Below are 72,089 nucleotides of genomic sequence, written 5' to 3'. Positions count from 1 at the left end.
ATATTTTTTCTTGGCAAGTGCCCGACAAGGTAAGGTTAGCAGGTCGCCTTTCTTGTCGTTACATATCAGACCGTGCACATTTACCATTTTTTTTTTGTGTGTGTATGATTGTATTCCAGTTTTGTTTGTATGCACTGTGAAATAGTTAAGATATAACACACACCAGTTGACTTTGACATTTTTGTTGCCCTATAATATCTCAACATCGTGACTGTTTTACATTTTTCTTTTTGCTGCTGCATTGTATTATTCTGTGTACATTTTTGCCTCTGAACACTGTCAATGTCTTTGACATATTACGTTTTCTGTCATGTTATGCTGTATGGTTAATTATGTCACCATAAACCAGTCATTATTTAGTGGGTATATGATTTAAATGCAAGGCATTAATCTCTGTTCATCAATTTCAGAAAGAAATGATGCGTGTAAGAAATAAATTCAACAGATAATGGGAATTTCACCTACGGAATAAACGAAAGAAGATGCAATAACTTTACGAGGAAGAGTAAATGGATCAGGATTAACAAGCATATACTATACTCATCACAGAATAGCAGTCTTAACTAATTTTTTCTTTCAGAATACAAGGTGATTGATGCAGGCTGTCAGACAGAACTACACATCTTAGTTTTAGTGATGAAATATGCTAGAGATAAGGAATAGTTGTATAATGAGTAATGAAGTGATATTTTTTTGCAGATGATAATGAATGATGAAGAATATGCTATTATGAATAATGAAGTTTTTCTTTACAGGTGATGATAATAATGAAGTTTTTTTTTTTTTTTTTTACAGATGAGGATAATGTTAAAGCTATGTATTTATGCTATGTAGTTATTTAAGAAGAAACTGCAAAAAGGTGGGAATTTAAGGAGATGGGACCTGGATAAACTAAAAGAACCAGAGGTTGTATAGAGATTCAGGGAGAGCATAAGGGAGCAATTGACAGGAATGGGGGAAAGAAATACAGTAGAAGAAGAATGGGTAGCTTTGAGGGATGAAGTAGTGAAGGCAGCAGAGGATCAAGTAGGTAAAAAGACGAGGGCTAGTAGAAATCCTTGGGTAACAGAAGAAATATTGAATTTAATTGATGAAAGGAGAAAATATAAAAATGCAGTAAGTGAAACAGGCAAAAAGGAATACAAACGTCTCAAAAATGAGATCGACAGGAAGTGCAAAATGGCTAAGCAGGGATGGCTAGAGGACAAATGTAAGGATGTAGAGGCCTATCTCACTAGGGGTAAGATAGATACCGCCTACAGGAAAATTAAAGAGACCTTTGGAGATAAGAGAACGACTTGTATGAATATCAAGAGCTCAGATGGAAACCCAGTTCTAAGCAAAGAAGGGAAAGCAGAAAGGTGGAAGGAGTATATAGAGGGTCTATACAAGGGCAATGTACTTGAGGACAATATTATGGAAATGGAAGAGGATGTAGATGAAGATGAAATGGGAGATATGATACTGCGTGAAGAGTTTGACAGAGCACTGAAAGACCTGAGTCGAAACAAGGCCCCCGGAGTAGACAATATTCCACTGGAACTACTGACGGCCGTGGGAGAGCCAGTCCTGACAAAACTCTACCATCTGGTGAGCAAGATGTATGAAACAGGCGAAATACCCTCAGACTTCAAGAAGAATATAATAATTCCAATCCCAAAGAAAGCAGGTGTTGACAGATGTGAAAATTACCGAACTATCAGCTTAATAAGTCACAGCTGCAAAATACTAACACGAATTCTTTACAGACGAATGGAAAAACTAGTAGAAGCCAACCTCGGGGAAGATCAGTTTGGATTCCGTAGAAACACTGGAACACGTGAGGCAATACTGACCTTACGACTTATCTTAGAAGAAAGATTAAGGAAAGGCAAACCTACGTTTCTAGCATTTGTAGACTTAGAGAAAGCTTTTGACAATGTTGACTGGAATACCCTCTTTCAAATTCTAAAGGTGGCAGGGGTAAAATACAGGGAGCGAAAGGCTATTTACATTTTGTACAGAAACCAGATGGCAGTTATAAGAGTCGAGGGACATGAAAGGGAAGCAGTGGTTGGGAAGGGAGTAAGACAGGGTTGTAGCCTCTCCCCGATGTTGTTCAATCTGTATATTGAGCAAGCAGTAAAGGAAACAAAAGAAAAATTCGGAGTAGGTATTAAAATTCATGGAGAAGAAATAAAAACTTTGAGGTTCGCCGATGACATTGTAATTCTGTCAGAGACAGCAAAGGACTTGGAAGAGCAGTTGAATGGAATGGACAGTGTCTTGGAAGGAGGATGTAAGATGAACATCAACAAAAGCAAAACAAGGATAATGGAATGTAGTCTAATTAAGTCGGGTGATGCTGAGGGAATTAGATTAGGAAATGAGGCACTTAAAGTAGTAAAGGAGTTTTGCTATTTGGGGAGCAAAATAACTGATGATGGTCGAAGTAGAGAGGATATAAAATGTAGGCTGGCAATGGCAAGGAAAGCGTTTCTGAAGAAGAGAAATTTGTTAACATCGAGTATAGATTTAAGTGTCAGGAAGTCATTTCTGAAAGTATTCGTATGGAGTGTAGCCATGTATGGAAGTGAAACATGGACGATAAATAGTTTGGACAAGAAGAGAATAGAAGCTTTCGAAATGTGGTGCTACAGAAGAATGCTGAAGATTAGATGGGTAGATCACATAACTAATGAGGAAGTATTGAATAGGATTGGGGAGAAGAGAAGTTTGTGGCACAATTTGATCAGAAGAAGGGATCGGTTGGTAGGACATGTTCTGAGGCATCAAGGGATCACCAATTTAGTATTGGAGGGCAGCGTGGAGGGTAAAAATCATAGGGGGAGACCAAGAGATGAATACACTAAGCAGATTCAGAAGGATGTAGGTTGCAGTAGGTACTGGGAGATGAAGAAGCTTGCACAGGATAGAGTAGCATGGAGAGCTGCATCAAACCAGTCTCAGGACTGAAGACCACAACAACAACAACAGTTATTTAAGTATTTGTTGTAGTTTGTTTTGACAGCAGGTGTTATATTGCATAGTAGGATGACGGAAAGTTTTGCAAAGGACAGCTATGGAACACATTTTTATACACATTTCACTACCTGTTAATTCGAAGTTCACTACTTTTCAGCATAGTGTGCGTTTCTTCTTTCAGGTCAATAATCCATTTTGTATTTTTTCCAGGAGAAGCTTTTCATGATACTTACTAAACCTGTTACTTATTATACCTGTTCTAGTACTTGCATTTTTATTTTTTACCCATTTTTGTTTATCATTTATAAATGTGATCACATATACTGCCTTGTTACATAACCTTGCTACAGCTGACTCATGACGAATGACGTTACCTATCCTCATTTGCAGCAATAGATCAAAAGCAAATAGTGTTATGCCTGAGCAATTAATTATCGATCCCAACGCAATGCATTGCTAACTAACAAAAAAAAAAAAAAAAAAAAAAAAGTATTACCAGTCCCACATGATGTCACTAGTTTATGATAATTCTGAATAATACTGATTAGCTCTGAATAGTATGTCACTTGAGTAATGACTTCTTAATGAAACGAAAAAAAAATATATATATATATATAAAATAATGATTTGTAACTGGCTAATAACTGCCACTGTTTATTGTAATGAGACTACTTATAATGTCCATGATTATTAATGCTATGATTGTAATTAGCTGATTGTTAATAATGACTTCTTAATGAACTGAATAATACTGAATGAGGAACAATGTTTTATACTATTTGATACTTGCTGGCCACTGAGGGCCAATAATTAATATCACTCAACGAATTATGTTATTAATTAGCTCTTGTTTTCAATGTTGATACTTTGTAACTGGAAAAGAATGTGATTGTTTCATAATGCTTTGTAACTAGGAAAAGAAGGCTACTGATTCTATGTAAAACAATTAATGAACATTTTTCTGTAATACTACATACATGGTACAGAAATGTTCAATAACTGGGCTATGAATGCCGCAAACTACTAATGAAGACTGTAATTGTCAATGGTATGTGACATAATGTCCTTCACCTCATGAGCTAACTACCCTGAATTACTGCAATGTCCATTTGTCCTGTTTATCCTAGTGATCATGGAGCACTATCTTTGGTTTTGCACTAATTCTACGTTGGTGTGCCTTGTAAGAGCGTGGTGTTGGCGCGACATGCTGTCCACCACCGTGAGCGATGAAGACGTTATTATGGTCCCACTGTTTGGTGTACCTAGTGTACTGCCAAAATGAGAGCATAGAACATTACTACGACAGTTCAGTGTCTTGGCTGCACTGATAAATTATGATGGGAAAAGAACTTCAAATTGTGTCACTTGGTGTTGTACTTCTGTGGGAAGATATGGACTTTCAGAACAGCTGTGTGCAATCTAAAGTGCTACAACCATGATGCAATCCTTCCCTTTCCTATCCTAATTCTTGTCACATAGTGAAAATCATTTTTTGCTAACATTATTTATGTTCATAGGTTATACATTTTTTTCGATTCGCTGAACTCCAGTGCGAGTACATTTGTGTCACTTATCGATATGATTTTTTTTGCCATTATGTTTATTTGTTGTGAAAATGCTAAAGACATTTTTCGATTTGTTCTGAAGTACAGTATATGTACACTCTTGTCTTTTATATTGTATATACATTTTTTATTTTGATGATATGTTCTGAACTACAGTGCATGTGCACTTATGTTAGGTGTTAATATGTTTTCTACTGAACTTCAGTGCATGTGCATTTTTCTCATTTTTCAATATGATTTGTACTCATTCTGTATGTTCAATACTTCAGTGTGTATGATTTTTTTTTCAGTGCGTGTGCACTCTGTTATCTGTCAAATAAGTTGTATATACAGTTTTCCGATTTACAACTATGTTTTGTACTCATATTTTGTCTTTGTCTGATATATTTTGTACTCGGTGCATGTGCACCACATTTAATTTATGTACTAAATTTGAATATTCTGTAAATTGTAAAAATTTCTTGCGATGGCAAGTCCAAATGACTCACCATTGCTGCCAAATTTTTGCCCCCCCAGTGGAGGGTTATGAAACACGTATGTAACATAGCAGCGATGGTGAGGCACGTTAAAATCTTTGACCAGAGAGCCTATAATCGCAGTTAGTCTGCGCTTGACCGCGCGAGTGTTACGAGGTGTACTCTGTCAGTAGTCGTTGCGAGCAGTAGCTCAGTTCAGTTGCGTCCAGTACAGTAGTAGTCGTCGTGGAGTACGCTAGTTGTCGTCATGCAGAGCAGTCGGTCTGTAGTCGTCATGCAGTGCAGTACTCTGTCAGTAGTCGTTGCGAGCAGTAGCTCAGTACAGTAGTAGTCGTCGTGGAGTTTGCTAGTTGTCGTCATGCAGAGCAGTCGGTCAGTAGTAGCAGCCCCGTGCGGTTGTGTGATGTAGTCTGTCAGCAACACTGGTCAAGGTGCTGAATGAGGTATACTGTTAATTAAGGTAATCATCAGATAATGTAAAGTTTATTTATTGTAATTAATCTCCAACAAGTGCCCCAATAATAATTTTGATTTCAAAAGCATTTTACAAAAAAAAAAAAAAATTATTTAATTGAACTAACGATTTCGTTCCACTTCCCTTAAAAGTTTCAGTTAAATTACAAAAAAAAAAAAAAAGGAATATTATTATTTGCAATGCAGTTCCTCGAAGCCGTGCGCAAGAATAAGAACAGAAATTTGACTAGCAGTTACAATGAGGTAAGAATTTAATTCTGATTTTTGCACAGGGGCCAAAGACCGATATTTCGGTTTAATTGAATTATCATTATCACTGAGATTTCATTAGCACTGAATTCTTTTTCATTATTTTTTGTGGGAGCTTACACCAGAGTCAGATTGCGAATTTTTGTTGCCTTTGTCAGTACATTTCATTGCAGGGAGGTTATTCTTGGGTCCCATTTATTATTATATTTTTTATTTAAATATTTCTGTGGGGACGATATTGCTTCTTGGCTCCATTTCTATATAATATTGTCATTTAAAAATTTTGTGGGGAGGTTACAAGGTTATGCAACAAATGTCATTGGAACTCTATCCTGCAGTGTCATATCCCAACGTTAAAGTTCTGACAAGGAAATGTTACAGCTTTAATTACATAATTTCAATAATTTCTTGTTGTTAGGAGTCTTCTAAGACACAGGAAATAATGCTTAGAGAGAAAAAATAAAGCTCTTGATATTAGCTGATGATATCAGAGGCAGGAAAGGACTTGGAAGGGATAAAAATCATACATTGTAGAAATTCCTACCTGGAATTTCCGTTGGTTGTTTTAAAAATGGTAAAATTCCACCAACCAACATGTTGCCCCCTCCCAGTGGTGTAATGTAATGCAGCGTGGAGGGGCAGCTGGTCAGCACACCTCCCTCCTGGGATTTTTTTGACTGTGGAACCACTACTAATCGGTCAAGCAGCTCCTCACAAGACTGAGTGCATTCTGTACCAGTCACCCCCACCAAGGAAAAAATCACTGGCAGTACCAGCAATCGAACCCACGTCCACCAAATGGCAGTTAGTTGAAGGGTACAGCTAAGGAGGCAGACAATGGAATGGATAGTGTGTTAAAGAGCAGTTCTAAGATGCACATAAGACAAGGATAATGGAATGTAGTCAAGTTGAGAGGGAATTACAAGGGATGATCAAAAGGTTTCCATTTGAAAGCTGTACAAGCAGGGGTCGAAAAGCTTCTACCCTAACAAATAAAGAATGACAGAAATTTCATAATATCAATTCATTTGTCTATATAATACCTGTGTACACTAATACACTTGAAGGCATGCTCAGATAACTTCTGCAAACCATTCAAATAAAAGGTCTTTGATTTCAAGTCCAATAAAGCATCAGTGACTGCATCATCATCCTTTGAGGTATTTTTTTTAGGTTTGGGAAAAGGAAAAAGTCTGACACAGTCAGATCTGGAGAATATGGCAGGTGATCTGAGAATTCGAACCCACAGTCGTGCAGAGTTTCCAATGTTGCGAGGTCTTTGTGCACTGTTGCACTGTCCTGATGCTAAAGAGTTCAGTGAGCCAATTTTCCACACCTCGTTTTCCTTATCTCTTCTCTCAAATAGCACAGGAAGATGCAACAGTATAAAGCATTGATAGTTGCAACCTTTAGCAAGTAATCCACCATAATTACCCCTTTTGCACCACAGGAGACCAAAGCCGTCACTGTACCAGCTGATTTTTGCAAGTGGATTGTTTTTATTTTTTGTGTATGTGTAGGATGTTTTCATTGCTGTGACTCTTCTTCTGTCTCAGGATCAAAGTGGTGAACCCACATTTTGTCCATTGTGACATACCTTGCAAGAAAGCCATCTTCATTCACTTCAAATTGGCGGATCATTTCTTCACAACACTGCACGTGTTCCTGTATCTCATCTGCACTCGAGTCTTTGTGGACCCACCGAGATGAAACTTTCAGCATTCCCAAAATATCCACAACAGTGTCATGAGCACACCTGTGTGAGATTCTAAATGTGGCTCAATGATCCCGCAAAACTGTATTGTGAATTGTAGTCACTGTTTCATCAGTGGCAGGCGTCCCATTCCTTGGTGCCTTCTCTTGCACTCATTCTTCTGTGTTTGAAGTCAGACACCCAGTTTTTCACTGTTGCACAAGACGGAACACTGTCCGTAAGTGTATTCTGCGTGTCCTCCACAATTTCCTTGGACATCATTCCCTTCAAATGAAGGTATTCAACCACTACACAGCCCTTGATTCTCCCAATATTCACCACTTTGCTCCACCACAGTATACAATGCATCTTAGTGGCTACACTAATGAAGCTGGAGCTGCGACATTTGACTTGCATACCCATAAAAGGTCACCATAAAAGTAGGTGGTTGTGTTTGTGTGAGACATTACAGTAACTATCTGGGGCTAGAAACTGTTGAGCCACCCCTCATATGCCAATCGGGCAAAATTATGATGAGAACTGAGGCAATCATCCTACCAGTGCACTATGTTGAAGATGCCCATTTGTAGAACACTGTGTCCTACTTTGTCAAGAAGTCCATCACTGCTTGCTGCACACCCTCTTCCAACAGGAGTCATTGATCCTTCAGGGCCTTTCTAAGGGACCAAAGGCATGATGACCACACAGGTAGAGAGATCAGGACTGTAGGGTGGCTACTTGAGTGTCTCCCACTTTAGCTGGTGTCTGCAATATGGGGATGTGTATTATCCAACTTGATGCACCAGTGCACAGTGGTGGTTTTCAACAGATGTGCTGCTTCATACACATTGTTCAATCTATGATGGATGTCTACCAGTGTTTGGCCTCCAGCAGCTGAGAAAAGAACAACAGTATGTGATTCTGTTTGGACGTATTTGGTAATAACGCTGCCGCAGCTCAAATTTGTACATGCACTTCAGAAAAGCACAAATGCCACACATTGCTTACATGTCAGTGCTGCTGTAACCACACTGGAGTCACGCTATGTTGCTTTTACTCTGTGGCAACAACCTTGAATGGGAACTTTTTCATTGTCCATTACACGAGGTTTGTTCGGAAAATACGTATAAAAGTTGAATAATGTCTTTATGTTACAGGTTGCAGTCACCGCCGGGCGGGACTACTGCTGTAATCAATCCCATCAACGCTCAGTTTGAGTGTGCGGCAGCTTGTTGACAGTTACCCTTTTTCACCTGCCATCGGCATGGAGCTCTCCTGATTGAGGAATAGCGCATCAACATCAAGTTTCTTGTAAAGGTAGGCAAGAATAGCCATGAGATTTTTGAGGGTTTGAAACAGGTTTACGGAGACAATTCTCTGAGGAAACCAACTGTGAACAAGTAGTTAAAAAGATTCTGGGATGGCCAAGAATAAGTGAATGATGACTCACACCCATCGACATCGAGTTCCGATGCAAATGTTGAACGAATTCGGGCTTGTGTTCTGAATGACCGTAGATTGACAGTCAGAATGATTGCTGATGAGCTGTCAATCCCCAAAACAATCGTTCATGAAATCCTGATACAAAAACTTGAAATGAAGCAATTGTGTGCGAAAATCGTACCGAAGCTCTTGACGCCAGAACAGAAAGCAAAGAGGGTTGAGTGCTGTGAGGATTGGTTGGAAGCAGAGGAATGAGGGAGCTTTCTCAACTGAGTCATCACTGGAGATGAGTCCTGGTTTTACAGATTCGATGTGGAGCTCAAATCTCAAAGCAAGGAATAGAAACTAGCAGGAGAACCGAGAATAAAAAAAGTCGTGAAAATGAAGGTCCGATGTGAAGACAGTGTTGATTGTTTTCTTTGATTCTAGGAGCATTGTCCCTCCCAGCCAGAGAGTGAACAGAAATTTTTACGTTGAAGTTCTGACACGTCTCAGAGCTCATGTGGCCCGAGTTCGACCAGAGTTGGCAAAAGGGGGCAGGTGGATCCTTCGTCACGACAATGCGCCCCTGCTCACATGTTGCTCATTGTGCCCAAGGGTTTGGCCCAAAGCTCAATAACCGTGACAGACCACACGCCTTTTTCACCCCCGTGTGACTTCTTCATGTTCCCGAAATGCAAAATGGTGCTTCGGGGGCGGCACTTGGGAGATGTGGAAGCCGTCAAGGCGGAAATGACACGGCAACTGAAGACTTTCAGCAATGTTATCAACAGTGGAAATGGCATTGGCAGAAGTGTATAACATCTCGGGGCGAGTATTTTGAAGGAGACCGTATTGTAATACCTGAATAATTGTAAAATAAATTTGTTATTCAACTTTTATACATATTTTCTGGACAAAACCTCGTAGATTATGAAATGAGACACTGAAGATAATAGAAGTGTTTTGTTATTTGGGTAACAAAATTATTGGTGATGGCTGACACAGAGAGGATATAAAATGCAGGCTGGACTGTCTGATGGAAAGAATATCTGAAAAAGAGGAATATGTTAAGAGAGGATGTAAATTTAAATGTTAAGCGGTCTTTTCTGGAGGTGTAGCCTTGCTCCAAAACAAGATGTGAACAACAAGCAGTTCAAGCTAGAAAAGGATAGTATCTTTTGAAATGTGTTTCTAGAAAGAAATTTTGATGATTACATGGATGAAACATAAAGGTAAACTCTGTCCATTGGTACTGGCCGACCACCGTGTCATCCTCTGCCAATGACGTCCAGCACACCACTATCCTGCCTGGTCAGTTTTCTTGACCCCAAGCCCTGCTTGCTCGAGTAGCTTCTCAGCTGGCATCACAAGGGTGAATGGACACCGTTCCAATCCTCTCACCCAGGAAAAATCCCTGGCAGTACCGGGGATCTAAACCTGTGTTCTCCCCATGATAGGCAGCAGCAGTGAACACTAAGTTACAGAGGTGGTCATCAAGTGGATGGATGACTAGGACTGGTACTAGATACCCTCTGTGTGGCACCTAGAGGTAGCTTATGGAATAATTTGTAGTTGCAGATCAAATTACTGAGGAGATGGTACTGAATGAAATTGAGGAGAAAAGAAATTTTCAGCACGACTTGACTAAAAGAAGGAACTGGTTGATAAGACATACCCTGATGCACAAAGACTGAAATTTGCTTTTTGAAGAAATACTCTTTTTCTACATAACAGATACCATTGTTCAGACATTTGTCATAGCAGTAAGCCAACTTTTCTATGCCCTCTTCATAGAAAAATACCACCAGTGAAGACCTCCAATACTGATCACACTTTCTTACATCATCATTGGTGTTGAAGCACCTTCATCCTGCTTGATGATGAAGTAAAAGTGGTAGTCGGAAGATGTGAGATCAGCACTGATTGGCAGGTGGTCGAACTGTTCCCAACTGAATTGTTAGTAAGGTTTTCAGTGCCACCAGCAGAAATGAAACGTGATGTCATGAAGCAACATAATGATTCGATTGAGAATTTCGCAACCTTTGTTTTGAATAGTGTGATCGAGTTCTCTCGGTGTTTTGCAGTAACATACCACTTTCATGATTTCAGCTCGGAGAAGGAACTCAACAAGCAGAATGCCTTGTAGGTCCTAGAATCCATTTCACCTGATTTTTTTGCACTGACAACTTCGTTCTGTTTTTTTTTTTTTTTTTTTTTTTTTTTTTGGCAGGGGGGGGGGGGGGGGAGGAGGAGGATTGTCATACTGTGAGTTCCTTCACTCCATAGACTGTTGTTTTTATTTTGGAGTGTCATGAAAAAACCCAAGTTTCAGCACCAGTCACGATTCTATTTAAGAATTCATCTTCCTCATCACTGTATTCAGTGCTGAAATGTCAAAACTCCGCAAAGGCACAATTTTGTAGGCATTTTTGGAACACAATTCGCAAACATTTAAGCAATTTATCACTGAGTCATGCAGAACAGTTTCTGAAATACATTCTTATTATGAACCATCAGTTTTCATGAATTTTCTAATTCATTTTCTCACCCATACCATCAGTGACAACAGAAGGCTGTTCAATACATGCTTCATCATGAATGTTTGTTGAACTGTCTCATCCACTTTCTCACCATAAATATCTACAAGTTGATGAATTTCAGTTGGCTTAATGTTCTGTGTGTTGAATCACAACATAACAGAGTGCACTTCACAGTCACTGGGCTCAGAGGTTGTCTTAAACATTTTGAATGATCACTAACAAATAGAAATACAACAAAATCCCGCTCCAGTGTCGACTGTGGAAAGACAATGAACCAGAGAAATGTGTGAACCTACAACACAAGTGGTGCAGTGGCAGTAGAATGATTTGGTACTTACTTTCAGGATGCTCCTCATACTTTGAACTTCAGTGGAAGTGCTAGTCACCTTTTAATGTAAATTTTTGCTTATGATGGAAACTATGTTTAAACAGTGTGTGTGGGTGGTGAGAAGGGTTATTTAACAGTTGAACTATCTTTGTTTTGTTTATCTCTCTCTAGTCATGACAGGTAATGTGATTCAAGGACAGAGGTACTTTCTGACTTACCTTAGTCAAGCTCCAACTCTTCTGTCCTGTACAGCTACTTGCTTTTATCCTGAGGTTGTTACTCTCTGGCCTGGTTGGGTTTAAAGCTGGTTCATTAGAAATGAAGCTGCTCCTAAAAAATTGTATACATTGTGTAAAAAAAAAACTACATTTACAAGGAATTTGTGGGGTCAGAGGACGTAGAGATACACTTCATTACGTGTCACTGGTGTGCACCATGTTCCTGATATGGATCCGTTAAAGTTTTGATGTTAGTAATGCTCAAGAGATGGTGTGACTATTGGTTTAGGGGCATTTCTGAAAAGATCGCCTGTCTACATTATGGCGCAACTGGAATATGCTTGCTCAAAACAACCAAGTGCATTCAACTGAACTGGTAACCAGCTCTTCTGCAGTGCTTCATACACCATCATCATCTCCCCCTATAAAAAAGAAATTTAGAGGCAGTCACATAAAAAAGGTTAATTTTCTCTCCTAAACACTCGAAAATTGTGTGTATGTAGTCTTTTTTTGTTTTAATACACCCTGTATATGAAAAAGAGCTGTCACCATTACCTACACTGCTTACATGGTGTTAATTTGCACACAGATTTCTGGTTGTTCCACTGGAAAGCTTACCAAGACATTTACAGTATAAAGCCGATACAAGTGAGTAACTTAAAAATGTACACAGCTCAAAGGTAGTACAACTGCAACTCTGTAGAATTACCATGTCTTTCATGCAGTACAACATTTTTAACCGTGCAATTATAATATTCATGTAACTGATATTATTTAGTGATGAGACTTCTGGGGTAAGCTACGAAGTAATTACTCCATACTGTACAGTAAAACAAAACAGCCTCACTGTTAATATTTCTCATATAGGTAATGGGAACAAAGGAACCAACAAAATTAAGAAGAACATTAGCGTTTTTTTTAAATTCATCTATCTTTTACAGAAAAAACAGTAAATTTCAACCATAAATGTTTCGTAGGCACGTTACAACATTAACAAACACTGCATTATAATTTGTGACCATACATTACATATATTTTCTCTGAAAATGTCTTTAGTAACAATGCACTACACTTGTTACAAGAAACATTGTGTCCTGTCTTATTCAGTGGTCTTTGTTTTACTTCTTTAATTATTTGGCACTTCAGTTCCATGGAACACTATTTAATGTGCAACTATATACTTGATTATTTTTATTACTCAACATGCGTAATATTACTTAAAGGTTAATTTTATGATCAACTTACAGAAACAGTTAGGTTAAGAAACATCGATGTATGCCGATGGTCACTTGGCGATCGTCTATCATCTACCTGCAGTCTGTCACTGCTAGATAGTGTTGAAACCATAGGCTAGGTGGAAGACTCACTGGACAAAAAATTGTTAGAACTACCTACCTACATACATACATGGGTGAAAAGCAGTTCTGCTGGTCTCAAAAAACTTTATTGTGCACTTCTGTTCCAAATGACAACTTAAATGAAACCTCACATCTACAGTAATTTCACCAATAAGGTGGGCTACAAATAGATTGTAATATTCTGACCTGAGTAACTCTTCAGCAAGTAGAGCTACATAATATGTGCTACTGTTTTTATATGAACACTAACACTAGTCATGTTTACAATAGAAACAATAATTAGGTCCAGTACATTTAAAATTGTATGCCTACAGTAAGCAACACTACAACCAGAATGTCCTGCTTGTTGAAAATGAAAATTCATCAAAATACTTGTAGTACACACTGAAATTGCTTACATCCATTCTCTATTGATGCAATAATGCTAAAACTCATAGCCAAAGGCAATTGCACATTGTTGTGGGGAACTAGAATAACTAAATAATATCTGTATTCATTTGAGTTTGTTTCACTAAGATCTAGATTATGTTGTCACAGTGGATATAATAACTTATGTCCCCTTGTTCTCACATTAACTGATTATAGTTTTCAATTTTGGCCAATTGATGTAAGTCTGTCTTGTAACTCCTTCATGTTCATTGTTATTGGCAATAACGTTATTAGCTATTATCATCTTTGATGACAATACAAAACTCGAAGGTTACAAACTCTGTTAGTAAACAAGTCAATGCATTCTGCACCAGCACTTAACTATTAAAACAAAACCTCTTTCAAATTTTGTTTACATTCAGTGCTATTCATTTTGTTGTAAGGCTTGTGTTTAGTATAAATAACCAATAGTGCATCTGTAGGCCTTATCAGTTTCGACATTAAAACTGTACCATGCAGAACAGCATTTCTCTGACCAACTGGAAGTAACGTTTAAGTATTCAGAGCATTTGCCTCAATTTGATCCCATAGATTGCCACTTTACTGATGTGGCCTTTAATAAATTAAAAAGAGCATCTCTCTTGAAATATTTACAAACTGAATACTGTTGAACAACACGTATGTACATTTCGACACAGTTATACAATTGAAAATATTGACAGATGCTCCTAAAATTTCTTTTGCAACCTGAATACTGAAACATGTTCTAGGAACTACCTTAAAATGTTAAAATTCTACAAGAGGCTCTACACTGGAAGACACTCTATTTCATTTTTATATTATTGCAGAAGGGCAGGAGCAAGATAAGGTACTTTCAGGGAACGACCGCCAAGTACAAGTAATTACCAATATCTTGCAGGTTCCAGTACTGACCATGGTCTTATTATCATCCAGTTAGAAACATTCACACAATGTTAATCACAGCAGAAGCACTTCCACTACAATGGTTGTGCCAAGTATGCTCCTAAGCCCTGTTGTTCTCATTTACTTTTATGTGGTTTATATTGTTCATTGATAAACAATGGCATCCTAGCAGACACTGTAGAAATAAACTTGCTTGGACCAAGTTCAATATAACAGATGTTAAATGTTTATTAGTATTTCTGTCACAACAATAGAAGGTAAGTGAGGTTGCTCCACACCAAAATTATAAAAATGTTTACTGCCAACACCAGTTGTTCTACTCCAAAATCAAACTAAATTGTCAGGTCTTCTGTGTGGTTCCTGCCAAGCAGAGTTCCTTTATGTTGGGAGCAAACATTTTACTGAATTTTATGAACCAGTGCTTAAGGGACAAGTTTTCTAGAACTTGTGATTTAGTGGAAAGCAAAGAGAAAAGTCAATGAAATGAGAAATTAGAATGTGTGAGAATCAGGCCAGTGGCTATATAATCTAGGTGGTGCATGGAACTGGGTTCTCAAGGCTGTGAAGAGACAGTGAAATGTTTATGTTCCTTTGAAAGATCTAATGGCACAAAGTAAGGATTATGTATGCCAATCAAGGACTATTTAAGACCATGACAGTTGGTCCTCTTGACTAGGGGCACAAGAGAACAAGCCACACACCAGAAGAAAGGGAAACAATATTGTGAACTGCCATGCCAGTTAGACAAATGTGTAAATTCATTATCAGAACACGTAACAGGTATTGCTAACAGGAGTGTCTACATCCATCTCAAACCTTAGAGGAATTCTTGCCTCCGTGAGTAAAAAGTTCAAATGGCTGCATTTGGAATTAATTATCTTTAAACACATACTTTGCTCACTAACTGGGAGTTTTCGTTAGGTCAATACATGCCTAAGATGTCATTTTTCATGAGCAACACTGTGTTGATCACTAACTGCGTGAACAAAGAACAGCTCTCAAGCATACTAAACATCAATGACCCACTGCCTACTGGAATAATGAAGCTTTCTTTATGGACCGCATTTTGATCACTTGGGAGAAGCAATCACTAGTTTATAGTGGGCTGTAATGATTTCAAGTGTAATATCTCACTTCACCTCGTACAATTTATAACTTTGGCATTCTGCTGTGATTAGTGCATTGCTTAACAAATCAAAGAAGTAAACAACAGTTAGCCAAGATATGGGACCTCTTTTCCTTTTCTCTTTTTATAATACCTGCCACTCTGTCTGTGTCATGTTAATAGAAACTGACAATCATAGCACCCGCAATGGTTCAATTTTCACTTTCACAAAAAGAAAACCAGACTGTCTGTGGGTTTGGTGTTCAGCAGGAGGCAAAACCTTGTTAGTGGTCTGGCTGTGAGACTCAAAAGCATTCTAATCCCTGTGCTTACAACACCGGGTTTTGAGAGAACTGTCGGGAGGCGGCAGTGTTCTGCTTGGCAGGTCCTGAAACACACAAAGTGTGGCAAAAATTACTATTGGGACAGTAATGCATTAAGTCACTAGAAACTGCTGTCAGGTAGAACCACTGTACTGAATAATAACCAGAAGCATTTCTATAAGTATTGCATATGAGTGCAGCTTATGGACACGAGTTCAGAATCCCTTTCTTACGTGCAGGAATTTACACTAGATTATAGCGCAACAGATGTAGGGACCTAGATTAAGTTTGTTCATTGTGGATGTTTATTCAGTGTAAATACAGAAAATTGCAACACACTCATTTCATCCTTTTCAACAGAACAACCAAAGGAAATAGAAAATCTAGCTGAAGAAATTAATAAATTACACCACAAAATTCACTTCACTTCACTGTAGAAATGAAACACCAGATGACATTAACAAAGCCTTATATAGAAATGCTACAATTACCAGTGTTACCATACATAACCCTTCTTGCTATCCAGATCAATATAAAAAAGCGTTCTTCAGAAGAATGTTTAATCACATGCTTAAAGACCCAATGGATACAAGTGAAAGATAAAAAGAAACAAAAATTGTAAAATCAGCTGCCTCCAGTATGAATACAATCCTGCTGTAATACATAAATTAAACCAACCAATTTCTGGACAACCACCCCCAAACAGGAAGACCATTTTTGTAATAAGCTGACCTTCCTTATGGAAGATTTAATACCAAATTGCCAACCTCTTCAAGTTGTATTGTAAACGTGTTGCGCTTGGGGCACATGATACTCATTAAAGCCTGTACTATGGTAAGTTAACGGGCTTCACCTCACGAGAGAGGATATTTGTATAGATATTGCCCGCGTGTACCTGAATGGAGGCAAATCAGACTTACACCCACTCTGTAATAACAATGATACGTCAAGCAAGTTCGAAATGCAACTACACATCAGAACGGACAAAAAGCAACACAGAAGATGCTACCAATTTTTTAATCATACAGTCGCCAGCCTAATTAGGCATTAACTGAGTTTCTTTCCTGTACAAGTTGATGTACATTCATGCAAAACAACACGTAGTAACACTGCATAATATAGTGAATTTTAGAACCAGACAAATCTATTGAACTGATAATTTCACTTTCTGTACTTATATGGATAATCCATATATACATAACACTAAACTATAATGTTTACTACAAAATTTCATACTGTCTATTGATCTGATTAAAATCAGGCATAGGTTACCCTAGAAATAGCAATTTCGAGCCACAAACAAAATGTCAATTTTAATAAAGATAAAACACTGATAAATTTTTGGCTTTTATATTGACTTTAACTTTTGCTGGTCAAATCAATTTAGAACACTTCAGAATTCAAATGAATAAAAATAAGAAAAGGGGTGGGGGGCCTTGAAACTGTTATGATCACTGTATTAAACAAAAATTAATTACTGACACCATTATGCGCTCAAGATTTCCAATATATGAGTTACTACTCTTTTCATCTTATTTCCTACTCATTTAAATACCTTTATATCTGTCTCGAAATAATAAAACTTCATTACTAAATCAATGTTAAAGTTATCTTCCAACTTTGTCACACCTTTGTTGCTCATTAACAAAACAATTCTTTAAACACCATTCTAACATAGTTAGGTCTGCAGGTAATTATTATTAACACAAACTTTAATTTTTCATCTCGGGACACTCGGATTGCACAACATTTGGAAAGTACCCTGTCTAGGTTAGTTGTGAGGATAATTAAATGATAGGAAAGTTCTGGTAAAATTTAAGTTGTTATTGAACAGTATGGAACAAAAGTAACACTGGTCCATACCAATACAGTACTAAAAGTTTCAACCTGTTTGCGGCGGTTGGCGGGCGGCGAGGCACAGAGCACACATACAACCACAGCTATGGCTCTTGATGTATCGGCACTTTATTTCTTCATAGCGTCACAGTACTTTTCCATTTAGAGCCTCCACCAGCTTCAACTGTCCCCTACTGACATGCAGTGTCCATGGATTCAAGAGGATGTCTCCATGCCTGTACGTGTCCATCTGTGCGACAGTTTGAAGTGAGACTCGTCCAACCAGGCAACATGTTTCCAGTCATCAACAGTCCAATATTGGTGTTGATGGCCCCAGGTGAATCATAAAGCTTTGTGTCGTGCAGTCATCAAGGGTACACAAGTGGACCTTCAGCTACAAAAGTTCATATCGATGATGGTTCACACTCTGACACTTGTTGATGGCCCAACATTTAAAGATTTGCAGAAGGGTGGCACTTCTGTCACTTTGAACGATTCTCTTCAGTTGTTGATCCTGTTTTTGCAGGATCTTTTTTCGGCTGCAACAATGTCGGAGATCTGATGTTTTACCAGATTCCTGATATTCACTGTATGCTCATACGGGAAAATAACCACTTCATTGTTACCTGTGAGATGCTTTGTCCCATTGCTCATACGCCCACTATAACACCACATTTAAATTCACGTGAATCTTGATAAGATGCCATTGTAGCAGCACTAACCAATCTAACATCTGTGCCAGACACTTGTTGTCTTATATAGGCATTGCCAACTGCAGTGCCATATTCAGTATGTTTACATATCCCTGTATTTGAATATGCATGATTGTGCCAGTTTTGTTGGCAATTCACAGTACATACATATCCTGTGATGGTATCTTACCAACTGCCGGCACAACCACTCCACATACTGTGATGGAAGAGGTACATGATAGTGAATGTGTTGTGTTGTTGGTATTCTGGGACCATTTTTTCCTCAGAAAAAAAAAACCGTTACTTTGATATGCTCTGGCTGACTCCTGAGACACAGTCTTTTTCCAGTAATATGGTGCACTGCCACATTGGGCTCAAACTGTTGCGGACGAGGTGTTACGAGGTATGCTGAATTGGCAGGGGTGGTCCTATTCCCTGGTGTTCTAGGCCACCAGGCATTAGAAAGATGGGCTTGTTTCTATCAGCATACACCAAGGACAGAGTCTACCAAGCAGCTGTCAACCACATCAAAAAGTTAATGAACAAAATCATTTCTGCCCTTGCCACAGGTGATGCAGACATAATGTGCTGAATGTGGATAGATCCTGATAACAGACTGGAAATGTGTGCACCAGTGGTGGTGGGCACAATGTTGAAATTGATTAACCTGCATAAAATCTTTGTGACACTATATCACATTAGCCAAACATGGTGTGAATACCTTAGGTCTAATTAGTTTGGATGCTGTAACTTTTGAGACACTCTGTATATCCTCTGCCCATTGCAGGTTAAAAACCTTATTGTGCTGTCAGAGGCCTTGATATGTTCTCAGAAAGAGGCAAAACCACCACACATCTCAAGTCACCTACTGTCCAGTTTATGTGGTATTTGCTCCACTGACAACATGTACATTTTTATGTCTCAGTAGTCTTCTGCAAGGGACTCATTGCATGCAACTTGCCATCACAGTATTTGGCTGAAAACTAGTAGACATGGGTCTGCAGTGATCCCTGTTGTGTTTGAGACTGACTGTCAATGGAAACTTATAACGTTCATCTCTATGACTAACTACGAGTTAGGATCTTAATGAGGCCACTTTTATTATTATGTGGTACAACATTCCTTGTAGATAAGCTGGATAGTCTTCACTGATGCACCAACAAATTGGGCAACTTAATTCGTTGGCACATCCAAAGACAATAGCTCTAATCTGTGGTTTCAATCCATTGTACTACACTGATTCCTTATAATCGACTGGCACATACACACCTCTTCAATGATGTGGCTTATGTCAGCAGTGAAGGCTCAGATAACTGGCAGGTATCAGTTCCACTCCATCTACAGCATTTCAAAGGGGCCTGTGTGCTCTTTTAAGATGGTGAACTTATAAGGCTGTTTACACAATTTTTTAGGTACACTCTAAGGAAAGAAGAACGTTGCAGCACACAGGAATTATCCAAAGGGTTGAAACGAGTAGAGAAACAAATGATTACAATTTCAGAACACTTGGATGAGTTATTCAACAGGAAGAGCATCACAAACTGAGAGAGTCATTAATGCATTGACAACCTGCAGCCCATACGCAAGCAGTAATTCAGTTTGATATTGGTTGATACAGTTGTTGGATGTGCTCCTGGGGGATGTCATGCCAAATTCTGTCTAAATTGTGGACTGGAGCACTGAAATCCCAATATGTTTGGAGGGCCCTGCCCATAGCACTCCATTCTCAATTGGGCATGGCAGGTCTCGGAAAGCATACAGACAAGCAGTAGAAGCTCTTCTCATATGCAGGTAGGCATATCTGACTGAAATGTTAACTCAATGTCGTCTGCAATAAAACGGGTTGTAGCACATTGTTGACATAGCACTGTGGATGAAAACTGAAGGGATCTTGCTACAAAACTAATGGCACCCCAGGCGATTGCACTTGATTATCGGGTCATCTCCAGGAACTTCTTTGGACTGAAATTTCAATGACAGGAGTGGATTGAACTGAGACCAATGGCCAGCAAAGACATGTCTGGAGATGCTTTGGACAGCAGTGTGATACCAACCTGACTATTGCCTGATAACCAGGAGTGATTAACTGGGATTCCATTTGTATTTTGTAGAAGGACCTCTTTTTGGTTTTCATCTGTGGATTTCTTACAGCATACAACAATGTTCTAAGTACCATTATGTTGCCTTTCATAGCAAGCCATCCTTGTGAGGAGTGGCGCCTTATATTGCCCCGGTGTATCAGGAGAGTGACTCACGCCTGTACAGTGACAGACGGTCTCAAACAGTTCAGTCGAGTATGTAGTTCTAATTTTCACCCACCAGAGTCAGATCATGCACAGACTTTCAAGAGAATGTTTTTGGGAATTTTTCTATTTATTTCTTGATGGCTCTTTTGTTTGTTTATGTTCGTACGGTTTTGTATAAGCTTATAGCAATGTGAATGAGGTCTATAGTAAATATGTAGATCATTGTTCTGCTGATGTACACTGTACAGTGGGGAGTTTAGTATCATAATATGTTAAGTAAGTTTATGCTGAAAGGAAAGCCAGTTCAAGTGCAAATGAAAATGGTTCATACTTTACATTATTAACAAAGTATCACAATGTTTAGTATTTATTTTGGGAAAGTCATGAAAAGCGTGGACTAATGTGGGAGAATAATGTTTTTTCTATTGGCCTTAAAGAAAACTGGTACTTTCTGATTGGTCATAGTATTCTTCGTGCATCTTTTCTCTTGGATATATAGAAAGCTTACAGCAGTGTAAGGATTCAGAGCCCTGCCTTTAAATGGTATGGTCACATGTAGTATGAGATGCAAAGGAAGTTACAGTTTGCCAGTTTTGAAATGTGTAGCACAACTAAAAGTGTAGGCATATATATTCTGGTGTGTTTTTTAGAAAGTTCAGTTTTCTAAGTAACTTTGCGTAAGAGAAAACACAGTAATTCCACGTGGCAGATTGGTGACTAAAATCGTGAGTGCATTGCACACTGATAATCTTAAATGGAAATGCTTGCCATACTATTAAGGACAATCCATGCTTAGTAGCTCTTCAGATTTCGGGAAATATGTCAACATAAACTTGCTAACATAAATGAAAGGATCTGTGCATGACAATGTTAAGATTAGCACGGGCTTGGCAGTGAACGTCTACATTATCAGTGTTCAGAATTTACAAAAGGTTTTCTAGTATTTCCATATTTCATTCAAAATTAAGATTTTTTCCTGATACTGAAAATAGTTAAATTGTATGCAGCCTGATGCGAGTTGCAGTACATTAGGTCTCTGCTCGGATTTCCTGCCGGTGAACTGCTGCAACCAGTTGACAGGTAGGTGCTGGTACAAAGGATCTGCGCCACCAAACTTGGCTTACATTTCAGCAATATAATGCCAGCATGTGCATGGTCAGAATTTCTAGAGCTTCTTTCATGCTTTCCAAACTCTACCTTGGCCAGCAAGGTCACTGAATTTCTTTCCAACTGAGAATGTTTGGAGCGTTATGGGCTGGAGCCTCCAACTAGCTGGGGATTTTCACAATATACTACACCAACTGGACAGAATTTGCCACAATATCCCTCAGGAGAACTCTGTCAATCAATATCAAGCTGAATAATTGCTTGCATAAAAGCTGGAGGTGGAACAATGTGTTATTGACTTGCTCAATTTGTGAAGCTCTTTCTGTGGAATAAATAATCCAGTTTTTCTGAGAACGTAATGATTTGTTTGTTGGTACTTGTACATCACTCCTACTGGTTTCCATCCCATTCAGAAAATTCCTTTGTAGAGCCTTTTTTATGTCTTAGAGTGTACAAAATGCATCTGAACATTTGATGAATTGTCTCTGAAAGAAACAAGAGTTATAAACAAAATGCTTTTACCGGCCTTCAGAGTAATCACCATTACCTACAACAGACTTCTGACTTCAGTTGTCAAGCTGTAGGAAATGGCCAGCCAACACTTCTCGTGGAATCACTTAAAGCATCATTGCCGGAGATGATACCTGATGTTATCAGTACTATCCACAGACCTTGCAGCAGTAAGTGATATGGTGTTCATTGTCTTCCCAACATCCCACAGGTACAAATTCATCATGGATCAAGCCATTTCCATCAAAAATTGTGATTGATATGTCTTAATCCCAGAGTTTTTTATCAAACTTCTTTTAGGAGGCAGGGAAGATGATGAACACTGTTTCTTGATCTGTGGATTGTACTGGTGGCTCCGCCTCTCATCTATAATAGCGCAGATATCCAACAATGCATGACAACTGTGTGTTCAGTGACTACACAAGAATTGTTTGCAGACAGATTCCAATAGCTTTACAACAAATGTCAGAAGTGTTTTGTAGCTAATGGGGATTACTTTGTAACTTATGTTCACTTCATTTTCTGAGACCATTCACCAAACTTTCCAGATACACCTTGTACAAGAAGCAATAGACACGTTGTTCGCTTACATATACCATCAAGTAACATGTGTATGAAGATAGGTCACATTTTGTCCAAAGAATGTGCTGCTGAGAACTGGACAGGCATGTAGAACAGGTTGGACATGGGTTAGCTTTGAGGTAACAGTCATTGTTGTCCCCCGGTATTGGCATATTAGTTGGGAGAGAATAGTCCCATGTGAGAAGGCTTGATGAAAGAGCATGTAAAAGGCACATTATAAAATATGTGAGGAGGGGAGGCAAATAACCTAGAGTAGCACCTATCGACCCACTTCACTGAGTGGTCAGCACATCTGACTGCCATGTCACACATTCTCTATGCTCAGGGTGTGGGTGATAAGGACAACATATCATCGATTCATCATCGCCAGCATGAAAGTAACCCACCATGGGGTCAACAGAAAAGACCTGCACCTTACCCAGCAAGTGACTCCTAGGTATCAATGTCCATATGATCACTTCATTCCACCTAGAGCAGTAGAAAGGGAAACGTACCAAAGAGGGAGCAATAGCCAAGTATGCTAAATGTGATGGGCTATAAACAAGGATATTTTTTCAAAATTTAAAAGCTTTTGTCCAGATTGGTCACAAAAGTCTGAACATTATGGCCTTTGCTCAGAAACATACAGTGACCAGAAGTCCAAAGTAGCAACTGGAATGATATCTTATCAGTGTACATCAGATATGAGGCTCCTCTGAGATTGTTTATGGAGGTTTTTCATTTTCTCCTACATAAAGGGTGAAATGAACTCCGCCGACAAAATTCAGTTGGTGGTTCAAGGATGTTTTATGAGTATTTTGGTACAATGGACCCTTGGTCTCCTGTGGCTCACTGTGGAGTAATAATGTAATTATGATTTATTTAGTTTGCTACCTTCATTTCTTCTGAAAATACACTGTCCAGACACGTTAATGTGACTACCCGTCAAAACCTCGAATAACCTCTTTTCGCAGTGCACACCATTGCGAGACATGCAGGAAGAGATTAAATGAAATGATCATATGGCATTAATGACTGGCAGACCCCATCTGGGCTTGATCAGTTGCCTACTGCAATTCTTTTCGTTTTATGCTGCTTTTGAGACTTGCTTGTTGATAACAAGAACAACACAACGCGCACTTTCCGAGGAGACAAAAATCCTGTATCCAGCTGGGAATCAAACTGGGGCCCCCTCACGTGGCTGTGAGGTTCTGTTCTAACAGGGGTGTGGAGCCATACTGATTTCATTGCCAATTCAAGCTGTTCTAGGTTTTTCATGTGAGGATCCACGGGGAATACAGCTTGGCAGAGGGGTTCCCACAGATTCTCAATTGGTTTACATCCGATGACTTCAGTGGCTAGGGGCATATGATAAACTCGTCCTGTTGCTGTTTGAACCACACATGTACACTGCAAGCTGTGTTACATTGTACTGCTGGTAAATGTCACTATGCTGAATAAAAACAAACTGTGTGTATGGGTGAACACGGCACTCGAGGACAGATGGATACATCTGTTGATCCATTGTGCCTCCCACAATAGCATCAACACCCAGGGAATGCCACAGACCCCCTCCCCTGGTGTGCCCCCTTCTGACAGTGGTTGCAGTGTGTTTTGCTTTCAGACATTTAACAATGTGCACGACAATGGCCATCTGTCATTTGAAAAGGCTCTCGGTTCATCTGGGTGGTCAGTTGTTCAACAGCTGCATGTCTCTGCAGCTGACATTTACCCCTGTCATCTACGGCCCACGACTGCAGCACAGTAGCCTCGGCACCGATTCTGAATAGCGCCATTTTGCTGAGCACAGTATACTTTAACCACACTGACATGCGAACAGTTTACAGACTTAGTCTTTCCAAAATGCTTCCACCCTTTCCCCAAAAGCCAATGACCATGCACATGTTGACATCATCTTGTCTCCTACTTACAATGACAACTGCACTATTTTCTGTGGCTCCCAACATGCTTTATATACCGTTCACTGCTAGTTGTGCCGTCTGTCATCTCTGAGTGGTTACTATATGTCGATTTTGGTAACATTAATGTGATGGACCAGACCGTGTATCTACACAATAAAGAAAAAACCCAGTGTAGCATACCAACTGTATTCCGTCACAAAATATGCAAGTTTTTTTCCACAGAAACTGAAAATTTCTAAAGTCGTTCCCCTGCTGAAAAAGAGTGACAAGTTTAAAACAGGAAACTATAGACCTGTCTCACTTCTCCCAACGTTCTCTGAGGTTTTAGTGATACTAATGAAATATAGAGTCACACATTATCTTAATTGTGGAATGTGATAAACAGTAATCAGCACGGATTTCTAGCTGGGAGAAGTACCGAAACACCTGTACTGGAATACACAAAAGACATAATTAGTAAATTTGGAGAGGGAGAAAGTGTTGTCGGGATAAATCTAGATCTGTCAAAAGCCTTTGACACTGTTGACCACAGCATACTTTTGGAAAAGCTTGAAGCTATAGGTATCAGAGGACTGGAAAAAAAAAGTGGCATGAGTCTTATCTGGAAAGAGGATGCAGGTGGTTGAAATTACAGCACCAAAATATTACACTAAGATCAGATCCAAAGAAGTGTATTAGGCGCCTTGCTGTTCCCCATTTACATTAATTTTATTTGGGTGTCAGAGAGAAAAGCTAGAATCGTGTTATTTGCTGATGATACTAGTTTAATTGTTTGTTATATGAAGCAGTCGTTGCACAGTACTGTGGACTATCTCCTACAAGATACACAAAAATGGCTCAGTGCAAACAAGCTAACACTGAATGCAAAAAAAAAACTAATTATGTGCAGTATGGAAGAATAAGTGAACATCCCACTATGTAGGGAAACAACCTGAAAGAGTACAGTGTGCAAAATTTCTGGGTTTGCACATTGATGAGAAGATAAACTGGAAGGACCATGTGGTGAGCTTAGCACTAAAACTAAATTCAGCATGTTTTTACTTAGAATAATTGCAAGAGTTTGTAGTAATGGCTGTACCAGATTAGTATATTTTGGCTATTTTCAGTCAATTGCGGCCTATGGGACACTATCCTGGGGAAAAACAAATTGTAGTCTAAATGAGAATTTCAAATTACAAAAACGTGCTATTTAGATTATGACCCAGAGCCCACATCAAACACGTTGTAGGTTCCCTTTTTAAAGCATTGAAAATTTTAGCAATTCCATCATTATACATTCTGAAATGTCTGTTGGTGATCAAAAGAACTCAGGACAAAATGAAAACCAGTACCGATTACCATACACGGCAATGTACAGATCTCCCCTTACAAGCTGTAACAAGGACTCAAAGTCAGAAACATGTATGTAATCAAGGCATCAAACTTTTTAATGCACTACCAAAACATATCAAAGAGCTGGAAAATTAGGATAAATTTAAAACTGTTATAAAGAACCACATGCTTGACAAATGTTATTACAGCATAGGTGAATAGCTCTGCGCAACTGTATAAGGATTTAATTTCATGTGACAAATGAAATTTCATCAAGGAATATGCCTGTCCAGCACATAATTCCTTGTGTTATAAAAACAGTTAATTGTTGTATATTGTATTAAACATAAGATAGATTCATATTAATACAGCACAAATGTGATCATTGGGATGTTGCTGTGGTCTTCAGTCCTGAGACTGGTTTGATGCTACTCTATCCTGTGCAAGCTTCTTCATCTCCCAGTACCTACTGCAACCTACATCCTTATGAATCTGCTTAGTGTATTCATCTCTTGGTCTCCCTCCAATACTAAATTGGTGATGCCTCAGAACATGTCCTACCAAACGAACCCTTCTTCTAGTCAAGTTGTGCCACAAATTTCTCTTCTCCCCAATCCTATTCAATACATCCTCATTAGTTATGTGATCTACCCATCACATCTTCAGCATTCTTCTGTACTACCACATTTCAAAAGCTTCTATTCTCTTCTTATCCAAACTATTTATCATCCATGTTTCACTTCCATACAGGGCTACACTCCATACAAATACTTTCAGAAACGACTTCCTGACACTTAAATCTATACTCCATGTTAACAAATTTGTCTTCTTCAGAAACACTTTCCTTGCCATTGCCAGTCTACATTTTATATCCCCTCTACTTTGACCACCACCAGTTGCTTTTGCTCCCCAAATAGCAAAACTCCTTTACTACTTTAAGTGTCTCATTTCCTAATCTAATTCCCTCAGCATCACCCAACTTAATTCGAATACATTCCAATATCCTCGTTCTGCTTTTGTTGATGTTCATCTTATTTCTTCGTTTCAAGACACTGTCCATTTCATTCAACTGCTCTTCCAGGTCTTTTGCTATCTCTGACAGAACTACAATGTCATCGGCGAACCTCAAACGTTTTATTTCTTCTCCATGGATTTTAACACCTACTCTGAACTTTTCTTTTGTTTCTTTTACTGCTTGCTCAATATACAGATTGAATAACTTTGAAGAGAGGCTACAACCCTGTCTAGCTCCCTTCCCAACCACTGCTTCCCTTTCATGTCCCTCGACTCTTACAACTGCCATCTGGTTTCTGTACAAATTGTAAATAGCCTTTCGCTCCCTGTATTTTACCCCTGCCACCTTTAGAATTTGAAAGAGAGTATTCCAGTCAACATTGTCAAAAGCTTTCTCTAGGTCTACAAATGCCAGAAATGTAGGTTTGCCTTTCCTTAATCTAGCTTCTAAGATAAGTCGTGGGGTCAGTATAGCCTCACGTGTTCCAATATTTCTACGGAATCCAAACTGATCTACCCCGAGGTCGGCTTCTACTAGTTTTTCCATTCATCTGTAAAGAATTTGTGTTAGTATTTTGCAGCCATGACTTATTAAACTGATAGTTCGGTAATTTTCACATCTGTCAACACCTGCTTTCTTTGGGATTGGAATTATTATATTCTTCTTGAAGTCCGAGGGTATTTCGCCTGTCTCATACATCTTGCTCACGAGATGGTAGAGTTTTGTCAGGACTGGCTCTCCCAAGGCTGTCAGTAGTTCTAATGGAATGTTGTCTACTCCGGGGGCCTTGTTTTGACGCAGGTCTTTCACTGCTCTGTCAAACTCTTGACACAGTATCATATCCCCCATTTCATCTTCATCTACATCCTCTTCCATTTCCGTAATATTGTCCTCAAGTACATCGCCCTTGTATAGACCCTCTATATACTCCTTCCACCTTTCTGCTTTCCCCTCTTTGCTTAGAACTGGGTTTCCATCTGAGCTCTTGATATTCATACAAGTGGTTCTCTTTAATTTTCCTGTAGGCAGTATCCATCTTACCCATGGGGATATGCGCCTCTACATCCTTACATTTGTCCTCTAGCCACCCCTGCTTAGTCATTTTGCACTTCCTGTCGATCTCATTTTTGAGATATTTGTATTCCTTTTTGCCTGCTTCATTTACTGCATTTTTGTATTTTCTCCTTTCATCAATTAGGTTCAATATTTCTTCTGTTACCCAAGGATTTCTAGCGGCCCTCATCTTTTTACCTACTTTATCCTCTGCTGCCTTCACTATTTCATCCCTCAAAGCTACACATTCTTCTTCTACTGTATTTCCTTCCCCATTCCTGTCAATTGTTCCCTTATGCTCTCCATGAAACCCAGTACAACCTCTGGTTTAGTCAGTTTATCCAGGTCCCACCTTTTTGAAGTTTCTTCAGTTTTAATCTACAATTCATAACCAATAGACTGTGGTCAGAGTCCACGTCTGCCCCTGGAAATGTCTTACAATTTAAAACCTTGTTCCTACATCTTTGTCTTACCATTATATAATCTATCTGAAACCTGTCAGTACCTCCAGGCTTCTTCCATGTATACAACCTTCTTTTATGATTCTTGAACCAAGTGTTAGCTATGATGAAGTTACGCTCTGTGCAAAATTCTACCAGACGGCTGCTTCTTTCATTTCTTCCCCCCAATCCATATTCACCTACTACATTTCCTTCTCTCCCTTTTCCTACTACCGAATTCCAGTCACCCATGACTATTACATTTATGTCTCCCTTCACTACCTGAATAATTTCTTTTATCTCATCATACATTTCTTCAATTTCTTCGTCATCTGCATAGCTAGTTGGCATATAAACTTGTACTACTGTAGTAGGTGTGGGCTTTGTGTCTACCTTGGCCACAATAATGCGTTCACTATGCTGTTTGTCCCCCCATGAACCATGGACCTTGCCGTTGGTGGGGAGGCTTGCGTGCCTCAGCGATACAGATAGCCGTACCGTAGGTACAACCACAACGGAGGGGTATCTGTTGAGAGGCCAGACAAACGTGTGGTTCCTGAAGAGGGGCAGCAGCCTTTTCAGTAGTTGCAAGGGCAACAGTCTGGATGATTGACTGATCTGGCCTTGTAACAATAACCAAAACGGTCTTGCTGTGCTGGTACTGCGAACGGCTGAAAGCAAGGGGAAACTACGGCCGTAATTTTTCCCGAGGGCATGCAGCTTTACTGTATGATTAAATGATGATGGCGTCCTCTTGGGTAAAATATTCCGGAGGTAAAATAGTCCCCCATTCGGATCTCCGGGCGGGGACTACTCAAGAGGATGTCGTTATCAGGAGAAAGAAAACTGGCGTTCTACGGATCGGAGCGTGGAATGTCAGATCCCTTAATCGGGCAGTAGGTTAGAAAATTTAAAAAGGGAAATGGATAGATTAAAGTTAGATATTGTGGGAATTAGTGAAGTTCGGTGGCAGGAGGAACAAGACTTTTGGTCAGGTGACTACAGGGCTATAAACACAAAGTCAAATAGGGGTAATGCAGGAGTAGGTTTAATAATGAATAGGAAAATAGGAATGCGGGTAAGCTACTACAAACAGCATAGTGAACGCATTATTGTGGCCAAGATAGATACGAAGCCCACACCTACTACAGTAGTACAAGTTTATATGCCAACTAGCTCTGCAGATGACGAAGAAATTGAAGAAATGTATGATGAAATAAAAGAAATTATTCAGATAGTGAAGGGAGACAAAAATTTAATATTCATGGGTGACTGGAATTCGAGTGTAGGAAAAGGGAGAGAAGGAAACGTAGTGGGTGAATACGGATTGGGGCTAAGAAATGAAAGAGGAAGCCGCCTGATAGAATTTTGCACAGAGCACAACTTAATCATAGCTAACACTTGGTTTAAGAATCATGATAGAAGGTTGTATACATGGAAGAACCCTGGAGATACTAAAAGGTATCACATAGATTATATAATGGTAAGACAGAGATTTAGGAACCAGGTTTTAAATTGTAAGATATTTCCAGGGGCAGATGTGGACTCTGACCACAATCTATTGGTTATGACCTGTAGATTAAAACTGAAGAAACTGCAAAAAGGTGGGAATTTAAGGAGATGGGACCTGGATAAACTGAAAGAACCAGAGGTTGTACAGAGTTTCAGGGAGAGCATAAGGGAACAATTGAAAGGAATGGGGGAAAGAAATACAGTAGAAGAAGAATGGGTAGCTCTGAGGGATGAAGTAGTGAAGGCAGCAGACGATCAAGTAGGTAAAAAGAAGAGGGTTAGTAGAAATCCTTGGGTAACAGAAGAAATATTGAATTTAATTGATGAAAGGAGAAAATATAAAAATGCAGTAAATGAAGCAGGCAAAAAGGAATACAAACGTCTCAAAAATGAAATCAACAGGAAGTGCAAAATGGCTAAGCAGGGATGGCTAGAGGACAAATGTAAGGATGTAGAGGCTTATCTCACTAGGGGTAAGATAGATACTGCCTACAGGAAAATTAAAGAGACCTTTGGAGATAGGAGAACCACATGTACGAACACCAAGAGCTCAGATGGAAACCCAGTTGTAAGCAAAGAAGGGAAAGCAGAAAGGTGGAAAGAGTATATAGAGAGTTTATACAAGGGCGATGCACCTGAGGACAATATTATGGAAATGGAAGAGGATGTAGATGAAGATGAAATGGGAGATACGATACTGCATGAACAGTTTGACAGAGCACTGAAGGCCCTGAGTCGAAACAAGGCCCCCGGAGTAGATAACATTCCATTGGAACTACTGACGGCCTTGGGAGAGCCAGTCCTGACAAAACTCTACCATCTAGTGAGCAAGATGTATGAAACAGGCGAAATACCCTCGGACTTCAAGAAGAATATAATAATTCCAATAACATTCCATTGGAACTACTGACGGCCTTGGGAGAGCCAGTCCTGACAAAACTCTACCATCTAGTGAGCAAGATGTATGAAACAGGCGAAATACCCTCGGACTTCAAGAAGAATATAATAATTCCAATCCCAAAGAAAGCAGGTGTTGACAGATGTGAAAATTACCGAACAATCAGTTTAATAAGCCACAGTTGCAAAGTACTAACACGAATTCTTTACAGACGAATGGAAAAACTAGTAGAAGCCGACCTCGTGGAAGATCAGTTTGGATTCCGTAGAAATACTGGAACACGTGAGGCAATACTGACCTTACGACTTATCTTAGAAGAAAGATTAAGGAAAGGCAAAGCTACATTTCTAGCATTTGTAGACCTAGAGAAAGCTTTTGACAATGTTGACTGGATTACTCTCTTTCAAATTCTAAAGGTGGCAGGGGTAAAATACAGGGAGCGAAAGGCTATTTACAACTTGTACAGAAACCAGATGGCAGTTATAAGACTTGAGGGACATGAAAGGGAAGCAGTGGTTGGGAAGGGAGTAAGACAGGGTTGTAGCCTCTCCCCGATGTTATTCAATCTCTATATTGAGCAAGCAGTAAAGGAAACAAAAGAAAAATTTGGAGTAGGTATTAAAATCCATGGAGAAGAAATAAAAACTTTGAGGTTCGCCGATGACATTGTAATTCTGTCAGAGACAGCAAAGGACTTGGAAGAGCAGTTGAACGGAATGGATGGTGTCTTGAAGGGAGGATATAAGATGAACATCAACAAAAGCAAAACGAGGATAATGGAATGTAGTCGAGTTAAGTCGGGTGATGCTGAGGGTATTAGATTAGGAAATGAGACACTTAAAGTAGTAAAGGAGTTTTGCTATTTGGGGAGCAAAATAACTGATGATGGACGAAGTAGAGAGGATATAAAATGTAGACTGGCAATGGCAAGGAAGCGTTTCTGAAGAAGAGAAATTTGTTAACATCGAGTATAGATTTAAGTGTCAGGAAGTTATTTCTGAAAGTATTTGTATGGAGTGTAGCCATGTATGGAAGTGAAACATGGACGGTAAATAGTTTGGACAAGAAGAGAATAGAATCTATTGAAATGTGGTGCTACAGAAGAATGCTGAAGATTAGATGGGTAGATCACGTAACTAGTGAGGAAGTATTGAATAGAATTGGGGAGAAGAGAAGTTTGTGGCACAACTTGACCAGAAGAAGGGATCGGTTGGTAGGACATGTTCTGAGGCATCAAGGGATCACCAATTTAGTATTGGAGGGCAGTGTGTAGGGTAAAAATCATAGGGGGAGACCAAGAGATGAATACACTAAGCAGATTCAGAAGGATGTAGGTTGCAGTAGGTACTGGGAGATGAAGAAGCTTGCACAGGATAGAGAGCATGGAGAGCTGCATCAAACCAGTCTCAGGACTGAAGACCACAACAACATGCTGTTTGTAGTAGCTTACCCCCTCTCCTAACGTTTTATTCATTATTAAGCCTACTCCGGCGTTACCCCTATTTGATTTTGTATTTATAACCCTGTATTCGCCTGACCAAAAGTCTTGTTCCACCTGCCGTCGAACTTCACAAATTCCCTCTATATCTAACTATAACCTATCCATTTCCCTTTTTAAATTTTCTAACCTCCCTACTCGATTAAGGGATCTGACATTCCACGCTCCAATCCGTAGAACCTCAGTTTTCTTTCTTCTGATAATGACGACTTCCTGAGTAGTCCCCACCCGGAGATCCGAATGGGGGACCATTTTACCTCCGGAATATTTTACCCAAGAGGACGCCATCATCATTTAACCACACAGTAAAGCTGCATGCCCCTCACTTTCAGCCGTTCGCAGTACCAGCACAGCAAGGCCGTTTTGGTTAGTATTACAAGGCCAGATCAGTCAATCATCCAGACTGTTGCCCCTGAAACTACTGAAAAGGCTGCTGCCCCTCTTCAGGAACCACACGCTTGGCTGGCCTCTCAACAGATACCCCTCCGTTGTTGTTGCACCTACGGTATCGCTGAGGCACGCAAGCCTCCCCACCAACGGCAAGGTCCATGGTTCATTGGGATGATGATAAATAAAAGTTGTAGCTGCGAGTGGATGAGTGTGTTATGCATAGCAAGGCAAAACACAGACAACTGAGCACGGTATAGCAAGAGCCAACGCTGCAGAACACTACTGGAACAGAAACCTTTCATGATTTGCCACTATGGAAGTGTTTAGAGTACGTGAGCTAAAGTCCTAAACAAACATAGTGTGGATGTGTAAGCCCTCAGCCTTCGTGCACTAAATTCTTCTCGTATCAGTATCACAGCCTTCGCCATGGGCGTAATCGTGGAATGCAGTAAGGGGTTGGCTGTTCGACCACAAGAAACGGCAGCCTGCCCTGAGTAACAAGGGGGCTGCCCGCTTGCTGGCGGAAATTCACGGCGATCATCAGCTGCACTGTTTTGCTGCTTTACCTACAACTCAGTCTATTGTGGTCGTGACATTTCTTATACCTACTAAATGTTGCAACAATGTATTTGTATGATTTCAGCTGCTACAACTGCGACTCTTTGGCATCACGGTAATAGGGTACGGTATTCTTTCGCTTGTTTAAGTCCACAGTTTTATTTTTCGCTATCGATTTGTTGTAGTACCCTAGAACATATTCTGAGGTCAAACAGAATGACCTCAACGCCAGCCAGCATGTATTTCGAGAATACAGATCATGCGAATCCCAATTCACTTAATAAGCACAGTTGTGCTTGTGAGTGAAATGCGTTTCGAAAATCAGTAAACACCGTTTTCCCCCGTCTGCCTTGATCCGTGGCTTTCAGACTGTCGTTCGAATCGGGTTGCACGTAATCGATGTTTTCAGAATCCGTGCTGCTTAGCAGGGGGCAGGTCACTCAGTCTGAGATACCTCGTTACGCCTCAGGTCAGAATTATAAATTTTCTGCTTGCACCAAGATTTCGTGCCACCGTGAAGAGCAGCCTAGACTTCAGGGCGGCTCTAATGCCACTCTTGATTCCTTGTGGATGGCTTGGAAGTTAATGCTGATAATCTCTGACAACTGTACAAAGTCGAATGTGTGCATACAAGGTGCGCTGATAAAAAGTAAAACATTTATGAACTGTCGGCTGCTACTTGGATAATCAGCACGTGGTGATTACCGACGCAAGAGGTAACACAGAATTTGACAGTAGGCGTACAAAAAAAATCTCGTGACCAAAGACGTAAGCGTAGCTATGGCGATTAGCGCGTTAAAAGTTTACACAAGTACAGATGGAAATTGTGCTCGAATATGTGATACAAATAAAGCAATATACTGAGTTTCTGATGCGAGTTGGGCGTTTTACTGCCCTGTAACTAGCAACACCAATTAAAATAAATCCTCCTCCCTCCCCCCCACCCCCCATAAGCATAAAAAAGCAAATGTCGGGCTTAGTAGTCTAGCGATAATGAGCGTGCAGGAATAGTAGAAGTCGCGAGTTCGAATCTCGGTGCCTTTCTTTTTTGTATTTTTAAGAGTAGTGTGCCATGTTTTTGTCTAAATATACCACTTAATCTTTTATAACTGGAGCTACCATATGCTCTCAACCTAATAATGCTTTTTCTCTTTCTTCGATTCCGCTCCTCAATCGGAAAAAAAAAAACGGAACGCTTGTTTTTCGTCTGTCTGTTGCAGATCCTTTGCTTCAGAAACGGGGAGATGTATCAAGTTGAAATTTTTGTCACATACTGAGGTTGCGTTCCCATGACGGTGTAAAGCATACAGACCTAGAGGGCATTTTCTGTTGACCTACACTTACCATAATTGGCAAGAAGCAAGGTTTTATGGTACACGTAAAGGAAAAGTCCGGAAACTGATAATTTGTAATTATATCAAACGAAAATTGTTATCGAACTTGAAATTACAACATCAGTAGTTATGCGTTCATGTTGGCTGGGTCGCAATACTAAACGTCAAATATTGCGCAAGGAATGGCTGTATTGCGTTTGGGAATTTAGCCGTCACCAGATATCCAGATGCGATTACTGCATGTGCATAAGTGGTTCAAAGTTGCACGTGAAGCAAAAATACACAGTCAGCCTCAGTTCAGAATTACTAATTACTTTAGTAATAATACTTAAATATCTTCAACATTTTGCGGCCCTGTCAACAACTGTATAAATATCAATTTTAATAAAGAACAGCCTCAGTTGCACCGTTTATCTAGAATTTACCTACGTTTCAGTCGGGATAACCCATCCTTCTTCAGAATAACATTATCTACTGTTTGTCCATAGTGGGCATCGTCAAGTAAAAAGTACAAATTCACAAATTATCGTCAGACTGTAAAACTTACGGTACCTGGCACTGCCTCGGCCCCACGCGATGCAGCAGCCACGTGTGCTGTACTGGAACTCCACTATGGACAAACAGTAGGCACTGTTATTCTGCAGAAGGTTGGCTTATCCCGTCTGAAACCTGCGTAAAGTCTAGGTAAGCGGTGCAACTGAGGCTGTTCATTATTAAAATAAAAATAATAATACTGGTCACCTGCTTCCTGCATGACTTTGTCACATTTATTCTATTGAAATGAAAACATTCTCGAAAATCTCTAAATCCCTGGGATCGGTCTCTTGCCAGGACCAATGTCGATAACATGTGAAAATAATCGAGATTCTCTATTCCCGGAACGTATGAACTGTCTACATACATAATTAAGTTTGCACAACATCCTCACTGAGCGAGTCCATTTTTTCGTTTTTTTTTTGTGTTATGCTATGTACCTTTTTTCCCTTTCGAAAATGTGTCTGAATGGCGCGTAAGATTTTGCAGTTCATGGATGACTGACATGCAATGATTCAAACCCATTACATTCTTATACCTTATCTTAATAACAATGCTGCAATGAGACTGAAAATTGAAACTTATTACAAGGTTGCCACAACTTTCCCCCAAGTGAAATTCCCTTTTTTCCAGACAAGTTTTAGCATTTTTCCATGACAAATTTTGAGGTATCAAGTCTAGGTGCAGACCTAAGTTGTAAAAAAAAAAATAAAAATGTAATGACTTCTGTATTTCTGAACGTGTGAACAAAAATCTTAAGTACTTAACATCAAAATGTTGTGTAATGAACTGCTTTTAGAAGGAGAAAGGAAACTCAATGGTAGATACGTTTCATTAACATCACTGATTTTATTTTCATAAAGCGAAACACATTTGGTGACAAAAATATGCATTTTCTTGGAGTTGCGAGACACATTCCCGAAAGCAGTGAAGGTATTTAAAATAACCTCAGAAAAAAGTAGGCCTCTTGAAAGAAATGTACAAGGTGGGGAAGAGATGTGTCAACCAACACTGTAGGTGACTGCAAATAAAATGTTGCTTCTACTATGTTCGTAATTGTCGGTTATTACTCACTGCGTTATGTCTATGTGATTTTTTCCTTTCATAGTGTACAAACTGCCAGCGATTGTCACAATTTTTTTTCTTAGCGTCCATACTTTCAAATATATAAACTACACTACTGGCCATTAAAACTGCTACACCACGAAGATGACGTGCTACAGATGCGAAATTTAACGGACAAGAAGAAGATGCTGTGATATGCAAATGATTAGCTTTTCAAAGGTTGGCGCCGGTAGCGACACCTACAACGTGCTGACATGAGGGAAGTTTCCAACCGATTTCTCATACACAAACACCAGTTGGCCGGCGTTGCCTGATGAAACGTTGTTGTGATGCCTCGTGTAAGGAGGAGAAATGCGTACCATCACGTTTCCGACTTTGATAAAGGTCGGATTGTAGCCTATCGCGATTACGGTTTATCGTATCGCGACATTGCTGCTCGCGTTGGTCGAGATCCAATGACTGTTAGCAGAATATGGAACGGTGGGTTCAGGAGGATAATACGGAACGCCGTGCTGGATCCCAACGGCCTCATATCACTAGCAGTCGAGATAACAGGGATCTTATCCGCATGGCTGTAACGGATCGTGCAGCCACGTCTCGATCCCTGAGTCAACAGATGGGGACGTTTGCAAGACAACAACCATCTTGACGAACAGTTCGACGACGTTTGCAGCAGCATGCACTATCAGCTCGGAGACCATGGCTGCGGTTACCCTTGACGCTGCACCACAGGCAGTAGCGCCTGCGATGGTGTACTCAACGACCAACCTGGGTGCACGAATAGTAAAACGTCATTTTTTTGGATGAATGCAGGTTCTGTTTACAGCATCACGAAAGAGTGTACTCGTCATCGCCATACTGGTGTTATCACCCGGCGTGATGGTATGGGGTGCCATTGGTTACACGTCTCGGTCACCTCTTGTTCGCATTGACGGCACTTTGAACAGTACACGTTACATTTCAGATATGTTAGGACCCGTGCCTCTACCCCTCATTTGATCCCTGCGAACCCACATTTCAGCAGGATAATGCACGACCGCATGTTGCAGGTCCTGTACAGGCCTTTCTGGATACAGAAAATGTTCGACTGCTGCCATGGCTAGCACATTCTCCAGATCTCTCACCAACTGAAAACGTTTGGACAATGGTGGCCGAGCAACTGGCTCGTCACAATACGCCAGTCACTACTCTTGATGAACTGTGGTATCGTGTTGAAGCTGCATGGGCAGCTGTACCTGCACACGCCATCCAAGCTCTGTTTGACTCAATGCCCAGGCGTGTCAAGGCCGTTATTACGGCCAGAGGTGGTTCTTCTGGGTTCTGATTTCTCAGGACCTATGCAACCAAATTGCGTGAAAATGTAGCGACATGTCAGTTTTAGTATAATGTAACTGTCCAATGAATACCCGTGTATCATCTGCATTTCTTCTTCGTTTAGCAATTTTAATGGCCAGTAGTGTACTTTCGAAGTGCCAAAATATACTAGAATAAATAAAATTTGTATCAAACGCCGCACTGTACAATGTACTTGCGGTGAGACAGTCACGATTCCCGAAATACGTCGCCTGTGGCCGAGGAGGTGCACCACAGTCCTACGTCCATGGTAGTACGTCACACACACACAGACCAAGTCAGAGGACAGAGCCCGCACATTAGTGGGAAACTATGGGCTTTGGATTGGCAGGCCCGATCCAATAGAGATGGCCTGCAGTTTTGGCCAGTCACGGAAGTCCATTCGTGTGGCCAGCCATTCACGTGTCACAGACACCACGTCGATGAAATGAGACCGCGGTGATCACCCACGCAACAGGTAACTTGAGCAAATACTCTGAGAGTAGTCAGCAACTCACCGTACGGATGATCACTCAGGCACATAGAAAAGACGATCACACTCTATAACTAAATTTTTGGCCACAGCCTTTGTCAGAAAACGAAAGTGTAGACTCCTCTCCTAGCAGTGACTGCAAGCTGCGGGAAGGGCAGAGGCAGGGATGCGGCGCACGTACACAGCAACGAAGCATGGCATCTCACTAAACAAACAATGTCATGCCACTAACACAAAAAACGAGATTTTTTTCCAAATTTCCCTGATACGTTTGAAATTTCCACAAGTCGTGGCAACCCTATCTTACTTTCTCAATATGTTTTGTCACAATAAATCCCTATTATTGCAATAAGCTTCATGGCACATTTAAGGGGTGCTCCACCGCCGAAAATGTCATTTTTACTTTTATTTAAATTAATATTTTCATAATGCTTTATTTGGTGTTTATTCTACTGAAATATTCGAATATTTACTATTATAAATAAATATTTGAATATAATCATGCACTGACATTTCTGAGAATTGCTGCACAAAGTATTCCACATCATTCCTGATTCATGGAGGGTTGTCTCATCTCAGAGTTTGCATTTTCTAAGCATCCATACGCAGTCGATAGTTTACGACACGACGCCTGTTGCTCAAGTCCGAGTCTCACAGGATACGGTTGTTGCCGGTGCGCACTGACCAGTTTTCGTCCAAAGCTCTGGGCGAGCTCATTCGTTCCTTCAGAAGAGGAGGCCGACCGTGTCCGCCGGTCTTCGATTACAGCATTGAGGCTCACGTCCTGAAATTTCTCTCAAACGATTTTACAGAAACAATTCGGTACAAAAATTTTGTTCGTTTTATAGCTTTATATGTCAGCTTCACGATGACATGCCAATCATTTTATTAATGGCCAGAGTTATTGTAATATTTGCTTGCAAAGAAGACACCACGCGAAATTCGAAAAAGCATGCAGTGAAGAATTGGGATCGGTATGATTTTGCGTCTGGTTGATATTACACAAGATCTTACTGTTCATGAAATTTGGCTGACATATTGAATTTTTCTTTATACTTGGTTTGAGGTCTCGAGAAAATTGATCTGACGATCGCGCGCATTTGCGATCTCACGCGAGGCGGACACAGTGAGATATACACAAGATTTCTCATAATTTTTGAGATATCGGCAAATGATAGCATGTGATGGGGAAAGTATTTTACTGTATGGTTGTTATGCAAAACGTCATTACCTACTGTGTTATCCAACTGACTACAGACTTTTTCGATGAAAGAACGTAATTTTTAAGGGTGTATCAATAACTGGTGAAAGGAAAAATGCTATGGATTTTGGAACAACGTAAGTGAAGCCATTTGTACCGTGGATGTGCTTTTTCATAGGCTACTGATCATATTTTCCTCAGTTCCTCACTTAATAAACTTAACTGTTTGACAATCCTGTCGCAACTGTCTCTACATTTAGTGAGGTGACACTGTGCAAACTCCGCCGCGTTTTGGCAAAAGAACCGAATTTTAACTTGGCGAAATGAGAAGTGTGTAGGGTTTACTCGAAATTCGCCATTCACGACGCTTCACCGAAAGTTACAAATGGTTAACAAAAATACTAACCACAGCAGAGGTGACAGACTTTTTTGAATGATCACCTCGTGAGTCGGACGTCAAGACCGTACCGCTGCCAGTACACAGAATATCGAGTACCAACTACAATAATTGCTACCCAGCTTGCCTCAGGGGATGATAAAACACGATGATGACACCTTTTCTAGTGGAATCAGATCGTGCATCGAGGACAGAGGAAGGCATACTGATAAGAGAGCTCATAATCCCAAATTCTTTATAAATTTGACTCCATATTGTCACCACAGAAATACAACCACATATCCTCTCAATCCAAAAGGTTTCGTATGTGTGTGTGTGTGTGTGTGTGTGTGTGTGTGTGTGTGTGTGTGTGTGTGACATTGTATTTGCTACTAGTGAATGAGTTTCCCAAAATTTGAAATGGTTATGTGGAAGGTGGTATTTAGCAAGTTATGCAGAGTTCTTCGTCTACATCCGAACAGTGGCGATCTCAGCGCTGTTCTTAAGTGAAACATGTCCTCAGTCCTTGCCTGTCACTTCCTGATACAGCTCTTAGCGAACTGCTGATTAACTGGTGCCGCGATTCCAAGACCAATTCCCAGAACGACGTGATCATGGCAGCAGTGTAAGTGCCTGTCGCCAAACCCAGATCCTCGTAAGGATGCCTTCTCTCCCTGCTGCGCAACGAGCCACCCGCGGTGGCCGAGAGGTTCTAGGCGCTTCAGTCCGGAACCACGTGGCTGCTACGGTCGCAGGTTTGAATCCTGCCTCCGTAGGTTAGTTAGGTTTAAGTAGTTCCAAGTTTAGGGGGACTGATAACATTTGAGCTCAAGTCCCATAGTGCTATGAGCCATTTGAATCACTTTTTTTTCTGCACAACGAAATCACTATAGTATCCTCCAGTTTTCCTGTGAACGAAGAAGACCCATGATGGCTTGCTGGATAGTACATTCATCTTCACATAGCGGACCTACTACTGTGCTCTAGGCGGAACACACCCTTGCTATATTGCAGGTGTGTACATTTATGCTTAATCTTGGGGGCTAAATAGACATTTGAAAAGAGGCAATATCGTTTTCTGCTGCAGACGAGAGAGGGAAAATTGTGAAATCGAAAAGACGTCCTCTCCAGGGTTTGGAATCTTTTCAAACTTTATCGGACGCAATACAGAGCTGCGAGTTCTACCACCCAGTTGGTGTGATTGCACCATAATGGGACGAGGGCTGCTTTGGTTTCAGTAATAGTCGGTTCCATCAGCCAACTTGATGGAGGTTTTGAGCGATTTCTCACATTGAATGATGCCCCTGGAGTCCAATTTCCAACTAAACCGAATAACATATTTTGAAATCTATGTTTTATTGAACTGTAGTTACGTCATTCTACATAAAAAATAGAAGTAATGCAATAAATTCATTGAAGTTATCAGAGGTGAACTTTCGTAAGCGAGCAAATTGTCGTAGAAGTCATCAAAGTTGAATAAGGTTTTTTTTTTAATTTATTCTCTGTTTATCCTCTTCGTGGAAGTTAAAAATAGCATTTTTTTGTTCGTTACTAACCACAAACCAACAGGACCTTTCTCAGTCGTTCTGAATTTTTTTATTTGAGATTTTTAATTTGAATTAGCCTACCATTAATCAAGTGTAAAAAATACCATTTCATAGCTTGTTGGGTACTCAGTAAGCAAACAGAGTGGACATAGGAAGAGGAGTAAAGAACAGGGACATGAGAGATGGGATGATTGAGTGGAACAAAGGGAAGAGACTAATGTCACAAGGAAGAGAGAAACAACATTTCAAAATCCGATCAAAGAAGAAGAAGAAAGCTTGTGTTTCAGCCACAGACGAGAGGGCGCTCATGTAGAAGGTTATGACGAACTCAGACTAAACACCAGCAGTCAGCGGAACCACTGATCCAATTTCCTTAACCTGAGTTCTTAAGGCAAGATAGTTTCAATGTTCGCAAATGTGGTCGAGATGTGCAAATGTATGATAGACTCAGGAACGCTCAGGACCACCCCATCTGGCCTGGCTCCCCGTTCTAGAAACGTAGACCTCATGAAATTAGGTGATCAAATTCAGCCACAAGATTTTCTGTACAATCCTAGACAACCCACAGCTCCTTATACACCGACCTAGCTTCGACTCTATGGGCTGTAAGTGGGCATACGAACAAATACTTGGTAGAGGACTAAAAAAAAAAAAAATCGATGAAGTCAACCTCCTGAGGAAATTGTGGTCAACTTTGACCGTGTCACGACGTGTGCTGGTAACGTATAAGCAACTGAAAAACAAATTGGGCCTGTGCGACAGTCCTGAGTGTGAGTTTTGTGTGAAAGGTATGGCTGCGATGGTCTCCTGAAGAACATACATAGACTCCCCTGTCTCAAGAATATTTGTGATTTTGTACAGTATTATATATAAAGAATATTGTATCTCAGTATAGATTTCACAGAATATTTTAGTTAGTACAGTGCGTCATGAAAGCCTTTGTAAATGCCGAACGAATAAATAAAGATATCGGCATCAACTGCTGTGACTCACCTCACGGGTTGTGCAACAGCAACGGCTGGGGGCCAGACGTGGCGTTTTGGCCCGTGCTGGACAGCCCTGGGTCGTCTCTGCCTATGGCGCTCAAGTACTCCTCGTTCTCTTCGCGAACTGCAACACAGGGACACAAGCAAATAGCATCAGTACGCTGTTTGTAGTGGACGTAAGCAAACACTGCTAGAGAGCATATTTTTACAAGGCAAAAGCGCTATTAGGCCGCCTCAAAAGGCACTACCTGCTGCCTTTGCGGGTGGAACATCGAAAATGAAACACTTGTACATTCGATAAAATTTATATTTTTACATTTCAATGTTGTAGAATGGAAAAGGTAAAAAAAATAATACTTTTTAAAACACGGCTATGCACTATAGACAGTCTTAAGCCTAGATAAAATGTGGAGGGGCGTTCTTATTACAGAACGACAGGCAGAGACTCCCTACTGTCGCGGCTTCCTTTGAAGGTCGGAGAACCCGCAGCTAAAATGTATGTGGTCAGAAACACCGCGTTGACTCACGGGTCGCCAAGTCACATGGCCGCAGAAGCCCATGACATCATCCTTCAAGAGGCGGCGAGGCATCTCGTACAGTAGTTATTTGAGAGTGAAGTTATTCCTCGCTCCTCATGAGACGTCATCAAACTGATCTTCCTGCTTCTGGAGTGTCTAAGCGACTATGAAGGAATCCCGAAACGTTACATCTTATTTTTGTTCTGCTCTCCGTTCCACACCTTCAAGGACCCACTTCTTTTCTGTGGTACTTGAACACTTGTACTTCTTCGATGTCATTTTCGCGACGGATTTATGTACTATGCTTATGCTTTATTGAGAAAAAACTGGAATTTTTCGAAGTGTATAGCGTTGAAACGATTATCTTAATAAACGACAAAACAATTCCAGATATCGAGTATTACGTACCGGCTGACACTTCATTACAAAATCTTTACAGGGCTGTCTGTTATGACAGTCGCTTCCGTTTATGGAATGTACCGAACACATGCGGTTTCTTCGATAAATAGAAGTTCTTACATGGGTCTTGACAACACGACCGAATTACAGAGGTTCAAATAACGAGACTCGACTGCGTGTAACTGCATAGGCAGATTTTCGGTCCCGGCAAATAATTGTAATGCAACTAAGGACATTATAGCGACACGAACGTCAGCCGGGTAAATAACTCGTACACCAAGTGGACATCCAGCGGACGCAGGTAAACACTTCCTGTTATACCATGCCACTGCTGCCTCGGTGTAAACACGGAGGACAGCAGGAAGGGCTCTACGACCACTAGCTGGACTCCAGAGCAGGAAACAGCCGGGGTCCTCGGTGGTCTAGTGGAAAGGAGTCTGGAACGTTCCAGCGCCTCGGCCGGGCTGGGGTTCTATCCCTGGCCGGCGCTGGAATTTTCAGATTTCCGAACACTAGCCGCCACCTCTGCCCTGGCATGTGGCGCATGCCGGGTACCCCTGTGGGGTCCGTGCTTCGGATCCCACGTGGAGCTCACTCCCACACTACCAACTAAACCTGATTATGCTGCTGCAAACATTTTAAATTTTAATTCACACACTTACTTCATCTACATGTATTTTAAGGTGCTTAATATATCTCACTATCATTAATATTTCTAGGATTACAACTATGAAATAAAAACCTTGCAAAAAAAAAAAAAAATAAAGATTTTGTTTTGTTTCGTGTGCTGAGGTAAATACCCAAACATCTGCCATTTTCTTGTAGTTAACAGTCAATATTCGAAAAAAAAATTATCATACTTATTCATATATTACATACTGTATTTCACACATTCTCAGTGCTGAAAAAGCAGTAATTATTTCAAAGTCACAAGAAAATGCAAAATATTATATCAATAGCAAAACACAAGCCAACAATGTGTCCTTTTTAGTATCATGATTGACTATGTGAGAAATAAATTCTGTATAAGAAATCGTTTCGTAACAGTTGACAATACCTTTTAAAAATACATTGTTTTCACTAAAATTGCATTTTCAAAAATGAACACAGGCCTATTTCCTCAAACTATTCTAGTGTCAAAATGAGATGTCTGATATGACACAGGTCACTAATGAGACAAACTTTTTTTTATGAAAAACGATATTTCTCGTTGTTTTATGTGAGCTGAATGCTGAATCAAACAGATAACACTTAACATTAATAAGAGCAATTTCTTGGCGATTTTACTAACTCGTCCATATATTTCATGTAATATTTCGATTAATAGTTATATGACAACCTCTCTGCCTCTACTTTTCGTAAAAGTATCTTGTGGATCAGAAAAGAAATTATATTACTACCTCTACAGGTTAAGTCTAGTTGAATGAAAGAGATTGTAAAGGCCATAGCCGAAGATGCAGAATGTTACCTTCTCTGCAAGGCGTTTGCCATCAGTAATGAGTGAAATTGTAAGATAAGCAAAACGGATGACAAACGTCTATTATTGCTGTACTATTATATCACTAACGTTGCATTGTAAGAAACTTACCTACAGTTCCCCTTGCTGTTCAAAATTCTCTAACCCAAAATACTGTCCGATTATTTTGGTACCATTTAATGTAACAGTAGCCCCGACACCTCATTGCGCAGAGGAAATTGAACCTAAATTTCGTATTTTGGGTAATGAGAGAGAGACTGTCTGCTAGTATGGCTGTTTCTTTTGCTATTAAATTCCGAGCCACATATCCATTTTTAATGCTTAGAAGTGTGGACAAAACTTTTAGCAATACTAAATTACAAAGAGGGAATGATGAATGTAACATGCTGTGTACATTAATGTCGCTGGAGATGTAGTTTGCATTATATGTTACGAGAACAGAAGGAAGAAATAAATAGCAAGAAGACATTTAAGTCACTCAATTTTCGCGGCCATTTTGCGGTTCATCACTTTGCTGCTAGGTGTCACTGCTAGTCCCTCACACACTCAGTTATCACTTCGCTGCTAGGTGTCACTACTAGTCCCTCATACACTCAGTTGTCTATAGTGCAGGGCTTCGTTACCAGAGGGCTCTATCAGCACCGGTGAGGACTCACTCTGTCGGCGTTTGCTGCTTCACTCCTCAACATCTATTCTAGCTGACGTGACTGCTAAATCTTCAGACTAAACGAAAAACATAACACCAATACCAAATAAGGCAAATAGTGATAAGTGCGAATACTACCGAACCATCACTTTCATACGTCCCAGCTGAAAATACTGATCCAAAATGTTTACAGAACAATGGAACACATTAGAGAAGACGAGCTAGAGGAAAATCAATTTCGAGAGAATACGCTAGCCGTTAGAGATCGGTTGAAGAAATTCAACTCATATTTATAACATATTTAGACGTAGAAAATAACTTTTGACAGTTTTAACCAGAATATACAATCTGAATTTAAGATGCAACCAGGGATAAAATGCAATGAGCAGCATGTTATCTAGAGCTCTGCCAGAAATCAGACAGCAGGTGTAAGACTTAAAAGAAAGCTGGTAGTTGATAGTTGATAGTTGAGAAGTGGGAGAGAGAGAGAGAGAGAGAGAGAGAGAGAGAGAGAGAGAGAGGGAGAGAAGGGGGGGGGGCGTTCTAGCCAATTCTCCCATGTTATTCACTCTGCATACAAAATGTTTCACACGTCATACTGCACACTTATCGAGTCTGTAGAGGGGACCTGGCTGATGAAGTTTTACATAGGAATCGATGTCTGGAAACAGAGTATACTCGTATAAGTTACAGGCGCTGGAGTCTGTAAAATATGTGAATACACGGAGATCCAATGAAGGTGTTACCAATTTGAGGTTATGTCCCTATAACGGAAAATCAGAAGAGAAGACACTCCTGTTACATCTGACAGTATGTACCGGTAGTGTTGTAGCTAAGATGTAGGGCAGGAAACTTTCAGAGGTGGTATTATGGACCGAAGGAAGAAGACAATGTCCAGTACACATGGGCTGTAAAACGCATACCTTGAGAGCTTTAAGGACTTGTTCGTCTTCGCTAGCATAAAACATGTCTCCACTATTGAACAAGTGCTCATAGCTCCTCAGGTATGAATTTTGCAGCCCATGTTTACCGGACATTTTTTCTTACTTTGATCCATACTACCACCTTTGATCTGAAATTTCGTGGCATTTATTCGCTCTGAAGAGGATCGTTCAAACGATGGTCGAAATGTCGTTACTTTAGTTGTTTCACTGTTTTATAATGACATGGCCTAGTACCCAAAATGATTTTCTTCAAGTTGTTTGTAGGAATTCTATCGCTTCTCTCCGATTTTTTCAGTATGATATTAGTATTTTTTCCCACAACTAGCAACTTTAGTAGTGCTTGAAATGACGGAAAGGTGCTTCGTTTTAATGATAACAGGATAATTCAGCCATGTTTCTGCGAAGTTGCACAACGCCGAAATCCTGAAATACATCCGTATATTTCGAATGTGGTACAACAGCTGTAGGTAGGAGACGAGGTACTGGCTGTGTGGGCGAGGCGTGAATCTTGCTTGGGTGGCTCAGATGGTAGAGCACTTGCCCGCGAAAGGCAAAGGTCCCGAATTCTAGTCTCGGTCCCTCACACAGTTTTAATCTGCCAGGAAGTTTCATATCGGCGCACACTCCGCTGCAGAGTGAACTAATTCTGGAAACAGCTGTACAGTTACTGGAGATATACTGGATGTTTCAAAATTCACGTTAAAAACTTCTAGGGAACTGAGTGACGATATTTGGAAATGGAATCCATGTATGGAAACTTATGTGCGTGCTACAGCCGTATAAATTCATCTTCGCTAAAGTTGTATGCAACAGGGTTATAATCACTGGGGGGGGGGGGGGGGGGGGTTACTTACGTCGGATCGTATGATGTCATTTGACTGCTGTCTCCTCTCTAACCTGGTTCGAGTCTCGTTCATGTGAGTGTTAGAGCAACATTGCTGAGTACACTTTTGCCGAATACACTGACACGAGTATTGTGTGTGGCCAAGCTCACAGTACTGGAAGAGCTGCTGGTCGCCTTTATCAAGATCGTTGTCCACAACGTTTGACTCCTTCCCACACGCTTTTCGTCACCATTGCGCAACGTCTTCGAGAAAGGGTGCCTTCACCGTCAGCAGGTGCGTCTGTGGTGCCCCGTGGAGACGCAGCACACGCGAATTGGAAAATATATTTATATGCATATGGTGTCTGTTCCTTCGGAAATGTCCGAAAGGACACTACGAATGTAGTGTGTGGACATACAAGGTGAGAATGTGGGTCTCGCAGGAGGCGTGCGCGAGATAGTCCCTGTAGTCTCACTATCCTCTGTGCCCTCGGTGGCTCAGTTGGATAGAGCGTGTGCCATGAAAGCAGATCCCGGGTTCACCTCCCGGTCGGGGCACACATTTTCACCTGTCTCCGTTGTTATATATCAACGCCCGTCAGCAGCTGAAGGCATTAACATCATTCTAATTTCGAATTGGAAAAGGTCCTCCTGTAAAAGCAGAGTCTGTGAAGACCAATTTTGTTTTTGTTTCTTTGGTTATTAACGAGTGGAACTGTAGAACAATAGATGTACTGGGTCACATCTACACTGAAATGCCAAAGAAACTGGTATAATAATGCGTATTCAAACACAGAGATATGTAAACAGGCAAAATATGGATCTGCGGCCGGCAACGCCTGTGTAAGACATGTGTCTGGCGTAGTTGTTAGATCGGTTACTGCTGCTACAGTGGCAGGTTATCAAGATTTAAATGACTTTGAGCGTGGTATTATACTCGGCGCAAGAGCGATGGGACACAGCATCTCCGAGGTAGCGATGAAGTGGGGATTTTCCTGTACGACCAATTCACGAGGACACCGTGAATATCAGCAATCCAGTAAAACAACAAATCTCCGACATCGCTGCGACCGGAAAAAGATCCTGCAGGAATGGGGACTGAAGATAATCGTTCAGCGTGGCGAAAGTGCAACCATTCCGCAAATTACAGCAAATGTGAGTGCTTGACCGTCAACAAGTGTCAGCATGCGAACCATTCAACGAAACATCATCTATATGGGCTTTCAGAGCCGAAGGCCCACTCGTGTACCCTTGCTGACTGCACAGCACAAAGCTTTACACCTCATTTGGGCCCATCGGTACGAACATTGGACTGTTGATGATTGGAAACATATTGCCTGGTTGGACGAGTCTCACTTCAAAATGTCTATAGAGTATGAACGTGTACGGGTATGAAGACAACATCATAAATCCATGGACCCTGCATGTCAGCTGGGGACTGTTGAAGCTGGTGGAGGCTCACGTCGTATGGCGTGTGCATTTGGAGTGATGTGGGACCCCTGATACGTCTAGATACAACTCTGACTGGTGACACGTGCGTAACCATCCTGACTGATCACCTGCATGCATTCATGTCCATTGTGCATTCCTAAGGAAGTGGGTAATTCCAGCACAACAATGCGACGCCCCACACAACCATAATTGCTACAGAGTGGCTGCAGGAACACTCTTCCGAGGTTAAATACTTCCTGTGGCCACCAAACTCCCCAAACATCCAGTACGTTTCCAGTACATTGTATAGCATTATCGAGCATACGTGGGATGCCTTGCAACGTGTTGATCAGAGGAGAGCTCTACTCTCTCGTACTCTTACGGATTTATGGGCAACTCTGCAGGATTCATGGTGTCAGTTCCCTCCTGCGCGACTTCAGCCATTAGTCGATTCCATGCCACGGCGTGTTGAGGTACTTCTGCGTGCTCGCGGTGGCCTTAAACGATATTTCTTTGGTTCTTCAGTGTAACAAATTACTTGTCAAAGTGACAGCGTTACCAATATGTTTTCAAATGGTTCTAGTATACGGTACGTCTCCGGAGACGGGTTACAATTTAAAATACGAGTATTATGTCCCCTGTACAAGTTCTAGCAGTTAGTGATGGGAATTTCAGAACATCCAGTACGTTTCCAGTAAATTGTATAGCCGTTGTCGTATTACAGTTGGTGTCTGCGAATACATTTCATAATTCGTGACAGATCGTCAGGCGCGACTGCAGACGTCCGCAGCGTTTACCCAGGGCGCGTCTTGGCTACGGCAGCTCTGACGGCCACGAGAAGAACCGGAGGTAGAGAGCGCAGCACGGCTAGTTTGAAGGCGACTTTCAACTACTGTTGCCAGAGGTGTGTCTTTCTAGAGATACGACGACTCGCTGCACGTAAGCTTTAAGCGGAAAGCCAAATGCTCCAACTTCTGGCCTCTGCTAACATTTCGAAATACACTGTCCTATCAGTAAGTGAACAGACACCTATTAGTGGACATTAATATGCATGTGTCCACCCTTTGCCTCTATGGCGGCTTGAACTCTGCTCGGGACACTAAGTGAGGTGCCTGCCATAATTTACGCACCACACACGGAGATAGTATCTACGTGTTTGTTTTTGAACATGCCAGACAATACAGTGCTCAGCAAGATTGCCATGTCTCTCACCAATTTTGAACGTTTGGAACACTATGGGGAGGTTCTTTAAAACAGGACGCGATTTTGACGATGAAACGAACCAACTGAACTGAATTTGGTACGATATCCGTCAGGAGGTCATCCACTAACTTTATCAATGTCAAGCCGAATAACTGCCCGCGTAAAGGCCAGAGGTGGGCCAACACGTTATCGACTTATCAATTTGTGAAGCTCTTTTTTTTTAATTAATCATCCAGTTTTTCTGCAACTGTAATCATTCATTTGCCCCTACACGTACATCACGTGTATTGATTTCCAAGCCACTGGGGTAATTCCTCCGGGATACGTTTATTTTCCTTAGTGTGTAAATAAATTTGGAGCAGGTCATTCAAAAACGTTTGAAACGAAATAGAGGGGAGCTGGTTGTTGTCAGGAGTACAGAATGCATTAGACTCGCGGTTCATATGGTGTTATTGGAAGAAAGCGAGAAAAGTATGACTGAAATGTTAAAAGAATTAAACAAGAGACGTGAGTAAATTGGAATGAGAAATAATAAGAAAAAGGCAAAATTTCCGGTGGTAAGTGCAAGAAAAGTGAGACCTATAATGTTAGGCAGGAAGATACAGAACAATTTAGTGTTTTTAGATAACTGCCGGCCGGAGTGGCCGTGCGGTTCTAGGCGCTTCAGTCTGGAACCGCGTGACCGCTACGATTGCAGGTTCGAATCCTGCCTCAGGCATGGATGTGTGTGATGTCCTTAGGTTAGTTAGGTTTAAGTAGTTCTAGGTTCTAGGGGACTGATGACCACAGATGTTAAGTCCCATAGTGCTCAGAGCCATTTGAACCATTTAGATAACTGCGACGCGCTATTACGGACGACATTGGAAGTAATAAGGAGGTGAAAACACGTATAGCAATTGCCAACGAGACGTTTCATAACAGGAGGCTTTCATGTGGGTGCGTTGATATTCGATAAAATAGGCAGGCGCAGTAAGAAATTAGGTGGTGTTGAGTGGGAGAACAGAGAGAAATTTTAAAGGTAGCAGGATGAGGAAACACAATTGGCATGGACACTGAATGAGAAGAGATTGTTTACTGATGGATGGTATGGAGGAAATAGTGAATGGAAGAAGAAGAACAAGTAGCAGAACAAGAACATACCAAGTGGTGGACAGCGTAGGGACAGAAAATAGTTGTGAGAAAACAAGAGGGTAACAAATGATGGGACTGCATGGAGAGCTACATGTGAAGACCTGCCCTAGGGCAGAACACTCATTATGATGGTGGTGGTGGTGGTGGTGGTGGTGGTGGTGGTGGTGGTGGTGGTGGCGGCGGCGGCGGCGGCGGCGGCGGCGACGACCATGATGATGAAGAGGAGACTTATTTAGGACATTGTGCAAGACGCCCATTTTCTTATAATTTAAATTTAAACAAAAAAATAGGCAGCTTATAATCTGTACTCTACAAACGACCGTGAAGAGCATGGCAGATGGAACTTGCCACTATACCAGTTATCAGAACTTATTCCCACTCCACTGACACGTATGGAGCGTGCGAATTGTGGTTGCTTAAAAGCCTCTGTGCGTGCTGTGCTTAGTCTAATCTGGTCTCCACGCTTCCTACAGTTACGATACGTAGGCGGTTTCAGTATATTCTTGCATTCATCATGTAACGTCGGTTCTAGAAACTTTCTAAGTAGGTCTCCTCGCGATACTTTGCTCTTCCACGGGATAGTCTATGTCTATCATCAACTGTCCGTTAGTTCAGTTCTCTGAACATCTTCGTGACATTCTCCTATGGGTCAAACAAACCTATGAGCATTTTTGCAGCCCGTCTCTGTATAAGTTCAATATCCCCTGTCCGTCCTATCTGGTACGGGTCCCATGAATCTGATCAATAATCCAGGATGGGTCGCACGATTATTTTGTAATCAGTCTCCTCTGTAGACTGATTGCAATTCCCCAGTATTGTACCAATGAACCGCACGTGCTTTACCTACAAATGTTCTTATGTGATCGTTCCATTTCATATCGCTACAAATTTATACACTCAAGTATTTAAACGAGTTAACAAATAGCAGCTGCAGCGCACTGAAGCTGTAGCCATCGGATTCTACGTAGTCTCATTTTTGAAATGTTGATTTTGTCGATACCGTCACAGTAGAATATTTGACTGTGCTAACAGAGCCTCGACCTCACCTCTGCTTGCACGGCTTCGAACTATAAATGACCTCGAATGTGTTCTGTAAGTTTTGGAGACAGATGAAAATCGGATGGGACCAAGTCGGGGCTGTGTGGAGGTCAATCGACGGCAGTGAACGAACGGCATCGGAGTGCTGCAGACGTCGCAGCGCTCGGCTGTAGTTCGGCGTTGTAATGCTGAAGAGGAGGGTGTTCCACGTGCGGACCAACTCTTCCAGTTCGTGCTTTCAGTTGTCTGAGCTGTTCCTCACGCACCGACACAGTTACATCACACACCGCTATGTTACACGGTACAAATCGGAACCCTCTAGCAGCAGAGGGCTGCAGATATGTAGAATAAAGATGTAGAATGTTACTAAGGTTTTTAACTCGAAAGCTTAAGAGTTTCAAATAAAACATTTGGAGTCACTACTTCTCAGCACTGCCTCGTGTTATATGCACAAAAATCAAAAGACTGTTTCCGAGCAAAGTATGCTATTCTTTTAATTGAACATCTTTGTAATGTACATCAGTAGTAAACATTATGGTGATCGTGAAATTTCGTATTTATATTTACATTGAAAGGCGATTAATCTGTGGCCAATACACAATGACAACGGCAGTAGCCAGGTGGATATTAACTGCAATACCGCCCACATTGCCACGGTAAGTGGAAGAATTGGTTTTCCGACACATGTCGCCATGTAACAGTCGCTCATGGCGATACATTAAAGAGTCTTCTGTCTCCCTGTCAGAAAGCCAGTACCCGGCATCACTCTAACCGAAATAAAGACGGAAATTCTGTGTGCCACATTTGAAAATGAGTCTGAAAAGGTTACAAAACTGGTTAATGGAATTAAAAATACTTCAAAATATTCAATACACTAGTCACAGGCTCTAGAACACCCTTAGGGGATATGCTTAATCGGTTGAGAGCGTGATGTGTCCCTCCGAGATTAATTTTGCCTGGGCTTTAAGCGACTCACCGGTCAGCATTTACAGAGCTGACAACTACATCTCACACCGGGAATATTATTAGGCTTAGTTTGCATCGCAAATCGAACGTGCATTCGCAGTCATTCCCTCTATTCACTACCATTCGCCTATATTCAACATTTAAGGATTCCTCCGGAAATATTCCAAGTAGACTTTCTCTGGATATTTTACGTCAATTTCCAAGCGCCTGCCAGTTCAATTTAATCAGAAACTCTGTGACACTCTCCAATGTATCAAACAAACCTGTGCCCATTCGTGCTGCCATTCTTTGTGTACATTCAGTATCGCCTGGCAGTCGTATCTGATTAGGATCCAAGAATCTCGAGCAATATTGGGGGATGGGTCGCACGAGTATTTGTAAACAATTTCTTTTGTACACAGATTGTGTTTTCCTAGAATTCTGCCAATGAATTGCAGCCAGCCACCGTCTTTCCCTAAGACTGCGACTATGTGACGTTTCCATTTCAAATCTCTAGAAATTTTTTCACCCAGGTATTCGTGTGGGTTGAGCGATTGAGAATTTGACTCGCTGATATTAAAGTCGTAGGATAAGGTTATTTCTTTTTGTGAACCGAACAATTTTACATTTCGGGAACATTTAAACCAAGTTGCCAGTCTTTGCACTACACTGAAATCTTATGAGGGCGTGACTTCTTTCAGACAGTACTTCATTACAGACAACTGCATAATTTGCGGAAAGTTTGAAGTTTCAAATAGACTGCGTAACCACCATCCCCTTCTCCCCTCCAAATTGCTATCTGAAGACTGGAAGTCCCATATGTAAACCACCTTCAGAAGTTCGTTTACATCTACATCTATACTCCGCGAGCGACCTTACGGTGTGTGGCGGAGGGTACTTATTGTACCACTATCTGATCCCCCCTTCCCTATTCCATTCACGAATTGTGCGTGGGAAGAACGACTGCTTGTAAGTCTCCGTATTTGCTCTAATTTCTCGGATCTTTTCGTTGTGATCATTACGCGAGATATATGTGGGCGGTAGTAATACGTTGCCCATCTCTTCCCGGAATGTGCTCTCTCGTAATTTCGATAATAAACCTCTCCGTATTGCGTAACGCCTTTCTTGAAGTGTCCGCCACTGGAGCTTGTTCAGCATCTCCGTAACGCTCTCGCGCTGACTAAATGTCCCCATGACGAATCGCGCTGCTTTTCGCTGGATCATGTCTATCTCTTCTATTAATCCAACCTGGTAAGGGTCCCATACTGATGAGCAATACTCAAGAATCGGACGAACAAGCGTTTTGTAAGCTACTTCTTTCGTCGATGAGTCACATTTTCTTAGAATTCTTCCTATGAATCTCAATCTGGCGCCTGCTTTTCCCACTATTTGTTTTATGTGATCATTCCACTTCAGATCGCTCCGGATAGTAACTCCTAAGTATTTTACGGTCGTTACCGCTTCCAATGATTTACCACCTATGGCATAATCGTACTGGAATGGATTTCTGCCCCTATGTATGCGCATTATATTACATTTATCTACGTTTAGGGAAAGCTGCCAGCTGTCGCACCATGCATTAATCCTCTGCAGGTCCTCCTGGAGTACGTACGAGTCTTCTGATGTTGCTACTTTCTTGTAGACAACCGTGTCATCTGCAAATAGCCTCACGGAGCTACCGATGTTGTCAACTAAGTCATTTATGTATATTGTAAACAATAAAGGTCCTATTACGCTTCCCTGCGGTACTCCCGAAATTACCTCTACATCTGCAGATTTTGAACCGTTAAGAATGACATGTTGTGTTCTTTCTTCTAGGAAATCCTGAATCCAATCACAAACCTGTTCCGATATTCCGTAAGCTCGTATTTTTTTCACTAAACGTAAGTGCGGAACCGTATCAAATGCCTTCCTGAAGTCCAGGAATACGGCATCAATCTGCTCGCCAGTGTCTACGGCACTGTGAATTTCTTGGGCAAATAGGGCGAGCTGAGTTTCACATGATCTCTGTTTGCGGAATCCATGTTGGTTATGATGAAGGAGATTTGTATTATCTAAGAACGTCATAATACGAGAACACAAAACATGTTCCATTATTCTACAACAGATTGACGTAAGCGAAATAGGCCTATAATTATTCGCATCTGATTTATGACCCTTCTTGAAAATGGGAACGACCTGCGCTTTCTTCCATTCGCTAGGTACTTTACGTTCTTCCAGGGATCTACGATAAATTGCTGATAGAAAGGGGGCAAGTTATTTAGCATAATCACTGTAGAATCTTAAGGGTATCTCGTCTGGTCCGGATGCTTTTCCGCTACTAAGTGATAGCAGTTGTTTTTCAATTCCGATATCGTTTATTTCAATATTTTCCATTTTGGCGTCCGTGCGACGGCTGAAGTCAGGGACCGTGTTACGATTTTCCGCAGTGAAACAGTTTCGGAACACTGAATTCAGTATTTCTGCCTTTCTTCGGTCGTCTTCTGTTTCGGTGCCATCGTGGTCAACGAGTGACTGAATAGGGGATTTAGATCCGCTTACCGATTTTACATATGACCAAAACTTTTTCCTTTCCGTATCAGTTAATGTGTTAAAAACTTGACCTGAAGAATCATATCCCTTTGCAGTTGAAGACGCTCTGTTTTAAGAGAAGCTAGTTTTTCGAAAACATCTAAATTTTTATGTACTGCGTTAGGTATTGTACAATGCTATAATTTTCAGGTACATTCGGCGATGTATGTGGATACTGTCTGGCAAATGTGTTGCGAATAGAGTGAGTAGTAAAGAAGTAATAAATTCAAAATTCGTGACTGATGCTGACGCCTTAATGCATGAACAGCGAAAATGTAGGAGTGATAAAAGTCTTTTTCCTTTCATCATTCTGTCAGGGATGTCAGAGGGAAAAAAAGTTTCACAAAGTTTCAAAATTAAGTGTGAAGTTTATTGTAAGTCGCCAGGTGCTGCCATTCACAAGTGCTCGGTGAATATAATCTGTATAATTTTCGGGTCATGAAATTACGCTACCTTATACGAGTACGAAGTTTTTGACTTTTAACGTCCAACTTATTGCGTTAAACCTATGCCTTTAAAAGAAGGACAGGAGGAGGATTGTATTTCATCTGCCATCGATGTCGAGGTCATTAGAGACGGAGCAGGAGCTGGCACTGCGTCAAGGAAGGGTAGAAGTAGTCCGCCGTGCCCTTTCAAAAGAACCATCCCAGCATTTGCTTGGAGCGATTCAGGAAAATTACGGAAAACATATATCAGGATGGCCGGACGCGGATTTAAACCGTCGTCCTCCCGAATGCGAGTAGAGTGTACTAGTTGACAGCTCGTCGTCTAGAAGCTGGCGTTGCTGCTCTGGATCATGGGATTCACGGCTGGGTTGCGTTCTCCGCCAGGGAACTAGGTGTCTGTGTTGTCCTTATCATTTCGTCATCATTCGTGAACAGACGCTGATAACCGCGCAGTTCAGCGCCCAACAAACCAATCATCATCATCATCATCCAATGTACTACCACTGCACCAGCTCGCTCGATATACATTTAAATGAGTAGATTATGTCAGCATTTTTAGTATTTACATTGACTTCATTCTTCAATGCATGAACTGCGAGAAGACAAAGGAATTGGGATAACGAATTAAAAATACCTGATTGTGCTTCTGTTTGTAGATGACATGATTCAAGTGAATGAAATGACCTCCAAAGATCTGTATACCACCTGAACTAAATATGCAACGAATGCAACTTTAAAATTCCTAGTAATATAACGTAAATAAGTGCACTCCGAGGAAAATATTCAGTCAGATTAAAACTAGTTTTGGATAATCCTGCTTTAGAACAGGTGTCTTAACCTTTTATTTAGGCTACGCTGTAAGTTTCGATTTTTACTCTGATACTGAAAACAAATTGTACAAATTCTAAGCTGTTTGTGGCACCGTAATCCGAACATTGGGCAATAAAGTACCGACAAAAACAGATTGTCCCGAAATTCTATAAAGTGTTCGCGGTTCTTGTGTTATGTTATAAAAAATAAAGCATGGTTGGAACAAAAAACATCGACGGCAGAGATGAGGTTCCTAAGAAACACGAAGGGCTGCAGACCAAGGCATGATTAGAAATGAACAGAACGAAATTAAATTTTTTCAACAGAAACTAAAGAATTCAAAAATATCGTGAAGACTGGTGAGAATGCTAAGTCCCGGACTTCCCCAAAAGATCCAGAACTACAAGCGGAATGGCAGAAAATATATTGAAAAGCTTCGGAGTGGAAATACACTCCTGGAAATGGAAAAAAGAACACATTGACACCCGTGTGTCAGACCCACCATACTTGCTCCGGACACGGCGAGAGGGCTGTACAAGCAATGACCACACGCACGGCACAGCGGACGAACCAGGAACCGCGGTGTTGACCGTCGAATGGCGCTAGCTGCGCAGCATTTGTGCACCGCCGCCGTCAGTGTCAGCCAGTTTGCCATGGCATACGGAGCTCCATCGCAGTCTTTAACACTGGTAGCATGCCGCGACAGCGTGGACGTGAACCGTATGTGCAGTTGACGGACTTCGAGCGAGGGCGTATAGTGGGCATGCGGGAGGCCGGGTGGACGTACCGCCGAATTGCTCAACACGTGGGGCGCGAGGTCTCCACAGTACATCGATGTTGTCGCCAGTGGTCGGCGAAAGGTGCACGTGTCCGTCGACCAGGGACCGGACCGCAGCGACGCACGGATGCACGCCAAGACCGTAGGATCCCACGCAGTGCCGTAGGGGACCGCACCGCCACTTCCCAGCAAATTAGGGACACTGTTGCTCCTGGGGTATCGGCGAGGACCATTCGCAACCGTCTCCATGAAGCTGGGCTACGGTCCCGCACACCGTTAGGCCGTCTTCCGCTCACGCCCCAACATCGAGCAGCCCGCCTCCAGTGGTGTCGCGACAGGCGTGAATGGAGGGACGAATGGAGACGTGTCGTCTTCAGCGATGAGAGTCACTTCTGCCTTGGTGCCAATGATGGTCGTATGCGTGTTTGGCGCCGTGCAGGTGAGCGCCACAATCAGGACTGCATACGACCGAGGCACACAGAGCCAACACCCGGCATCATGGTGTGGGGAGCGATCTCCTACACTGGCCGTACACCACTGGTGATCGTCGAGGGGACACTGAATAGTGCACGGTACATCCAAACCGTCATCGAACCCATCGTTCTACCATTCCTAGACCGGCAAGGGAACTTGCTGTTCCAACAGGACAATGCACGTCCGCATGTATCCCGTGCCACCCAACGTGCTCTAGAAGGTGTAAGTCAACTACCCTGGCCAGCAAGATCTCCGGATCTGTCCCCCATTGAGCATGTTTGGGACTGGATGAAGCGTCGTCTCACGCGGTCTGCACGTCCAGCACGAACACTGGTCCAACTGAGGCGCCAGGTGGAAATGGCATGGCAAGCCGTTCCACAGGACTACATCCAGCATCTCTACGATCGTCTCCATGGGAGAATAGCAGCCTGCATTGCTGCGAAAGGTGGATATACACTGTACTAGTGCCGACATTGTGCATGCTCTGTTGCCTGTGTCTATGTGCCTGTGGTTCTGTCAGTGTGATCATGTGATGTATCTGACCCCAGGAATGTGTCAATAAAGTTTCCCCTTCCTGGGACAATGAATTCACGGTGTTCTTATTTCAATTTCCAGGAGTGTAATTTCGTTTGAGGGACTACCCCGCGCGGCGACTAATGAAGTACTTACACATTATACAATTCTTTAGTTATACACCAAAATAAGTTTTAACCTGGTTTATGTTCACTGATTTATAAAAAAAGCCTTTTTGCTTTCTGAAGTGGGCTATGATCTTTCTCAGGGTTGAAACTGTCTCCATGCCAAATTTCAACGACATCTGTTAAGCGGTCTAGTCACGAAAACGAAATAGACTGTGTTCTAAAGTAGAAAAACAACTGAGAGAAAGAAGCGGCGTCAGTTTCTGCAGCACGCGCCCATCATTTTGCAGGACAGTGTTCGGGCAGGCTTGGTTCAAGTCGCGACTGATTTTTATCGGTATATGGGGATGGGAAGCGCCGCACCACTCACCACACTCCCCGGACTTACGCCCTGGTGAGCTCAGCTTGGTTCCTAACGTGAAGGACGAACTTAAGGGTATTCGGTTCAGAGCTGTTATGGAGATGCGCCGGACAATCGACTGCTCCACTCGAACTACCTATACAACTGGCGTACCCAGGGGTATCCTGCTCTTTCGACGTAACTGGCGACGGGTTATATTAGGAGACCTATTCAAAAAACATCCGAGCTTTTTTAATTGTAGAAATCAACAATGGTATCAGGGCGTGTCTGCGCTCTATGGTTGCAGTTGTGGTATGTTAGCCTCGATATTCCCCTGACCTAGCACAGAGTGACATCTGGCTTTTCTCCAAACTGAAAGAGACTCTGAAGGGGATCAGATTCCAGAACAGGGAAGACATTATGCAGAATTTCACGGAGCAGTTGCGCACAATACCAAAAACTTTCCAGAGGTGCTTCCAGCAGTGGCAACAGCAGCACGGGAGTTGTGTCGAGGCTGAAGGGGACTACTTTGGAAGTGATTGGTACCAAACAATTGTATCTCAATAAAGATGATTTCATAAATAAAAGTCGGATTCTTTTTCAACAACCGTCGTACAGTGCTGGTGACGGCTTTGGGGAGTGAACCTTTGAATCCTGTTTCTATTTTGTACGAGTTGTAAATAAATACTTAGAAAACATCCCAAAACTTAAATGTTATTAATGTAGAGTAATGAAATGACGCTAATACACTTGTCTAGATAATATATTTAAGTGATTAACATTGCAAAATCACCAGGTAACGCAAGTGCGAGAAAAGCCATTCGAAATGGGAAATGCTGTTACACTAGTAGCCGTTGCAACAACCGGAATGTTGAACGCAAGCATCAAAAAGTTAATGCATTGTGTTGTGCATGTCAGTTTGTACTATGGAGTTCCAAGTGTATGGTACTTGGACGGTCAACACAGGGACGGTTAATGCTGTTTGCGGATAATACTGAGTTGTCTGATGATATCCCATACGTGCTCGACTGGAAACAGATCTGGTGATCGAGCAGGCCAAGGCGACATGTCGACACCGGTATGTGGGCGAGCCTTATCCTCTTAGAGAACAACCCGTGTAATGCCCAACAGCACAAGAGGTCGAGTCACCAAACTGACGTACACATTAGTAGAGTGCGTGGGATATAACCACGAGGATGCTCCTGCTGTCCTATCAAATCGTACCCGGCACGGTAACTCCTGGTGTAGGCATGGTTTATCTAGCATGCAGACGGGTCGGTTTCAAACCTCACCTGACCTCCCCCTAACACACACACGACCGTCACTGTCGCTGAGGCAGAACCAGATTTCACCAGAGAACACAAGAGACCCCCACCCCGTCCTCCAATGAGCTCTCATTTGACATCACTGAAGTCACAGTGGTGGTGGTGCGCGGTCAGTGGAATGCACATTACCCAGGAGTCTGGCTCGGGGCTGTCACTGAAGTAACCGATTTGAAACAGTTTGTGGTGCCAGCAGCTGCTGCAGGTGCAGTATGTTGCTCCACAGTCCTACGCTGATAACGATGGTCCTCCCTCTCGGTAGCGCCACGTCGCTATTCGGAGCCCGGTCTTCTTCCGGCTGTACATTCTCGTGACCACTGCTGCCAGAAATCATGTACAGTGGCTACATTTCTGCCAACTCTCTGCAGTGCTGCAGAAGAAACATCCACCTTCTCGTAGCTCCATCACACGACCTCGTTGAAACTTAGTGAGGAGCTCGGAATGCCGTGTTTGTTCCCTTAAACGCATTCTTGACTAACATCAGTTCACCACGACCATTCTCAAAGGTCATTAACGCTCATGACTGTTAAAGTGTATAAGTAAACTTTATTTCCATCCTCATAGTGACGCTACTAGCACCACTCTTATGCGACTGGCGCGAAATCTGAATAGACATCATCTTTCAGGTGTAGAAACACGCCCACCAACATTTGTTTATGTCACACAACTAGTCCATGGTGTTGCGACTTTTTCTCCCCCCGGCCGGGTTGTTGCCACTACCTTTGTATGTTGTTTAAAACCGGTTTCAGTGGAATCTGGAAACGAGTCGACTTGATCCTTCCATTATAATTCGACCATGACAGACGAAGAGACTCATAGAGCGTCCCAGAAATTTCCAGGCTCCAGTGTCGCGACCCTGGAGCAGGCGTGGATCGCAGCGACAGAGCCCTTGTCGCCCATACACCTCAGTACCAACTTCCAAAACAACAGCACCGATCCGACCACGACCAAACAGGAAGTGCAGAGCATCTCCCAGAAGTAGCTCCGGGACGTAAACATGACAATAGCCATGGTGGTGTCCACGACATATCAGTCGCTGTGCAGGCAGGAGCGAAACCAGTTCAAGCAGATGGAGAGGCTCACGCTGCACCACGAAGGGCTCACCGCCACTTCCTACGACTCGGCCCTGGCGCCTGTGGGGGCACTATACCATCGGGTCGCCGCCCTCGCCAAGCCTTCCACCAGCGAAAGTGCCCCACAGGTAAAAATCTAATCTGACAGGTGTATCGCAACTGCTGCATGTTTGGAACTAAGCTGTTGTACAGGTTCCGGCAAGAAGACCGTCCCATATTTCAAACAGTAGTAACAAACAAGCAACAAACAACCAACCAACCAAAGATTCAGAGAAAAAATTTTCTTTTCCCATAAATTTGCTATAAAGTTATAGGTAACTTTAAACATTTAAATTATGATGAAGGCATTCTTCGAAGAGTTGAGACCTGGTTAATAAGACTGAAAATTGTGACCGAGGGCTGATTTTGTTTCATCTTTATTCAGAGGAACAATATAAATACCATGCCAGTTTACATCGGCTGGTTTTAAAAATTATGTCTGGTAAATGGCATCCTCCATTGTTGAGACACTGAAGAAACCTTTTCCAGAAGTTCTCCATGGTCCTTCAGTGGAATGACACCCACTTCCTGGGTGATTTCCTCCTTAAGTTCTCGCAGGTTTGAGGAGCAATATTTGTACACTTGACCCTTTATGTGTTCCCAAAGAACAAAAATTACAAGGCGATAAATCGGGTGGCTTTGGGGGCCAGACGATATCTCCTCGTGAAGGCAGAACAAGTCCAGAAAACAACTCAGTAAATCATCGATGACGCACCGAAGTGTCACACGATGGCTGTGAAGTGGTCGTTGCTGAAGCTCCTGACGGTTTTTTACTGTGAGGAAGCGGTAATTTTATTTGTTTGCAGTACCTGATAATTGGAAGCAAACCTCAAGAGAAGAAATCAAAACAGCGCCAGAGGCGATCGTCTCAAGAATTCGCAGTCTCTCAATTCTAGGGTAACCATCATCATGGGAGTGCCAAACACTTTGAGGACTGCCCAACGGACACACAAACAAACACACACACACACACACACACACACACATTTTACAGAGTCATTAACAGTCCGAGGTCGGCCAGCAGTGCAGATCCTGATGTTTCAAAGTTCAAAATCGAATAGCTTTTATGTCAGGAACAGAACCACGTCGGCCAAATTCGAATCGAATGTGAAACGCTCGCTGAGTAATAATCACGAAAGGACCATTACGAATATATACACTATCTGATCAAATGTATCTGGACACACCCAAAAATATATGCGTTTCGTATTAGGTGCATTAGGTGCATTGTGTTGTCACCTGTTCCCAGATATTCCGTATCAGTGACCTCAGTAGTCATTAGACAACGTGAGAGAGCAGAATGGGGCGCTCCGCGGAATTCAAGGACTTCGAATGTGGTCAGGTGACTGGGTGTCACTTGTGTCATACGTCTGTACACGAGATTTCCACACTCCTAATCATCCCTAGGTCCACAGTTTCCGGTGTGATAGTGAAGTGGGTGGTCTAGGGGTAGCGTCTCTGATTCATAATCAAAACGGTTCGGTCCCCAGGTTTGATCCCCGCCACTGCCTAAATTTTGATAAATAATCAGCATTGGCGGCCGAAGACTTCCGGCATAAGAAGTCAGCCTCATTCTGCCAACGGCCTTGTCAAAGAGGGCGGAGGAGCGGATAGAGGTTCAGGGCACTCTCTTGTCCTAGGGGTGGGAAATTGCTCCTAAAGGTGGAAGAATCAGCAATGATCAACGACATGAGGATGCAGAAGGCAATGGAAACCACTGCATTAATGACACGTAACGTGTATCCACAGGACATGTAGCCTGTATTTGAAGAAGTGTCATGATGATCTCTCCATTGGCAAAAGATTCCGGAATAGTCCCCCATTCGGATCTCCGGGAGGGGACTGCCAAGGGGGAGGTTACCACGAGAAAAAGGTTGAATAATCAACGAAACGATAACGTTCTACGAGTCGGGGCGTGGAATGTCAGAAGCTTGAACGTGGTAGGGAAACTAGGAAATCTGAAAAGGGAAATGCAAAGGCTCAATCTAGATATAGTAGGGATCAGTGAAGTGAAGTGGAAGGAAGACAAGGATTTCTGGTCAGATGAGTATCGGGTAATATCAACAGCAGCAGAAAATGGTATAACAGGTGTAGGATTCGTTATGAATAGGAAGGTAGGGCAGAGGGTGTGTTACTGTGAAAAGTTCAGTGACCGGGTTGTTCTAATCAGAATCGACAGCAGACCAACACCGACAACGATAGTTCAGGTATACATGCCGACGTCGCAAGCTGAAGATGAACAGATAGAGAAAGTGTATGAGGATATTGAAAGGGTAATGCAGTATGTAAAGGGGGACGAAAATCTAATAGTCATGGGTGACTGGAATGCAGTTGTAGGGGAAGGAATAGAAGAAAAGGTTACAGGAGAATATGGGCTTTGGACAAGGAATGAAAGAGGAGAAAGACTAATTGAGTTCTGTAACAAGTTTCAGCCAGTAATAGCGAATACCCTGTTCAAGAATCACAAGAGGAGGAGGTATACTTGGAAAAGGCCGGAAGATACAGGAAGATTGCAATTAGATTACATCATGGTCAGACAGAGATTCCGAAATCACATATTGGATTGTAAGGCGTACCCAGGAGCAGATATAGACTCAGATCACAATATGGTAGTGATGAAGAGTAGGCTGAAGTTCAAGACATTAGTCAGGAAGAATCAATACGCAAAGAAGTAGGATACGGAAGTGCTAAGGAATGACGAGATACGTTTGAAGTTCTCTAACGCTATAGATACAGCAATAAGGAATAGCGCAGTAGGCAGTACAGTTGAAGAGGAATGGACATCTCTAAAAAGGGCCATCACAGAAGTTGGGAAGGAAAGCATAGGTACAAAGAAGGTAGCTGCGAGGAAACCATGGATAACAGAAGAAATACTTCAGTTGATTGATGAAAGGAGGAAGTACAAACATGTTCTGGGACAATCAGGAATACAGAAATACAAGTCGCTGAGGAATGAAATAAATAGGAAGTGCAGGGAAGCTAAGACGAAATGGCTGCAGGAAAAATGTGAAGACATCGGAAAAGATATGATTGTCGGAAGGACAGACTCAGCATACAGGAAAGTCAAAACAACCTTTGGTGACATTAAAAGCAACGGTGGTAACAATAAGAGTGCAACGGTAATTCCACTGTTAAATGCAGAGGAGAGAGCAGATAGGTGGAAAGAATACATTGAAAGCCTCTATGAGGGTGAAGATTTGTCTGATGTGATAGAAGAAGAAACAGGAGTCGATTTAGAAGAGATAGGGGATCCAGTATTAGAATCGGAATTTAAAAGAGCTTTGGAGGACTTACGGTCAAATAAGGCAGAAGGGATAGATAACATTCCATCAGAATTTCTAAAATCATTGGGGGAAGTGGCAACAAAACGGCTATTCACGTTGGTGTGTAGAATATATGAGTCTGACGATATACTATCTGACTTTCGGAAAAGCATCATCCACACAATTCAGAAGACGGCAAGAGCTGACAAGTGCGAGAATTATCGCACGATCAGCTTAACAGCTCATGCATCGAAGCTGCTTACAAGAATAATATACAGAAGAATGGAAAAGAAAATTGAGAATGCGCTAGGTGACGATCAGTTTGGCTTTAGGAAAGGTAAAGGGACGAGAGAAGCAATTCTGACGTTACGGCTAGTAATGGAAGCAAGGCTAAAGAAAAATCAAGACACTTGCATAGGATTTGTCGACTTGGAAAAAGCTTTCGACAATATAAAGTGGTGCAAGCTGTTCGAGATTCTGAAAAAAGTAGGGGTAAGCTATAGGGACAGCCGGGTCATATACAATATGTATAGCAACCAAGAGGGAATAATAAGAGTGGACGATCAAGAACGAAGTGCTCGTATTAAGAAGGGTGTAAGACAAGGCTGTAGCCTTTCGACCCTACTCTTCAATCTGTACATCGAGGAAGCAATGATGGAAATAAAAGAAAGGTTCAGGAGTGGAATTAAAATACAAGGTGAAAGGATATCAATGATACGATTCGCTGATGACATTGCTATCCTGAGTGAAAGTGAAGAAGAATTAAATGATCTGCTGAACGGAATGAACAGTCTAATGAGTACACAGTATGGTTTGAGAGTAAATCGGAGAAAGACGAAGGTAATGAGAAGTAGTAGAAATGAGCACAGCGAGAAACTTAACATCAGGATTGATGATCTCGAAGTCAATGAAGTTAAGGAATTCTGCTACATAGGCAATAACATAACCAATGACGGACGGAGCAAGGAGGACATCAAAAGCAGACTCGCTATGGCAAAAAAGACATTTCTGGCCAAGAGAAGTCTACTAATATCAAATACCGGCCTTAATTTGAGGAAGAAATTACTGAGGATGTACGTCTGGAGTACAGCATTGTATGGTAGTGAAACATGGACTGTGGGAAAACCGGAACAGATGAGAATCGAAGCATTTGAGATGTGGTACTATAGACGAATGTTGAAAATTAGGTGGACTGATAAGGTAAGGAATGAGGAGGTTCTACGCAGAATCGGAGAGGAAAGGAATATGTGGAAAACACTGATAAGGAGAAGGGACAGGATGATAGGAAATCTGCTAAGATATGAGGGAATGACTTCCATGGTACTAGAGGGAGCTGTAGAGGGCAAAAACTGTAGAGGAAGACAGAGATTGGAATACGTCAAGCAAATAATTGAGGACGTAGGTTGCAAGTGCTACTCTGAGATGAAGAGGTTAACACAGGAAAGGAATTCGTGGCGGGCCGCATCAAACCAGTCAGTAGACTGATGACCAAAAAACGAAAGTGAAGTGGAAAGGTGAAGGGACACGTACAGCACAAAAGCGTACAGGCCGACCTCACCTGTTGACTGACAGAGACTGCCGACAGTTGAAGACAGATATAATGTGTTACAGGCAGGCATCTATACAGACCATCACACAGGAATTCCAAACTGCATCAGGATCCACTGCTAGTATTATGGCAGTTAGGAAGGTGAGAAAACTTGGATTTCACAGTCGAGCAGTTGCTCATTAGCCACACATCACGCCAGTAAGGCCAAACGACGCCTGGCTTGATGTAAGAAGCGCAAACATTGAACAGTGGGAAAACCTTATCTGGAGTGACGAATCACGGTACACAATGTGGCGATCCGATGGCAGGTTGTGTGTATGGCGAATGCCTGGTGAACGTCATCTGCCAGCGAGTGTAGTGCCAATAGTAAAATTCGGAGGCTCTGGTGTTATTGTGTGGTCGTGTTTTTCATGGAAGGGGCTTGACCTCTTGTTGTTTTGCGTGGCACTATCACACCACAGGCCTACATTTATGTTTTAAGCACCTTCATGCTTTCACTGTTGAAGAGCAATTCGGGGATGGCGATTGCATTTTTCAACACGATCGAGCACCTGTTCACAATGCATGGCCTGTGGCCGAGTGGGTACACGACACTAACATCCCTGAAAAGGACTGGCCTGCACAGAGTCCTGGCCTGAATCCTTGGGATGCTTTGGAACGCCAACTTGGTGCCAGGCCTCACCGATCGACATCGATACCTCTCTTCAGTGCAGCACCCAGTGAAGAGTGGGCTGCCACTCCCCAAGAAACTTCCCAGCACCTGATTGAACATATGCCTGCGAGAGTGGAAGCTGTCATGAAGGTTAGGGGTAGGCCAACACCATATTGGAGTCCAGCATTTCTGATGGAGGGCGCCACGAACTTCTAGGTCATTTTCAGCCAGGATACTTTTGACCACATAGTGTACAACAAACGTACTGTCCTCACCTAGTCAAGCCACTGCGCCTACTGAAAATGGCAGGCATACCAGCATCGATCGATACCACCTCAACATTAGTATCCCCACTATAGCTCACAGAGTGTCCCCATCACGTACGGGAGGTCCTTTTGCCGGACCGTGTACGTTAATAACCTTGCAGACAGTATCAATACTATCCTCAGACACTGTTGAACACAACTAAAGGGTCACTTTTTCGAAGCCCCATAATTGTTTCCCGCTGCAGAGTCGAAGTTAGAAGTTTGGCTCAAAGGTGCCTGCAACCTTCCTGTGTAATAGTTCTGAAACGATGCGCTCTGCGACTTCACACTCGGCGTGAGCGACGCTTCAAACTGCAAGGGTCAACACATGCCAGAGAAAGGCCAGAGCTCAAAAGTTCATGTGACATTTAAAGTGGGTTAATGAAGTCACATTGGCAACAACTTTCACCATAATCCTGTCCAACATCACCGCGGTCGTGTCACGCGATAGGAAGGTCGTCACACCCCTGTTACCCACATATCACCCATTCTTTTGACGCCTGTGTCATAGAGCCAAAAACCGCACACCCAGCGTTGGAATCACGGGGGTTTCGTATAGGTGACCGAGGAAAACATTTGAGATATACCGCTTCTCAGAACCAACATGCAACGATCTCAGGGAATGACATACAAGGTTTTTATAAAAATTAATGAGACTGATTCTCTGCTGACGCGACTGTACTTCACAGCGCGAGCTCGCCGGGGGGCCGAAAACGCGCGGCGTGCCAGTCGCGTTGAGTGGACACGTCACAAAGTCGTCGGTTGTGGTGCAACAACAGTTTAGTGTGAAAATAGGGTACGGAAACGTTGGATATGTTTCGGCAAGCCTGCGGCGATGATTGCCTGTCAAAATCCCAGCTTTTCAGGTAGGTGAAGAACTTTAAATAGGGCGAGGAGAGCTGAGGACGAGGACCATTCCGGACGCCCTTCAACCAGCAAAACTGACGATTACATCGGCCGTGTGGGCGTTTTATTGAACACCGACCGTCAGATGAGTGTCAAGATGATAGGAGACCACCTCGGACTTGCAAAATGACAGTGCACAACATCATTACCAGAGAATTGTCGACGAAGAAGATCTGCGCCAAGATGGTCCCGAAGATTTTCTGAGACATTCAAGCACGTATGGACGCAAGAAAATCTGCAGAGCCTTTAAGCTGATCCGGAATTTTTAGATAAATCACCGGAGACGAAACCAGGGTGTTTCAGGACGACCTGGAGACAAAGCGCAATAGTGCCGAATTGCACACTGCAGCATCCCCAAGACCAAAAGAGGCTGGCATGAGCAAATCGAAGGTTAAAGCCATGCTGACGGTGTTTCGGTGTCAGGTGTAAGTGACCAAGAGACTGAAAGCCAGGGTCCACTGCGTGAGGCCATTCATCGCTAATGAACGGAAGCTGCATGATGACAATGCACCAGACCCTGTAAAGGGCGTCACTGGAAGCACGCCTTCTCTTGCAACCACACATTTCGCGGTCAAAAATAACAGGGCATTGAGCAACAAAACGACGTCATCGACCCCTTTCTTTGGGGTGTGCCTCAGCACACTTTTTCTTTGCTATACAGGATGTTACAATTGCATACCTGTCTGAACCATTCGACGGAATTTGAACGTGATCTGAAGTCGCAAGGGACAATTATGCTTTTTCAGCCATGTTATATCAGGCCATCCTCTGGTGTTATCACGGAAGGGCTACACATTCACACATGCGTGAACAAAATGGCAAGGGTCCCTCTAAGAACCCCCAGTTCGGCAACATCCTCGGTGTCTTCTGCGCACCTTTCTTGGACACCTTAAAGATGTACCTGTCTACAGGGACACTAATTTCTAGGCACGAGAGTGAATGGAATCCCTTTCAACATCCCCCAGGCCTGTATTACACTATCATACTTCTTTGACAAAGAAATATGATCAAATATTTATCAAATTTCCTTGACAAGGCTCCTCGACAAGGCTCTTTGCGTGTCGCTAGAAAGGAGTGTTACATTGTCGTCATATTTTTTGTCAAAGTGCAAGATGGTGGGCCACAATAACCGGTTATTATGCGCTGCAGTTGCTTGTACCGCAGTTGCATTGTGTATGCATTTAGAAGAGAAGCGGTGGAAAAAAAGAAGGTTGTGTCAAGCCATGGGTCTTATGTCGAGACGATAAAAGCATTCAGCAAAATTTGTCATGAGAGCTGCAAGTAGTGGACGTCAGATCTTATACAAATTACTTACGGATGGAAGAGAGTGAATTTTAGTACCTTCTCAGTATAGTGGCTCCTAATATTAGAGAGCAGAATACTCACTTCGGAGTGCTAGATGTGCATAAGACAGGTTCACCGTAACACTGTGATAACTTACTTCAGGAGAGAGTTACTCTAACTTACTATACAGCCCTCTAAATACCATAGTGCACATTAACCACAAGAAGTACAGAAACGTGTCAAGTGATTTATAATGCACTGAACGAGGGATATCTGAAGATAAATATGTGTTTAGTTCACTATGTAGGTAATTAAGAACTATTTTATTTTCGAATAATTTAATTAATACAATTAGTTTTCCAACAAATACAAAATGAATTAAAAGTACGATATAGATGAACACTTTTTATCTTGTGGCATCCACAGTTCAAATGTAGACGAACTAGAATAGGAGAGCAGCAAATATTTTTTATTTTAAGGTGTGTCGTCCTCTATCACAGCTTGCTTTTAGCTGGCTTGGTGTAGAGGTGGATGGCTGTAGCTGTGATTGTGGACACACACACACACACACACACACACACACACACACACACACACACACACACACACACAACCTTGCAGCCATGTTTACAAACACGCTTCAGATATCAAACAGCTGTAGTGATGCCAGCGCTTCAAGTGGTTACATTTCACACTGCAGGGAACAGAAGACGAACGACTTTTATGATCAAATCTAGGGCGAAGCGCTAGATCTGATCATATTTCTTTGACAAAAGGCGAGATTTGACAAAGTTCCTTATTACACTATAAACTTTTTTTGATGTAAGCATTTGATGAATCATCTCTTACAAAAAAATATCGTGGTGTAATACCGGCCTTAGATTCCGCATGTGGCCAGCAGGTACTAGTTCTGCAATGTAGTGAGTGCTGCTCAGCTGAGATCTGCCAAAACGGTTCTCTGTCATGCCTGTGTCTATGAATCACTGGATGGCTGTCCCTGTACAGGGAAATTTTTTAAGTGCCCAACAAAGGTGAGCAGGTAACACTGAGGATGGTGCTTAACTGGAGTTCCAGCCTGTGTACCAAAGCAAGAACTGTAGTCGCGCTACACGCCAATGGCGTCACGTGACGGTCAATAGCGTTGTAGGCCTACGATTTCCTCAGAGAAGGGCTGAACCGGAACGCGGGGTGGGGTGGGGGAGGTGCGGAGGAGGTTTCAGCAGTATGAATGGTTGTCAAGAACGTCGTTCGGTTTCATACTTCCTGCGAACTGTCGTTTTCGACAGCGAAATGTGTGGAAATCGACGCACCAAGACAATGAGTGTTTTCTTGACGCCCTTTATGCCACCCCTGAGGCCTTTCCGTGTTAATTCTGAGCGGCTATGCGCCAGCCATAACAAAACTATGTGACTCAGCGCTGGGCCTCGCGGCTCTGACTTGCATGACACGGACGTCAAAAGAATGGGTGAAATGTGGACAAGGCAGGCCGTGGCAACCTTCCCATCTTGTGACACCTCCGCTGTGGCGTTGACCAGAACTATGGTGAAATTTGGTGCCACTGTGACGTCAGTAACCGACCTTACTCCTGAGCTGTGCAGCATTTTGTTCGTTGAACCGTCGCCGCGTCCGAAGCTGACCGGCCTCATGTTCTCGCACCATTATAATTGAAGGTTAGACCACCTCTGAGTCAAATTTCAAATCTATGCCTCGCAATGGAAGACAGTTATGGGATTTCGAAAAAGTGAGTCTTTTCCTGTGTTGCACAATGTGTAAATAAAGTCTGGACACGTTTTCAGTCGGATCGTTATAAGAGTTCAAAGTGGGGCACAATTTGGCAACTTATTGCATACGTCCAGAAACCTGCAACTATGATATCAGAGAAACACGACGGGAAACAGTCAAATCACACAAACAACTGGTGTAACAATTTGTAAAGATTTGAAATATAATGATCGCATAGCCTTCATCGCTGGTAAAGAAGAAAAAAAGGTGGCAGTCTTAAGATCGGACGTCGGACGTGACAGGCCGTCAGATAAAGAGGTTGTTGTATCTGAACAATTGGAATTGCCTTCACCTAGCACGCCAGCTAAAAAAGACGACGCCAACGAGCTGGATAATCAAGCAGGCGAGGTTTCAGCGAATTGTAACAATGAACTGCCGCCTAAGAATGACAAAGTTATTGGACCTAATTGTTCTAATCTTGAGTGCTCTTGGATGACAACTGACAACACCTCCTCCTCATTTCATATTTCACCTGAAATTCTGATGCCATTGCCAAAAGTTAACGAAAGCACGAAAAGGGCGAAACGGAAAGGGGAAAACCCATGTTTTAAATGATCTGAAGTACAAAAAAAAGAGTTAGAAGTCATTATTAAGGAAAAATAGAAAAGAACTTTGCCAAAGAAGATAGAGCAAAGAAAACACTATTTGCGAAACAGAATAAAATTAAGAATTCAAAAAAGAAAAATAGGGCCTGAAGATAAATGTAAAAAAGGAGAGAGAATACAATACTAACGAGAGTGATTACGAGGAAAGTTATGACTGTGCGTGTTTATATTGTGGTGAGTTTTATTCAAAATCAGTTGAAGGTTGGGTCGCTTGTTCCACGATTCTTGTGCAGGAATAGATAGCGAAGGTGATGAGTCTTTCCTCGTGT

The sequence above is a fragment of the Schistocerca serialis genome, unplaced genomic scaffold (genome assembly GCF_023864345.2).
Source record: "Schistocerca serialis cubense isolate TAMUIC-IGC-003099 unplaced genomic scaffold, iqSchSeri2.2 HiC_scaffold_1351, whole genome shotgun sequence".
Classification (NCBI taxonomy): Eukaryota; Metazoa; Arthropoda; class Insecta; order Orthoptera; family Acrididae; genus Schistocerca; species Schistocerca serialis.
The sequence above is the reverse complement of the archived record's forward strand: the minus strand, read 5'-3'. Positions refer to the sequence as shown.